At 33.1% G+C, this 72,089-nt stretch overlaps 4 protein-coding genes across 7 annotated transcripts in view; all 4 read left to right on the forward strand.

The window, feature by feature from the left end:
• Positions 1-5,696: 5,696 nt before the first annotated feature.
• LOC115967448 lies at positions 5,697-28,397 on the forward strand. 4 transcript variants are annotated; one of them, XM_031086540.1, is made up of 32 exons: positions 5,697-5,946; positions 6,020-6,193; positions 6,446-6,541; positions 6,806-6,875; positions 7,078-7,211; positions 7,790-7,930; positions 8,011-8,168; positions 9,400-9,568; positions 9,848-9,946; positions 10,526-10,603; positions 10,690-10,749; positions 10,860-11,017; positions 11,216-11,417; positions 12,428-12,547; positions 14,341-14,426; positions 14,557-14,661; positions 14,880-14,978; positions 15,736-15,824; positions 16,562-16,710; positions 18,195-18,338; positions 18,429-18,536; positions 18,864-18,974; positions 20,157-20,264; positions 20,366-20,476; positions 22,481-22,653; positions 22,817-23,273; positions 23,677-23,784; positions 23,905-23,963; positions 24,708-25,092; positions 25,973-27,496; positions 27,681-27,888; positions 27,982-28,397. In XM_031086540.1, the coding sequence occupies exons 1-32, from the start codon at positions 5,836-5,838 to the stop codon at positions 28,080-28,082; spliced, it is 5,895 nt and encodes a 1,964-aa protein (XP_030942400.1). In that variant the 5' UTR covers positions 5,697-5,835; the 3' UTR covers positions 28,083-28,397. The 4 variants fall into 4 exon arrangements, with proteins under 4 accessions (XP_030942400.1, XP_030942403.1, XP_030942402.1 ...); XM_031086541.1 differs by lacking the exons at positions 5,697-5,946; positions 6,020-6,193 and having other exon boundaries at positions 6,451-6,541; positions 6,732-6,875; XM_031086543.1 differs by lacking the exons at positions 24,708-25,092; positions 25,973-27,496; positions 27,681-27,888; positions 27,982-28,397 and adding an exon at positions 24,496-24,689.
• Positions 28,398-32,652: 4,255 nt separating this feature from the next.
• LOC115968717 (peptidyl-prolyl cis-trans isomerase) lies at positions 32,653-33,550 on the forward strand. Its single transcript, XM_031088200.1, has one exon. The coding sequence runs from the start codon at positions 32,731-32,733 to the stop codon at positions 33,250-33,252; it is 522 nt and encodes a 173-aa protein (XP_030944060.1). The 5' UTR covers positions 32,653-32,730; the 3' UTR covers positions 33,253-33,550.
• A 16,205-nt stretch (positions 33,551-49,755) lies between these two features.
• Positions 49,756-54,794, forward strand: LOC115967268 (disease resistance protein RPM1-like). The gene is made up of 4 exons (XM_031086344.1): positions 49,756-50,136; positions 50,225-53,124; positions 54,337-54,377; positions 54,498-54,794. Exon 2 carries the CDS (start codon positions 50,258-50,260, stop codon positions 53,105-53,107), a length of 2,850 nt encoding a protein of 949 aa, XP_030942204.1. The 5' UTR covers positions 49,756-50,136; positions 50,225-50,257; the 3' UTR covers positions 53,108-53,124; positions 54,337-54,377; positions 54,498-54,794.
• An 11,981-nt stretch (positions 54,795-66,775) lies between these two features.
• Positions 66,776-72,089, forward strand: part of LOC115967601 (probable magnesium transporter NIPA6) — a 6,280-nt gene continuing 966 nt past the window's right edge. The window contains exons 1-8 of the mRNA XM_031086732.1: positions 66,776-66,974; positions 68,463-68,519; positions 68,634-68,724; positions 68,823-68,983; positions 69,127-69,254; positions 69,421-69,558; positions 70,340-70,432; positions 70,551-70,668. Coding sequence (XP_030942592.1) covers positions 66,851-66,974; positions 68,463-68,519; positions 68,634-68,724; positions 68,823-68,983; positions 69,127-69,254; positions 69,421-69,558; positions 70,340-70,432; positions 70,551-70,668 — 910 coding nt within the window. The 5' untranslated portion in view covers positions 66,776-66,850. The remainder of the gene's footprint in view (positions 66,975-68,462; positions 68,520-68,633; positions 68,725-68,822; positions 68,984-69,126; positions 69,255-69,420; positions 69,559-70,339; positions 70,433-70,550; positions 70,669-72,089) is intronic.

The raw sequence follows: 72,089 nt of genomic DNA on the forward strand, positions 1-72,089 counted from the left end.
GTTGAAAACAAGTCTTCCGTTGTGCTTCATACTTAAGTAAAGTAAAAAAAAAAAAAATTATATATAATAAACTTTTGAAAAACACGAATCACATGCAATTATACTTTATTGTCAAAGTCGCAAAATTATACTCCCATAAAGGTCAAAGTAAGGTCAGAGTATAATTTTCTTTAAAACTTTATTGTGCTTTAGTCGGGTTAATTACTATCAAAGTAAAAGTTTGATCCTTCTCAAAAAAAAGAAGTAAAAGTTTGATAAATTTTCAAATTAGATTATAATTAAATTTAATATTTATAGCAATTAAATTCTAACTATGTCTCCTCCTACTATACAATAATAATAAGGATAGGAATAACAATAACTAGTCGCAAACCCGTGCGATGCACGGGATAGTTTTAAATCAAATGTTAACACGTTCAGATTTAAATATCTCTCTAATTTCAATTATTGAAAGCTAAATTGACTCTGATATAAGATGAAACATATAATATTATGAAGTAATATTAAAAATGAGATAAATACGGATATTATGAAGTAATATATTACAATAATCATAATATACTTTTACATTTGGTTTAATAAGTATTATAAAAGAACATCGCACGAGAATGCTACTAATTTTTTAAATTAAAAATAAATAAAAATTATATCCATAATAGAAGGACATAAAATATCATTATTGTCCCAAAAGATGACAGCTCCTCCCAACAATTTTTAGTTTGTACATAAGTTCCAATACCATGTATTTTTGCTATGGCTTTTTTTTTTTTTTTCCAATTTCATTTATTTCCTGACTTTCACTAAATATTCATTGTATTCATAATATTTAAAAAATGTTGAAGTAGAGCTGTATCCTTAAATAACTAAATAAAAGAGTTTAATTCCTCTCTGTTTCAATTTAAAACCAAATTGTGCATAAAAGCAAAAAAATTTCTTTTGTTCCACTGTCTTTAGTACCAAAATCACAAATCAATTAAAACCAAATTGTGCATAGAAAATCTTAGAGATTGAAAGACAACTTTAAAGTGTTTTTTGTAACAAAAGCAAATCAGATCCTAAGTCATAATTCTGACATCAAATTGATTGAAAGCAAGCATAAATGCAGAACAACCATAGACTACCACTAAACAAATTCAAACCCATAGCTCAGTTTCCACACCAAAAAAATCAAATTGATTATCGTCAAAACACAGTACTAAACTCAGTTATAGAGTTCCAAACCCAAACTCAATCAATTACAGATACAAAGAGAAATGCAACTAAAACTACAATTTAATCAACCCTAGAATACAAAAAAGAAATCAATGAAGCTGGGGTAAAAAGGCTAAGAAAAAAAAACTAAACTAAAAGCTAAGAAATCCAAACTAAACAAATACCATACCTTTAACCCTACTGCAAAAACTAAAATTTACTAAAATTAACAACAATTTATAGCATAATAACATATTACCACTAAATTTTATTTATTTCAATCAACCTAAACAAATAAAGACCAATAAAATTATGGTATATAACACCAATAACCTAGAGGCCAAAGGCCAGAGGTCAGTTCATGTTTTGTGTTTTTCAGGGAAAAGATGGAGAGGTTGAGAAAGAGTTGAAGAAGAAGCAGATATCTTCGATTTTGCACGGATTCAACATTAATCAAAACCAATTATCCAAATACCTAAATTAAAGAAAATCAAACCAAATCCAAATACCTAAATCTAAGATAACAAAAATTAAAATACCTGCACTGGTAGCAGCTTTGGCGGTATATGACAGCGATGGGAGGCTGGCACTTTTTGCCAAAACACAAATTTGATATATAATAAATGGCAGAAGGATAAGGAAAATGAAAAATAAAAATGTTTTTTTATGTTAAAAGTAGAAAAACAATTTTAAAATAGCCCTAAATCCTAATCACAAAACTTTAACTCCAAAAACTCCCAAAAGATCAAAGAAGATTTCTCAAAACTCCAGGACATTATCACTTGCAAAATTAATTTTATAAACTCTATAGCAAATGAGACTCTAATGCTGAAACAGGGTGCAACTGCTTCTATTTCTAATATTCCTTGTTTTCTCCATTAGAGAACAGGGTTACTATAAGTCTATAAATAAAATCTGGTAAGTGGTGTAATGAAGGATCATACTTTAGAGATAGATGATGGCCATGAGTCTCTTAAAATGGGTGGGCAGATTTTAATAACTTTGTCATGAATCATGATACCCATTGAGAAAGTATCAAACAGGGGCCAAAAACATCCTTTCACGGACCTTTTCTTTTAAAGGGATAGGTAATAGGTCATACATACAAAACCAATGGATTTGTGGCAAACTATGATGAAATAAAGCTTCAAGACCCCAAGATTTATAAAATACTAAGTTCAAAAAGTAAATTCCCACAGCCATGAACTATATATTATTCTAAAGATTTGCAATGGCACCTTGTCCCTATTTAATGGCGCTAACCTTGGCTTTGCATGCTAACCCACCATTCAACTAACCCATAAAAACAACTACGATAAAAAACTCACAACCTAAATTTAATACCAAGACTTAAAAAAAAAAATTTAAGACCCAAATGTAATTAGAGCAACTGATGAATTTTGCTTCTCAAAAAAAAAAAAAACTGATGAATTTTGAATGTTCCCTAAATCCTAAATTAGACCTTTTTTTTTGTGTAGTTATGCCAACAATCCAAGTCTTGCAGCAACTGAGTTAATGAACGAACCTCATGCACCAGGAGTCACTCTAGAGTCTAGACAACCTTAAAAACTATTATAAATCCAGGTATGATGCCGTGAGAAAGTACACACCAAGTGCTTATGTGATCCTCTCAAACCAGTTGGGGAATGCTGATCCAAAGGAGCAACTCTCATTTGCTAAAGACTTCAACCATGTAGTCATTGACATGCATTACTACAATCTCTATTCAGATGAGTTTAGCAACATGAATGCACAATTCATTCTCAATGATAAATTTCAAATTTGCAGAGAATATCCCAAACTCTAATCTCAATGCACAAACCCACCATGAACTAAATCAATAAAAAATCAAACCTTCTTCCCAATATCCCTTAAACGTTCAAATAAAGACCATTGTGATTCAATTCATCTCCTTTCTACTACATAAACCTATCCTATTTGCAAAACCTGAAATTGTCTTCAAAAGTTAAATACCAAAACGTTAAGACCAAGTCCAAGTTCAATACCAATCCCACCACCAATAGTCTACCAAATCAGTAAAAATATTTAACATATGACCTCATATTCACAGATCCACCTCTAAATCAAATCCAAACCCACAATTCAAAAGAAACCAATACCAAACTCTAATCTCAAAGCACAAACCCACCACAAAATGAATCATAAAAAATTCAAACCCAAAGATCAGTTTTCCCTAAAAGTTCAAATACACAATCTCAAAGTCTGTTGTGGTTCCATCTTGGTTCAAATTAAAATTTAAAATTCCTTGTGAATTTCGAATTTATATCTAGAAGAGAAACTATACCCTAAAACCAAGTTTCTAAGTGGTAGCCACATGAACCCAGATAAGAATTTACAAAATTAAATCCAAGAAAAAAAAAAACCTAACAGAAGTAGCATTAACAATACCCAAGAACAATATTAGCAAAAACCTAACAAAAGCAACACTAACAATACCCAACGACAGTATCAGCAAAAGAAACTGAATAGAAAATATTACTAACACAACAACAGTAATTCAATATAGGAATCAACAAAAAGAAGCAAAGCCAACGAAAATTAATAAAACAAATATTTAGAAAGATAAAGAGGGAGGAATAAATTGGATACGCATGATCTTAAGACTGCTACCGATTCCTTACCGAGAGAGATTTATCCGTAAGGGAAGAAGAACAGTTTGCAGAGAGGCCACACCGTCGTTTCAATCTCTTCTACCCAAAAAAAATCCTAAACAAAATCAAATCTAACGCAAATAGCAAAAACAAAATCAATTCTAACCCAAAGACCTCAGTTCAAACAAAATCTAACCCAAATTCAGTTTTTATTACCTGATTTCTTCATGGTTTAGGGGTTTTGAGAATTGAGAGAGGCAGAGGCTAGAGGGAACAGCAAAAGAGAGAAAGCCGTATAAAACCTAAAATAAAAAAGAAAAATAAAATAGTGGTAGAATTGGGTTCCGGTTTATAAAACCTAAAATAAAAAAGGAAAATAAAATAGTGGTAGAATTGGTTTCGGTTTTAAAAAGGTTTTATTATTATTATTATTTTTTTTAATATTGTGCTGATGTGGAAAATTGTGGAAGCTTCAAAAGTTTCGGTTTTATATATATATAGATAATAGATGGGCAATGCTATAAGTTGTAGCAAATATAAATGTTTTCTTTTTCCTATGTAATTATATAAACTTAAAATGGGATGTGTGTGTGTGTTTTCTTCTATATTTAATGATCTTTGATATTGTTTTGAAGGCATTGATCTATTTTATATTATTAAAGAATATAAGTTTGTATGTTATTATATTTTAATAAAATATCACGTCATTACTTATTATCATCAATATTATCAATAGCACTATAATGAAAGTACACATAAAAAAGAAGAAGCCCAATCTCACTTTACTATTACTTAAATATGAACTATTAATCAACATAAATAAAGATATTTTAAAGGATGTCATAATTACATAACATAAACGTAAACATAAACATCATCCAACATATACAAGAATTATATTGGGTTAAGGTATTGGTTTACCTGTAATGTAGTATTTTATCTTTTTTATTTTTTATTTATTTTTTGCTTACACTTTATTTATATGATACATACAACACAAACTTAACTTTCAAAGTACACATATCTTATATTCCTAACCAAACCAAGAGAATACCAATAATTTGCAAAACTAGAAAAATAAAAATAAAATAAAATAAATATCTTTAATCAATTAAGAGATCAGCAAACAAACATGACAAGCCATATTAATTAGAAGATATAATCCTTAAGTTATGTTACTTTCTCAATTTCCAGATTACATTTTAATCATATAATATTAACTCATCGTTGAATTATAAAATTGATTAGTTGTTACATATTATCTTATTAATCACATTTTTGTCATATGATATTATTGTCATTGGTGAGTATTCATGGTTGAGATTGGAACAAATACTCAAAGCTAACTAGCCAACTTAGGTTGCATTTGGATAGCTTATTTTTTGTCAACTTATTTTATTATTTAGCTTATTTTTACTACTATTTATGAGTCCTACTGCACTTTTTTGTATTATTCATGGGTCTCACTGTACTATTTCAGCTAACTTTTACTTTTGTCTATAAGAGTTTTAGCAAAAAATTTTCAGTTTCAGTAAAATAAGCAGATCCCAAACAGACTCTTAATTATGGATATAATTTACTAATTTATCATATTAGGAAATGAGAATCACCATAATTGTTCAATAGTTTATTGATTAAACATGTGTTTCTCTTAGCACAACTATACATTAAGGGCCTTAGTAAGAGATTTCTAATAATATTGTTTAAATTTTGTAGAAATATATATTAATAAAAATATATATAAAAATACATGCTGTGGTATTTAAATAACAATATTTATTGTTTAAATACAGTGTCCAACAGGCCTAAATCCCCCCATTATCTAATTATCAAAAAAATTCACCAATATAAAAAATTTCTAACCCATTTCTAGTAGCGTTTTTTTCACTCTCACAGTCTCACACACACACTCTCCAAAGTGCTCACTTTCAAAGCGCGAAAAATCAAATTGCATAACCCCTTCTTTCTTCTTCTTCACTCTTCTGCTAGGGTTTTAGGCTCTCTCTCTCTCAAGCTCTCTCTTTCGCCTTCAATGGCGACCACCTCTAAGTCCGTCGACGCCTCTCTCTGGTGGGACCCATTCTCTCTCCTCCTCACCGACCTCGAGAACGCCTCTCTCTCCTCCGACCTCCCTCCAAATCTCGTAAACCCTAATCCTCTCTCGCTCGATTTGATTGTGTACGTGCATGAATTGAGTTTCTTTGTGTTTTGTTCAGGCGAAGAAGTTGAAGGAAAACCGAGGTTGGTTCGTGGACACAGTGTCGCGCTTCAAGTCACCGAATCAGAAATCGAAGGAGGCTTTGAATTCAGAGACAGTGAAGATTGGGGATCGCCAGTTGACTATCCAGCCTGAATTGAAAGAAAAGGCATTGCGTATCAGCTCCTACTTGGTGAGAATTTTTTTTTTTTTTTTTTGGCCAATTTTTGCCGCTCATTTTGTAGTTTTTGCTAAACCTAGCCTTCAATGCTATAATTGTTGCAGTATTGAGTCTTTCAGTACATTGTTTTCTATGATGTGAATTTTCAGAGGAGAATGTGAGTTTAATGATATTTGGATTAGTTGAATTTCATGATGTTTATATGATATATCGGATATTGTCATTGATTATTGATTCGCTATTGGTGCTTATTGTTTGTTTCAGGCTTTAGATGAAGTGCAAACGTACATTCTAGTTGAAAGGACTCTAAAGGGCAAAAATTTAGGAGCCGATTCTGTAGTTCAAGAATATCTTCATGTGGTTAGTAGCTTCATTTTCCTTTATTCTCGTTCTCGTTTTGTAGTATGTGGGCACCACCAAATCTTGGATACAAGTTATGATGGGCATGTAAAGGTCTTTGTGGGGTTTTCTTGTTGCTATCCAACTGATGTCAATGTTCTCAACTTAGTAGAACTGAGTTGTACATGTGAAACCTTTTTTCTGCGTACAGATATGGGATGCTAGTATTGAAGCATTTCTTCATTGCTGGCCACTTGTCTGACTTCTTTTGCTGTTGTTATGAAGATATTGCTTCAGTATTACATGGAACGGCAGTGCTTACTGAAATGTACTAGGAGGATTCTTATGCATGCTTGTAAGTAAATCATAGAGCTCTTATAATTCCTAGTTATTTTCCTTTCTGTAATTTTGAGATTTGTTTTTTTTTTTTTCCATGGTGTCATAGAGTGATTGAACCATACCTAGAATTTTTTGACTTAACTTCAAGTTCTTAAATATTGCATATAGGTGCTGAATTTTGACTTTCCATACTGATAATCGTACTAATTTTGATGCAGTATATGTTGGAACTGGCTCCAAAGAAGGTCAAATTATTAGGGAGGAAGTGCTAAAGCTGATTTCTGATGGACTTGAAAGGAAATCAATATCCTTACTGGAAGACCTTCTATCATCTAGTCACCCTGAGCAGATGGTATGTTTAATGTCCACCTGTGTCGCTTACTTTAAAACCTGTATAATTGTGTAATTGGGGTGCCAGGATGATAGATATGTGAGTTGCACACATTAATTCATTATGTTACCATGTTGGGTCTTTATAAGGACAAGCACTCCGTCAGAGTTATATTTTTGGTACATGTTGGTTTAGTCTTTGCTTTTTGGTTAGTTGTACAATGGAACATATAGAGTTCATTGTGTTGAAATGATGTGTTACTTCATCTTTCATGTTTTTCATTACATCCAGGCTAGTGAGTTTATGTCATGGCTAAAAGAAAGAAAGCAAATAAATAAATAAAGATTGACATAGTGGGTAACTCTCCCTTAGTGGCTTGGTCCAATTCTATTTTGGTATGGTGCTCATATGACATATCTGCAACTTTTTGGATTTCTGTTGTTTCTACAACCATTCTATATGGTATAGACAACAACTGATAAAAATTTTCAATGCATGCATGTTCTATATGGGAAAAAATTACTTACTTATTTTAATCCCATGGGTTGTCATAGTTAGGCTTTTTAACATCTGCCTTGACTTGTGGGGACGCTTTGTAGGATGTTGACCTTTTTACCTTGTGGGCCGAGGAGACACTGACAGAAGACAATTTGGTTTTAGACATTCTTTTCCTAGCGTATTATGAGTCATTTTGTACCTGTGATGGTGAAAGTTGGAAAAAGTTGTGCTCCCTCTACAAGGTATATCATAATCTTTATGAGAGTGCTGTTTTATACATTTTATTTTGATCCTAATCATTGTTTGTAACATCAACCCACAGGGAATCTTATCTGGGACTTGTAACTTTGGAAAGCTGGCTATATCAACTGAAGCACTACATTATTCTCATCATGCCAAAATTCAGCTCCTCCTTATCCTTATAGAAACCCTGGACCTGGAAATTCTTCTCCAGATGGTTCATGATGAAATGCCTTTCAGGTTTTTTCCCTAGTTGTTACTTGCTAGTTACATTTTATATATCTTTTTTGGGGTTAATGTGTAAAGTTCATAGGAGTCTTTTATCTGTTGGAGAGAAAAAAAGCTGGTCAAATTCATCAAATACCCTAGTAATATGTAATTTTTCTTTTTTTTGGATAGGTCAGAAAAATTATATTAAAGAAACTACAATATGCATAAAAAGCACAAAGTAGGCTAAAGTCAAAGAATTGAAAATGCTTAATTGCATAATATCTTTAGGTATGAGGCACTAATGAGAGACTTTCTAGTCTCTTCCTCCAAGATCTTATGTCAAGGATATCATCTCAAGCTGTAGCTTAATTGATTTTAAAATACACATATAACATCAGGCCATATCAAAGATGTTTAGGAAATTCCAACAATCAGGTGACATCTCTCTGTTTTAGGTACAGTATGCCTGTGGGTATGTGTTGTATGACATACAAATCTAGCTTGTATCCTATACTTATATCTATGTTTTGCCATGGCTGACATGGATGCTTTTATTATTTGAAGGAAATGTAATATCTACTATATATGTCTGTGTTTCTTCCTCCGTTGGGAGTTTTTATTTTTTTGTTGAAAGTTAAACTTAGATGGAGGGCTCTTATTCAAAATGGACGTTACATTGGTGTCAAACTTATCTACTGTAGATTGTTGGCAGCATGACCATTGAATTAGACATTAGTGTCAGTGTTTGCCTTGGGGGAAAGCAATTAATTGTTCCACCAATGTCGATTAGTTAGTAGTAGTTTTTGGATGCTGTCCAAGATTAGTTGGTTCTCTAATTATTTGATCAGTGTTGAGTTTGTTCAATTAGTCATGAAATGGAAAATCTCGGCAGATTTCTCCATGGCAGTTGGGATTGGGTTTGCTTAGATGTATAACAGACAATTTGAAGTGTATGCTTTTTAGACTATTACTTGTAACTGGAAACTATGCAATTTGATATTATTTTCCCTCATTTGATTTGCTATTTTGTGGTAATATTTAGAGCTGTTGTAATTGTTATTTAGATTATTTGATACTCAGTGGGTTTCATCTGTATGAGTTTGATATATCATGTTTCTCTAAATCTTTATATAATATCTGATGTTCTTATGGTAATTATGTATCCTTTGTAGTACATTTCATTTTAATTTGACTCGCTTTTTCTTTGTTCTTTAAATACGTTTGTTCTAATTGTTAGAATACCTGTTTTGCAATTTCTCAGGAACGGTTTCTCTGTTTTCACCTTGACTGATGTCCAAGAGATGGATGCATTAATTTCTAGTTTCAACGTATTTGAGTTAAAAGACTCAGGCCCTCTGATTCTAGCATGGGCAGTATTTCTTTGCCTAATTTCATCACTTCCAGGAAAGGAGGAAAACAACGTACTAATGGTATGTGGATGTGTCAATTGATGTATTGTTTGCTACACTAGGATGTATGAACATTGCAAATGTTTCTTGTGCACTTGGATCCACTTTTGCGAAATTCATGTAAAGTTTATTGATTTCCTTTCTTTTCGATTGTAATTCTTTAAGAGAGCATTTTGTACGTCTTGTATGAAAATGTTGTTTTTTCCTTCACTCTTGTTAACTTTGTTGCTTTATTTATTTATTATTATTATTTTAAAAAGCAAATGTTGACCATTTTATTTTTCTTATTTTATTTTCCAGGAGATTGATCATGTTGGTTATGTACGCCAAGCGTTTGAGGCTGAATCCTTGAATTATTTTCTTGAAATCCTTCAAAGTGATATATTGAAGGAATCAGATGTAAGTTATTCTGAGTTCATAGTTCCAAGAGTTTTACAGTGACTGGTTTCTAGTTTTCCCACATAATTTTAAGTGTTGACTGGTTTGTCCTTTTCATTATAAACCCTGTAGCTATAATAAACCTTTTTTTTTTTTTTTTTAATAATAAAATTCCAAGGAGAAGAAGACATATAGTCTATTGTCTGACCTTAAGTTTTAATCTGATGGTATTTTGAAGATACTGCCAGATTAAAGGATCAGCTGGAAGCATTACTGATTTTTACTCTGATTGGTCCGGGTGTGGGGTCTTACAAATAGCAACACTTACAGATTTCACAAAATCACTTTTTTTTTTCTTTTTCTTTTTTCCCCCATAATTTTTTATAATTCTTTTATGTCCAGAGTGCTCATCACCATGAGCATGACATATCCTACTTTATTAATAAAGTTTATTACTTATGCAAAAAAGTTTGAATCTGATTTACTTTACTCTGTTCCTTACATGTTCTGGTATTTTGTGTACTTTCCCTCCAAGTTCTTGTATATATATTGGTTTTGTAAAAGAAGTGATTTCTCTTTCTTTTTCTGTGTCTTACCCAGGGACCTGTTGCTGGCTATCGAAGTGTCTTAAGAACTTTTATTTCTGCATTTATTGCATCTTATGAGATCAATCTTCAGGTAACTATTTATGGATATCTGCAAGTAGTTTGTAAGGAATTCACTGAGTACCTTTTCTAATTTATCCTATTTACATAATGGTGCAGATGGGGGACAGTACCCTTAATTTGATATTGGAAATTCTTTACAAAATTTATCGAGGCGAGGTTTGGATGTATAATGATTATTATTTTTCAGGGTCATTCTTCATATTTCTAATCATTTAGTCTATTGTTCACAGTTTGCTAACTGGAGATTTTTCTCTTGAATTTTGCAGGAGTCACTTTGTATTCAGTTCTGGGACAAGGAAAGTTTTATTGACGGTCCTATTCGGTGTCTTCTTTGCAACTTAGAGGGTGAATTTCCCTTTAGGACTGTGGAACTTGTTCGCCTTTTGTCATCCCTCTGTGAAGGACCTTGGCCTGCAGAATGCGTGTAAGTAAAACTTCTTTGGTGATCCCATTGGCTTCAACTCGTATATCCGTCTTTCGTATAAAATACCCTTTTCTACTGGGGATGTAGAATATCTGTATTGTCAATGTAGCATTAAATAAGCTCTATTCTCGATTTTTTTTTTTTTTTGATTTAAAAATATACTGCTTCTTACTTTTTATATGTTCTTTCTGCCAACAGGTATAACTTCCTAGACAAGTCAGTTGGAATATCATCTCTGTTTGAGATTAGTAGTGATTCCCTGGTGGATAATGTCTCTCAAATTGTTGAAACACACCTGCCAGTGCATGTTCCTGGAGTTGAAGGTTTACTCATTCCTAGTAAAACTCGTGGACATATTTTGAAAATGATTGGTGGGAATACTGCTCTTGTCCGATGGGAGGTAATTATTGTTTTAAATTTTTAATCTATGTTTGCTGATTTTATTGTGTTAGGCCCTTTAGATATTCTTGGAAACAAAAAGTTTCCTTTAATTTACATCTGAACTTGCTTTTTAGTGTTTTCAATAATTTTATTACAATTATAATCTGCATTTCTTGATGTTGCTGCTATAGAATATCTAATTTCTTTCTTCCTTGGCTTCCAATCTATGATGGTGATACTGTCTCTGTGTTGTATTTTCAAAAGGTCTAGTCTACTAATACTGATGTGACTGACCTATCTGTCTGGATTAGATTTAGGATGTAATTCATATTTTACGACAAAGTTTTGTTGGATATTTTCTGATTTCCATGAAAGCACTTGCTGTCATCATGCTTATGGTGCAGCATCACAATGCAATAGAGTGTAACCCATTCACAAATGTAGTCATGTTCCGCTATGTGATCATCTTTATGGTACAGCATCACAATGCACTTGATGTCATCACATTAATCTTACATGACTTGGTTTATCACTTTGCAAATATCTTTTTCCCACATATTGCTTGGCTTTGTTTCCTTGCTCTTAGAACATGGTGGTTTAGGTTTTGTTGTTGTATTTTATACATTAAAGTCTTAATCTCTGTTGGTGATGTTACTCTTTCTCCCATCAAATTACCTGCCACTACTTAGTTGCCAAGAGCCTTCTAGCTCAACAGACACATCTTGGTGTTTCCAATGGAGATGTCTAGGGTTTGTTCAAATACTCCCTCTCCCATCATAACTATCAAATTATAAAATAAAATAAAGTAAATCAGTTTACTGTTATTGTGTATATATTACAATTGTGTAGGTGATTGTCTGAAGTTAGGAGGGTTGAGATGATTTCAGTAATACGATAGTATTACTAAAGAAGTCAAATGAACTATGAAACTGTGTTCAATCAGGAAAAGTTTTAGTTAGATCAATTGTCTTTCAACTCAATTTCATATCAGCTAATTCTTTCTGCTGACATATGTATCTATTTTTGTAGTATACACAATCTGGCGTGCTTGTATTGCTCCTCCGTTTGGGGCAGGATCTGTATCCGGACAAAAGTGAGGAAATTTTTCTTACTCTTGACCTGCTTTGTCGAATGGTGTCGTTTAACACGGTAATTTGTTTTTACTCCCTCTGGCTATTGTTTGGTATCTTATGAATTTTTGATTTGGAACTAATTTGGTTAGATCATATTTAGGTGATTGTTATATAATTCTCCTGTAGTTTGGAGGACTATTGCCTGAGATTGTTGGTTGCTATATGGTGTTATATGGAAATGTTAGTTAAATGGCATTGGATGGTGTAATTTATCCAAAAAAAAATGCTGCATTGGATGGTGTACTGGATGTGGATAAACCTGAATGTCAATTGTCCTCTCATACTTATTTTCATCTGATAAGACTTTGATTTATTGAAGCCTGGATTTGGGTTATTGTTTATTCACTTCAGTCATTAAAATTCCTCTATTACAATATAGTATCTGAGTACTAGACATGAAGTTCATTGATATGCTCTATTGTTATGGTGTTGCTGTTAGACAACTTTGGTCCTTTAGTTTCAGCTTTCTATGCTGACTTGACTCATTCAATCAATTTGTTTATTTCTTTGTTGTTGTCAAGCTTTGATTTGCTACCAAGTTGACTTGGAAAGATTTGGTTTAGTATGGTTTTATTATTGAAATGGCCTTTTGTTTGCATTCTTGAACTGAGATTTGGTTTAGCATGGTTTTAATGTTGAAATGGCCTTTTTGTTTGCATTCCTCAAACAATGATAAACCGAGATTTTGATGGGCTTATTGATATTGCTGTGGCATGTTGAGTTTATCTTTTCTTCCACAGTTTCTATACTGATTAGTCTTTTATTTTTCTCATGTTCCTTATATCCTTAAAGTTCAATTTGGAATATGTAATTGTAAAAGATATGCAATGCCAATAAGCTATAGCTCAAATGGGATTTCCTCATCCCATGGTTATTAGTTATGGGATGGAGGGTGAGGTTGTGGGTTCAAGATCCATTGCGTTTGTGTTAACTTACCAATCAAAAAATTGTAAAAGATCTGCATTTTGTGCTTGGGCTACCCTTTCTTTTCCTTCATTTAAGTGACTTGTTAATTTAAAAAAATAAAAGTCTGCACTAAGTGCACTTCAGCTTTGTCTTTTACTTTGCCTCTTTCCCTTTCCTGACTTTATAATCTTGATGTTTACTTATCAATTTGGACTCTATTTTATTCTCATTGTTGCAGGCATTCTTTACGTCGACCATTTTTTTTCCCAGCTTCTGTTAAAGAATCCTTGCATATATTTTTCCTGGAACTGTGTTCTGAATTTATATTTTTTGTGTAACTTATATTCATTCTAGCAATTCTGAGTGTAATAAAAAGACCATGAACTTTTTTTGAGTTTATGAAGATTGCTGTTTGGTTTTGGTTCCTAAAGTTTTATCATTATGTTTCTTGCTTGCTGTTTCTTGTTGGCTCTGCCTCTGGTATCTTGGAGATGTTGGTTCCATTACTTCTTCTGGTTCCTATCAAGAACATATGTTCTGATTTCTTTTGGCATGACACCCATGTTCCTGCTCAGACATTTGGCTTATCTGTTGTGCTGAGCAAGCCAAAGCCCGTACATATATGATGGACTGAGCTTGAACATGTTTGCCTCAGTTTGGCTAAAGCCCGAGTTTGGCTTGAACAAGTCTAGCTTGACTGAGTTGAGAACAGCCCAGTGCATAGCTTGGTTTATTTGGATCTGTAGATAAACATATTGGAAAAGGGTCCTAGTGCTAAATAAAGTTCATGCTTTATGAGGCAAGCAGTAGTATTTTTTATTTTTATTTTTTCAATAGTTTGATTTATTTTTTCCTGTTTCAATTTTATTGTCATGAATTTTTCCTTCAATTTGTTATATGTAGGATGTGTGTTTTTCTTTAATGGAGACCGGCAGCTTATTGCATGTGCCAGAAACTGGCATGACTGCAACATTGGAAAAGAATGTGTGGTAATTAGGCAATCTGGATCTTTTTTTACCTTTTCTTTTTTGCCGTTCCTGAGTTCATTTTCTGGTGCCTTGCATTTCATGGCTATATTTCTTTTTAATTTGGAGATGGTTGTCTTTGTGTTCACTGCAGGGCGGTTGAGATCATCTGCACTTTGGTCAGAAATCTGTCTCCTAATTCCAATAGTGCTGCTCTGATGTCCATGGGTGTGAAGATCTTAGGAAAGTTGTTGAAATGGTATGCGAGATCCCTCCATGTATTAAATGTGTCTTCAGCTAGTGATTGGTTTATATATATATATATATATAATGATATTTGGAAAATATGATGTTTTGGAAGAATCTGTTGTTCCTCTATTCATTACAAATTAAGCTTTGCACATGAATTGTTTATGATTATAAACTGAAACACATATACTACTACCTTAATTGTTGATATGTATTTTTCCTGGTCAGTTCTCCATCTCATGTTTCTGCGGCGGCTCTAAAGGCAAATATATTTGATCTGGTTTTAGAGACAAGTGTCCGTGATATTGGCAGAAATAGTTCATCAAGGTGAATCCTTTAGCTTAAACCTTTTGCCTTTTGGATTCAACTACCAAAATATAAAGATGAGATTGTGCAGAATTGCATACTTACCTAAGTTCAGTGGCTTATGCTATTTCCCTTTTCCATTGTTATGTCTGAAGTCCTTCATAATCTTTTTCTTTTTTAATTTGACTTAAATATTTTGTCAAAATTTAGCCTTGAGTGTGCTATACATAAGCTTTCATTTACCTTGTCAAAATGTTAGCCATACTATCTTTGCATGGGTTTTGAGGTGTTTTATTTCTTTATTAAATGAGGCTGAATATTCTTGATGATAGAAGCGTGCGCGCACACACATACAGATATATGTATTAACTCATCTATTTGTCCTACATTTTTTGGGCCTTCTTTACTGCCATATATCTTATGGCTACTTTAAGTGCATAATGAATAATATTGTAATTGGTGGTAGCTGTATTGTTCTTGACTCCAAGCCTTATGCTGGAATGTAAGGGTTATTGGTTAATGTGGCCTAATTGCAGCTTTATGGCTTTGCTTTTGTGGACTATCTTGCTATTTCGTTGTATTGGGCCATAAACTCTATGGGCATTTTTATGGGGATTTTCTTCTTCTGTTTTGTGTGAGGCCAAAGACTTGATCTTTTGCTTCCTTTGTCTTGGTAAGGGGTGCAGTTTAATGTAATTTATATGGACTCAATTAGTTAATTGAAACTTGGATTTATGGTTTGTGTTTTAATTGGTTTTATCCTCTTCTTTCTTTGTAGTGGATCATGGTTACTTTCTGGAAAGTTGGCAAAGATGCTTTTAATTGACTGTGAGCAGAATGATAATGACCACCCATTGGCCATATCAGGTATGGTTGCTATTAGCTTCTTGTATTTTTGCTGTTAGTGTGTTTATATTTACCTCCTGTTTTGTTTTTTAAGCATTGCTGTTTGTTCTGTATGCTTATACTCTTTTCCCTATTTTACTCTTTCATGATTGTATGTCCTTGATTAATACTTATCTCTTTTGCAACCCTTTGTATTGCCTTTACATTTGTCCCTACAACTCCCCTTTCCTTTTATTGTATGTATGTATGTTTGTGTGTATATATATAAAAACTTCCAAATTTCACTGCTTTCCTTTTTATAAACCACCTTTTAATGAACTTTGTCTATTAGGTACTCTACTCTAACATGACTTCATAAGCATGAAAATGTGAAATACAATATCAAATATGTGTGTGTGTGCGTGTGTGTGTGTATAAGTAAAAAGTCTTTGTGGATCTAACTAGGCCGAATCACGCATTCTTTGCTGTGTGTGCTTGTATTTGTCTCAGGCTAGCAATTATATTGATGTGTCAAGTCTTCCTTGCTTCACTTTGCTCTTCTGAGATCTAGAAACTTCTGTTCATATTATTATTTGCGATGACTTAGTATGCTTATGATATTATCCGTTTTGTTATTGAAATCATTTGAGTTTGTGGTAATATTGTTGATGAGCACATAGCCCTCTCATAATAAATTTTACTTACCTATAAAAAACTGTTGATGATCATTATTTATTTGTTCTCTGGATTCTGATATGCATGATTCAAAACCTTTGCAGTGCTGGACTTTACCATGCAGCTTGTGGAAACAGGATTAGAGGATGATTCTCTCTTGGCTCTTATCGTTTTCTCTCTGCAGTATGTCCTAGTTAGTCATGAGTACTGGAAATACAAAGTAAAGTATGTCCGTTGGAAAATAACACTGAAGGTACACCTTGGACCTTTTTGGAAGCTGCTACAACTTGGATCTTATTTTTGTTTATATTTCAGTAGCTAACTTGAGTCTTGACTGGTAGAAATATTACTAAACAGACGGGTAAAGGTCCAAGAACAAAGTAGCTTAAGCAATCAAAACTGCAAAAATTTTAAGCTTTCTCTTTGGGCCATACAAGAAGGTCTATTCATGATAATTAGCCAAGATTAGGATCTAATAAAATAGTCAATTTGAAGTCCAAATCCCACCCCCCTCCTCCCACCCCCCAAAAAAAGATGGGAGGAAAATTGGAAATGCAACTTAGAAGGAATGAGTGATTTGGGTTCTTTTGCCAATCTTCCCTGTTAATCCCTTAATTGCAAGTGTTTATGGTAATTACAAAAAGATTCTCTCTCCCCCCCTCCCTCCTTTTACATCCTAATACCAAAAATAGAAGGGAAAAAATATCCTTTCCTTCTTTACACTTTTATATCCCTCCTTTCTTGTCCATCTTCACTTTTTCATTTCTCCCACCAAATTTTCTCTTTAAACAGTTGTTCACATGTTATTTCTATCTCATGATTCACGGTCTTTTTGTTGTGACAGTGATCAGAGAGCTATTCCCTGTTCATCTTGTTTCATCCATCTATTTACGTTTCTCTAATGTAATTTTACTTATGAGCATTTTCCATTAAATTTCAAATTCTAGTTGTTTTATGATGAATTTTACTTATGAGCATTTACCATTAAATTTCAAATTCTAGTTGTTTTATGATGAATCTTTTATCTGAATAGTGTGCACGTGGTTTGAAAATATTTTCTCTCCCTTAAACTCTGGTTAGTTTTTGCCTGACAAACTAATATCATAAATGGATAATTATGGATGAATCACTGAACTTAGTGTACTAGTATGATACTTTGGATAGAATAGATTGGAGGAAAAGAATATATGTGGCTGACCATGACTAATTTGTTGAGGATCTATAGCCGATCCCAAAATTTGGGACTAAGGCTTTGTTGTTGTTTGCATATTTCTTTTTCAATTTTGTTCCACATAGTTTCATTCTTTCATGTTTGATTTGTCAATGTAGTTGTATTTACCAATTTGGATGAACATTGGAGTTCTTAAACTTTTAAGATCTTCAACAGTTATCTTGCTGGGTAGGATGTATAAAATTGCAATCACAAAAATATTGTACGTATATTAGCCACATCTCTTTTCTGGCTTTCAAAATCACTGGTATTGGTGACACTCGTTTGTTTAAGTGACAATGAAATGTAGCTCTGGCCTGTCTGGGGATAGTTATGTCTGTCTTTTTCTTTGACTTTGGAAATAAGTCTTCTTTTAAATGTGGGTTTGACATATACATGTTAAATAGTCCTATTGCCTGCACAATTGTCCTTATGCCTGGTTTGTTGTGAACTTCTTAAAGGGGTCTGATTAGTTGCAGACTTTGCTTAAATAACATGATATGTTGATGATTTGTTTACTGTTTTAGGTGCTAGAAGTGATGAAAAAATGCATATTATCAGTCGCATACTATGAAAGATTGGGCGACATTATCCAGGATATGTTACTTTGTGATTCTTCTATCCACGGCACACTCTTTCGAATTATTTGTACAACTAAACAATCCTTAGAGGTCAGCCATGTTCTGTCTCTACTGATTTTACTCATCCATGAAAAACTATATTTCTAATCTCCTAACGAATGTGAGAACTTTTTCCTGCAGAATCTTTATGTTAGCCGTCTCTTTGAATTGATGGAGATTGAAGGATTACAGCTTGCTATAGGTTCTGTATTAGATATTCTGTTCATCATGCTCTCCAAATTTTCAAAGGTATCTATATAAGTGCCGATGATTGCAATTTGATTGACATGCTAAAGGCTTCTTTTCCTGACTGGGAGATTGGCATGCCAAGTTGGAAAGACTTTTGAAGTAGCATTTCATATTGTATTTGTTGTAATAATGCTAAATAGATGTAATATGTTTTTGTTTAAAGATTGCTGTCTCAAGTTCACATGACTCACTATTGCACTATAATTTTGGAAATCTATCATCCGCATCTGTGGTAGATATTTTTCTCATTTAAATTATTGTGGTTGATTTTGTGAATCATATAATTTGAAATACAAAAGTTGAAAAACAGTTCTGTCAATTTTCCAGGATTTATCTTCCAGCCTTTCTGTCTTTCATCAAGCAGTGCTGTCATGTACAACCAAACCAGTTCCTGTTGTTGATGCTGTTACATCCTTAATATCATATTTTCGCAGCCCTGTATGTGCTTTGTCCTTGCTCATCCAGTAATCATGCTTACATTTTTATTTGCCTCTATTAGTATTTTATTAATCTTCTGTTTATTAAATGATGCAGTTAATTTGAATCCCTGCACGTCATGTGTTTTTGCATATTCATAACAAAAATTTGCTGTATTTTTTGAAGATTTATTTATTTATATACGTATAATTAGTTCCTTATCTGCATTTCTCTTTTTAAGCATTTCATCCAAATCATCCAATTAAAGATTTGTGGGAAAATGTTTGCATTATGCGGTCTCTTTTTATTTTTATGCAGTTGTCATTATCTATTTGTCATTTTTTTATTTATAAAAATATTAAACTAAATGAAAAAACTCGACCCACTTGCCCACACAATTACACTCATTCATACATACATAAATAATACACTAAGTGCATGCTTTAACAATCACTAACTTTACTATTTTTTTCTTGAATCACTAACTTATAACTATAAGTTATTATAACATGATAACAATACACACACATGTAACAAACCCTTTGTATTTCCTAATTATTAAATTATATAAAGTTATATTATATTTATACTATACATGTACATATTCACACAAATCACAACTCACACAAATAACATTACAACAACAATAATAATAAAATAAACGCACATAATCAGTATCAAATACACCTACACACATGTAATATAAATTTATAATAAAGAGAGCGACTCTGTGTTGTTTAGATGAGATTCATGAGAGAGGGATTTGTGATTTGTGTTGTTATTTGATTTTGGCCTTGGTTAATCTATGATCAGGTGTGCAAAAATATTTTTAAGAGTAAATTAAACTAGTAAAAAAAATTATATATATATATTTTCAATTCAGGGGGGTTCATTTAAACCCCAGAAGTATATGTGAAGCCGCCCTTGATCTCCTGCCACTTGGATTTTGGCATTGTGCATATACTATGTATGCATGTAATTTCCGATGGTCTATACTGATTGGACATGGAGTTTCATGACTGTTGTTATTTGATTGTGTTTCCTGCATGACTTTAGTTGTGCATCTCTATGTTGACTAACCATTGATAAATAATCCAATGTATTTTTGTAGATCCATTTTTCTTCTGTTTTCATCAAAGTTATCTCATATGGTACTTTATTGTTGAGTAGCTTTACTGAATTCTTTTTGAGTTGTACATTCAGGCAATCCAAGTTGGTGCTGCTAGGGTACTGTCAGTATTGTTGATCATGGCAGATTATTTACAACAATATTTGGTTGGAAGTGCATGCCTTCGTTTGGATGATAAGCAGGTTTACATTTTGAGCTTATTCTCCTTCTTCCCTCTGTATTTAATTGACCAGATAAATTTTTTGTAATTTCTAATTTAATTTTGATTACTTTTCGGTTTTAGATTACAGATTTGAGGCATTCTATAAGCTACATACTACTTAAGCAGTCAGTGTGTAATGAAGATCTCTTCGTTGCCACAGTAAATGTGCTTACTTCTGCAGCGCATTATCAGGTTGATAACTTGTATACTATTTTGAGGTTAAAAAGTGTTTGTTGCTTGAATTTAATTTGTAAGTGTATGGGATAACAAGTTTACAGGCTCTGAATTCAATCTGATTTGTTCAGGATTGGTCCCAACATTATTATGTTGTATTTAACTATTCTGGTGGTGTTGCTATACAACTAAATTCTTCTCTGTTATCATTATCTTGGATATCAACGGGTTATAAACGTACAGGGTTTTACCTATACATATATTCAGATTAAACAGTAATCTTATTGGGTTTTCAAACATTGTAGATCCAATAGATTCTGTAAGATAGCATGGATCTCTGTATAAGATGTTTTGATCTGCCAATGAGCTATATAGCCCAACTCACACTTTCTTCTCCCCATAACATGGGTTGGAGGGTGGGGTCATGGGTTCAAGACTTATTGGTTGCATAATTTACTAATAAAAGATAAAAGATGTTCTGGTCTTTTCAGATTAGATGTTTCCCTATATTATTATATAAACCTTTTTTTGGCTTGACAAAGTTAAACAGTTTGTGGTTCTGGCACATTGTGAGCGAAGTCAAAGCTTATATACTGAACTGCTTATAAACCGTAGTACAACACCAACAATAACAACAAAGCCTCAACTTGGATCAACTCACTCTTTTTTACTGGTGCATTACTTGCTCTCCTCTAAACATGACCAAACCATCTTAAGTGATTCTCTCTCATCTTTTCATTAATAGGAGCTACCCTTATCTTTATGCGAATTTCCTCATTTTGAATCTTATCTTTGCATGTATTTTCACTTATCCATTTTAACATTCTCATTTCAGTTATACTAATTAATGAATATGTTGCTTCTTAATAGTCTAACATTCAGTGCCATAGAGCATAGCTGGTTTTATGGTAGTCTTATAAAAATTTTCTTTTAAGTTATAGGTGCTCTATGATCACACAATACTTATGATGCGCTTCTCTACTTCATCCACCCTACTCTTATCCTATGATTGACATCCTCTTCAATCTCTCAAGTCTCAATTTTTATGAATTATTGATCTAAGATATTGAAAACTGTCAGCCTTTAGTATCTCTTAACCATCAAGTCTTACTGTTCCTTTGTTTATGTTTTGTTTTTACTAAACTTACATTTCATGTACTCTATTTTAGTCCTACTTAATCGAAAGCCTTTAGATTCTGGAGTGTCTTACCAAATTTCTAACTTGGCATTAACTCCACTTCTAGTTTCATCTACTAAAACTATATCATTTGCAAAAAGCATACATGAAGAGACTTCCTCTTGGATCGATTTTATGAGTTCATCCGTCACTAGTAAAAAGAGGTATGTACTTAATGCTGATCCTTAATGCAACTCTATAGTGATAGGAAACTCACATGTGATTCTTCCACTTGTTCTCACACTAGTTACAGCTTTTTTGTACATATCCTTAGTCAATTTAATATATACTTAGAGGAACTCCTTCCTTTTCCAAAATCCACCACATAACCTCTGTAGGGACCCCCAATCATATGCTTTCACTAAATCAATGAAAATCTTTACGTGCCCCTCTATTTTTTTCCCATTAGACGTCTAAGTAAGAAAATAGCTTCCATGGTAGATTATCTTGGCATAAAACCAAATTGATTCTCCGATATTTTCATGTCTTAACCTATGTTCAATTACTCTTTCCTAAGTTTCATAGTGTGACTCATAAGATTAATTCCATGGTAATTTGTATAGTTTTGAATATCCCTCTTGTTCTTATAAATAGGTATTAAAGTACTCATCCACTCACTAGGAATTTTGTTAACACTTTAGATCTTATAAACTGTAATGTATAAAGGAATATTTTGTAAAAGAAAAATTGTTCCTCTCTTCACTGAGTTTAGCTCATTCGTTGGCAAGCTATGCCCTTAGTGTAAATCATTTGGTTCATTCTTTTTCCCCCCTAATTTAGTCCATCATCTTCATTATTCTTGCTTTTTCTAGCGTTGTTTCCTAATATATGATTTCTTTCTGCAGCCTGCTTTTCTTGTTGATGTATTTGGTGCTAAAGAGAGTACAGATGTCCAGGATAGTAATGTTGATAGTTTGAAGCAAACAGCAAAAGAAGCTGGGTCACAGGGTTCCAAGAATTCAAGTCTTGTAGATGCACTCCTGCACTATGTTGATAGGGCTAATGATCTGATCAACAAGTATAAATTTTGTAGTCTTTTTAATTTTTATTCTGGTTTCTTTTTTGGTCTTTTTATTATTATTGTTATATTTTACGGCTTCAGTTTGACAAGATTTATATGGTTACATCTTTTCTTAGATTTACATTTGATTTGCTGATTTTTTTTCATTTATTATCTTCAGCAATCCCCGGATACTGTTGAATATACTTAACTTAATCAAGGCCTTGTGGCAAGGGGCTGCTCAGTATACACAAATTTTGTCGGTGCTGAGGAGCTCTGAAAATTTCTGGAAGCAATTGTCCAACACTATTTCACTAATTGCTGGCATTAAAGATCCTCCACTTGAAAATCTGACTGAGATGGGGGGGCTAAACTTGGCATACAAATATCGATGCCAATCTACAATATTAGAAATAATTTCGTATGAGATGTTCCTGCAGAAAAAATTGTCACATGCTGAATCACTTGTAAAGCATACGGCTGAATCAAAGGACAGGATAGAAATTGCAGTAAACATTGAAAAATCAAAAGCTACAAAAGATATTGTGTCAAGCTGGTGTGAGAGCTCTGTTTTAGGCAATCTGATCAAGTCATATTCTTCTTGTGAATATGACAATGAAAAATACTTCCGTGCAAAGGTGATCTTTACTTCCAATTTTATGTTTTTAATTATAATATTTTAATTTAGACAGAGTAGCAGTTGAGAATTGGTTATTTACTTCTGCGTACTAGTTTCCCTTTTCTTGAACCTTTTTTTTTTTTTTTTTTGCATTATATATGTATTGAGCACAGAGCTAGGGTTAAAAGAACTTATGACATAAGCTGTAACAGTTGACTTTTCAATTAATTCACAAATCTTCAGGCAACTATATGAGTGCTTTTTGTTATTAAATATTTGTGCTTGACTTACTTATTCTGTTTGTATAATGGTTTAGCGTGCATGAGTGGTATGTTTCCTCAATATTTGTTTCAGCCTTTTGATATTATCTTCTATGTGTTCAAAATTTGAGAGAATTGTTGTACTGAGTCACAACTTTACAGGTTGCTGCAAGTTTGTTCACTGTGCATGTGATGGGTAGACTAGCAACCAATGACTCAGGAACTTTGTCTATATCATTACTTCAGAAGATCCTTGTCATTTCAAAAAAGGTTTGGTCCTCTCTCTGACATTTTTGTGTTGGTTTATTATTTAAAAGTTGTTTCTTCTTTCATATCATCATCTGGGATTAACATCTTACTCTTGGTTTGTTTGTGATTTCCTGTTTGCAGTTGAGCTGTCAGCCTGCTTTTTCTGAATTGTTGGCTCAATATTCTCAGCGTGGTTACAGGTAGAGCATTTGGATAATCATCTAGTTCTGATCTAATATCATATAGTTCTGATCTAAATGCATAAAATTGTAATTTACTAATTACTACTTCAAGAAGTGATGAAATGATAAAGAAGACTGGCTTTGGGGGGAGGGGAATTTGGTATTAAAACCTCGCAACTGTAGATGTTTTGTAACCTTCAAAATGGTCCTGTATATTTCATAAAAACTTTTGAAGGAAAATTTCTTTATCTGTTGTATTTTAGAACTATTCCTGTTATACTGAAGTTTATTTTGGCAGCGACCTGCGACCCTTCATGTGTATGTGATTCTATTGTGTGAAGTATATACCTAATATATATGTGAGGATTACTTGTGCAACTTATTTTCCTTGTGGTTCTGTTTGTGTGTGTAAAATCATGTATATGATTGTTTCTCGATGTTGCCTTGATTAGGTATATAATTTTAAATAGATACATCCACCTGTAACATCTGGTTTTTGTTGGCACTCCCAATTTTCTTTGGAGAATTGAACTATTTTCTACTGATTAAGGCTGGGGGAGATTATCTAGACATTGACATGACATCGAGCATTTCAATTTCAGGCTAAGTTCTTTGGCTCATCTTATTGAATATTGAAGTTTGTTTATTTTTTTCTAAAAGACAAGATTTTTGTATATTTCTTATCACTTGGTATTTCTTCTTACACAATGTATTGTATTTTAGATGCAGCATAAAAACAAATCTTTTTTTTTTTTTTTCCAGTGAAGGGAAGGAGCTAAAGACTTTAATTCTTAGTGATCTTTATTATCAATTACAAGGAGAGTTTGAAGGCCGTAAAATTGCTCCTGGAGCATTCAAAGAACTGCATCAGTATCTTGTTGAATCAAAGCTTTTGCAGACTTATCATCATAAGTATGATGATGACCTTTTTGCAACTTCCAAAGATGTCTACTTGTTTGACCTCGAACGCCTCACAGCAGATATGGGATTAGATATGTGGGATTGTTCAGAATGGAAAGCATCAAAAACAATTGCAGAAACAATGCTGCATTGCATGCGGGATGCAAACTCGATGATATTGCTTTCAAGTTCAAAGCATTCTGCATTGAAAGCATTAATAAGTGTTTTAACTGTCTATGAGGATGATGTGAGTAATCAGAACTCTAATGCCCTTTATATTTAAGTTCCAAAGTTAGAAATACATAACAATGGCTGGATTTAGTAAGAAAAACATACAAATTTGCAAAGGGTTGAATGTTTATGTTTTAAGAAGTTAAACGTGAAAGCATGATCATGTTCGTTAAATATTATGTCTAATATATTCTGAGGGATTGTTTTCTCCTGTGCAACTTAATTTTTGGTGTTTTGGGAAGTTTTGCAGTATGTGATAAACACATTAATTGTAGTAAACATCATTCCTTATTATCCTGTTTTTCTGTAAAAAGTGATGCTTTGAGAATTCAGATGTGAGTGAGACACCAGGGCCTATAGACAATTGAAAAGTAAAGTCCTGCTGTATCACCCATCATTTTTTACGTGGAGTGTGGGATAAATTTTTAGAAGGATCTGGTAGTAACCAATATAAATTGATGCTTGTAAGATAGAAACATAGAGATTATAATAATTCTGCAATTTAGATCTTCCTCTCTTTCTACCAGTAAGCTATTGTGAATTCATGCTCCATACAAGTTACATTTCATAATTGCCTAGGGTAATTATGTAATGTTAAATGAAGCATGAAAATAATTAATTCTAAAGACTCTACACCACGGAGAAACATCTTGGTATTCAACAAAGTGAAATCATTTCTATATAATACACACCTTAGGTATTAACATACAAAGAAACTCCTCTTGCTTTCTTCCGTGGACACCTAAATTTGATTCTCCTAATGTGTTAAGCCTTGATGGATGCCTGGTTTGATTTATAGCTTTCATGGTTCAAATGTATTTTGAAAAACCACAATGTTAATTTTTGCAAATTTGCACTATTTCAGATTATTAATTCACTTTTACCTTTTCATGCAGTCAACAGAGAGAAAAGCTATTGGAGGAAAGATCCCTGATCGACTCGTTTTATCATGTATAGATCATATATGCCAATGTTTCTATGCCACAGTTGAATCATTAGCTCCAATTCTGGTTGTCTCTGAAGATATCCTTTGTCTTCTAGCAGCCCAGGCGGAATTACTTCTCCATCTTATGAGATCTGCACATAAAAGCTTATCCTTGCATGCTTGTACACTTGTCTTAAAAACCTCAGGTTCTGGTCTTAAAGTGTTGAGTGACTTGAGGCAATCAATTACAGAGGTTAACACAACAATGGAGCTATTACTTGTGTTGGTTCTTTCAACTTTGGAGTTTACTTGCCTTAATTCACCTTTAGGTGGGGTGACAGACATGGAATCTGTGGAAGACTTGGCTAAGATTTCAAATGCAACTATTGTGCTACTGCCCATTTTCTGCAACTACATTACTACTGCTGAGCATTGCACCCTCTCCCTGACGATTATGGATTTCATACTAAGAAGTTTCTTGACACCTGACACTTGGTTTCCAATCATACAGACTCATCTTGAGTTGCAGCATGTAATTCTGAAGCTTCATGATAAAAATTCTTTTGCATCTATTCCCATACTATTGAAGTTCTTTCTGACCCTGGCACGTGTTAAAGGAGGTGCTGTGATGCTTCTTAATTCGGGTTTTCTTACTTCTCTGAGGGTTCTGTTCTCTGAATACTTGGATGGGGGATCTTCCTCCTCAATTAATGGTGAGGGGAGTATCTCCGCCGCATCTGACAAAATTGAAAAGCCTCAACACATTTGGGGACTTGGCTTGGCCGTGGTTACGGCTATGATTCAATCTTTAGGAGACAGTTCTACTTGCACTGATGTTGTGGACAATGTGATACCGTATTTCTTTTCAGAGAAAGCTTACATGATTTCTTATTATCTCAATGCGCCAGACTTTCCATCTGATGATCCTGACAAGAAAAGACCTCGGGCTCAAAGGACACAAACTTCTTTGGCTGCTCTTGAAGAAACAGAGCATACCCTGATGCTAATGTGTGTGCTAGCAAAGCATTGGAATTCATGGGTTAAGGCCATGAAAGAAATGGATTCACAGTTAAGAGAGAAAAGTATCCATCTCTTGGCCTTTATAAGCCGGGGAACTCAACACCATGGAGAATCGGCCATCAGGGGTGCCCCTCTTTTGTGTCCCCCTACCCTCAAAGAGGACTTTGATTTGTGCAAGAAAGCACCATTTATCAAAAGCAAAAATGGATGGTTTGCTCTTTCACCTCTTGGTTGTGTGTCAAAACAGAAATTCACTGCTGTCTCAACTGCACTGATAACCAAGGATCAAGCAAATACTGTTCCAACGTGCTTCTCTGATGCTGTTGCCTTACAGATCTACAGAATCACATTTCTTATTCTGAAATTTCTCTCTTTACAATCTGAGGGTGCTACGAAAAGGGCAGAGGAGGTGGGGTTTGTCGATCTTGCTCATTTTCCTGAGCTTCCAATGCCAGAAATTTTACATGGTTTACAGGTATGGTATAGGTATTCTTTTATTTGCATTATGTCCCATCTCAACATAATGGGATTTAGAAGCTTTTTTGGTTCAAGGTTTGGATGTGTTCCATTTGTTAGCATACTTTTTCTTGACAAAAAATATATAAAATGAAATCATCAAGTAACCTAGAGATCATACCTTTTGGACATGTCCAATGCAGGATCAAGCCATTGCTATTGTTACTGAGCTGTGTGAGGCCAACAAATCGGATCGGGTTCATTCAGAAATCAAGGGTGTCTGTTGCCTATTGCTGCAAATAATGGAAATGGCTTTGTATTTGGAACTTTGTGTTCTACAGATTTGTGGCATAAGACCTGTATTAGGGCGAGTTGAGGATTTTTCCAAGGATCTGAAATTGTTGATAAGAGGTACTTAATCTTTTCATCCCTCTGATAATCAGATAACTCTTATGTTTGGTTTGGTTTGCAAATTATAACTTTGTCACTGTTCGGTTCATGCAGCAACAGAAGGCCATGCTTTTTTGAAAGCATCAATGAAGTCCTTAAAGCATGTAGTATCGTTTGTCTATCCACGTCTGTTACAGTCGGAGGGTTTCATGTAAAAGTAATTGTGGATAATGCTGAATTCTGTAGGCTTAAAATTGTGTAGATATTTCAATTTTCAACATCGTTGCATCTTTTTGAATGTACAAAAGAATGCGTGTATAAAAATATTAAAAAAAGAAAAAGAAGAAAAGTGGCATGTTTATATATTTGTGGCATTTTGTTTAGCCACTCTTTTTGTGATTCTAAGGACTACCCTATATTTGAGAAAGACACCTTCATTGATGGGCCACTTAATTATTTTTTGTCTCCATACATGATTGTTGTGGTTTCGTGGAGAAATGAAATCTTGTCAGAGGTTCCCTTGGTTCTCACTCCAGATTGTGACCTTTTATTACTATTATTATTATTATTATTATTATTATTATTATTATTTCTCTTTGATAGTCTATGCAAGCAAGAATTGCCACGAGAATACATCGGATTCTTGGGCAAGAAATAACACACGCACGTAGAGCATTAGTATCAGGAAATGTTACTTTATTCTATTTTACTATTTTAAAAAGTTACTTTGTTAATTATATCATCTTATTTTATAATATTTTCAGCATTTCAAACTTTTATTTTTCTATTTTATTCAATAAAATAATATATCTAAATACTAAAATAATATTTTCTCAATCATCATCATTTATTCTTTCTTTTTCTTGATCACCATCATAATAAAATATTAGTTTTTTTTAAAAAAATTGTGCTACAGTTCAATTCTAAAGATAGAATTGCCTTGTAGCATTATTACAAAAAAAATTGCAATACTCAGCAATAGTATTTCTTGATGCAATATATTTTGGGATTTAAAATATCAAATATCTCTTACATTTGGCATTAGGATTCTCCAATGCTAATACTTGAGGAATTTTTCGGGATTCTTGTGACTTGTGAGTGTTCAAATTCCGCTTTCAGTTCTTGCAGACTAATATAGTGGTTGATTCTCCTGTTGGATGTGACCATCTTTTATGAGAATATGTTGGTGTAATATTTGCGAGGACTCAGCTTGTGTGAGTGTCTACTTCACTGGAGTCTGGACAGAAACTTCGGCCTATTTGCAACACTAATAATGGAATGTTTCAGTGGTCCGATCATTGTTCAATCTTCGTTCAGAAATGGCACCTTGCAAACTTTTGATATCAGTCAATCACAACTTCCAATACTCACGTTTTTTATGGCCATTCATGAGGGAAATATCATATGAAGAAACTATACAATTTTCTGGATGGAATCCTGTTGCTTTATGAAAGTGGTGTACAGTGCATTTGGGGAATAATGTCACTTTTAGCAATGGAAAAAGTAGAGAGAGAGAGACACTTCAATGTGATATGAGAATTTTTTAAGATAGCTTAGTATTCAAACAATCCAATTATTGTACTGGTCACAGTAATTTATACATTTTACAAATCTCATATGTTTTCAATCGAGGATAAGATTAAAATAGTTTCACTAACCCCCCGTGCTTTGGCAACAGTTAGGGCTATGCATTTTATAAACAAATAATTTACCTCATTGTGATTTGGCTCCATCAAAATTTTTCAATAATTACATTTTGACGTTCTAAATGATTAGATTAAAATAAAAAGGCATTATAAGATCAAGTGTAACCATTAAAAGTTTGTGGAGTAGATAAGGCCAATTAGATAATAGTAAATTGCAATTTTATTTTTCAATATTTTCATAATGCAAAAGGAAAATATAGGGTCTATTTGATACATATGTTAAACACAATTTTTTAGTTTTTAAACAATATTACACGTATTTTTATATACTTTTTCATTTATACATATTTTTTAAAAATGCGAATAACATTATTAGAACAACATTACCAAACATCCCCTTAATATTTTAAATAAATAAAAGGTTACAAAAACAATCACAAGATAATAAACTGCAATTTTATTTTTAATATTTTTACAAGAGTTGCGATACCTATTAACAACGGCTTTTTTATTTTTATTTTTTTTAATACAATTTTTTGCCCTCCTTTGTAAGTTTTTGCAACTTTATACTATTTTTACAACTTTTTGAATGAAAAGTACATCCTTAACCAGCACCACATCCGTGCTAGTTAACATTTGCCTATTTATAATGCAAAAGGAAAATAAGATATTTTTAGTCGGTGAAAAGATACAAACCAATGTACCAGCCTACACCCTTAGCTCTTTTACCCAGGTGAGATAATTGTCTTTTCCTTCCGTCTTTTTTTGGATAAACGGAGATAGTAGTCTACTTCCTTGTCATGTTGAGCAAAAAAATGTGTGGTATGAGAGGAAAAATTCGTGTGGGCCTCACATATATGAGGGCCACTTGTCAGTGAGATAAAAGATCTCATGTGTTCAGCGTATAAGGTACATTTTTGTATAAAACAAGGAGAAAATATTTTACGAGAAAAAAAAAAAAAAAAAAAAAAAAATACCAACGGTGTCTTGGTCTAGTGGTGCCAAGGGCTAGACTTGGTAGGGCGAACTAAGGTTCGATCCCCCGCAAGCCCGTTGGGAGGAGTTTAAAACCTTAACCCCGGGACCCGCTCCGAAACCGGATTAGTCGGCCCAGTGGGTTCGGATACCGGTTGGGAAACCAAAAAAAAAAGAGAGAAAAAAAAATGTTGAACTTTGTTGTTTGGAGTTAACTCTATCTCATTAAATGTGATATGTTCATTAAACAAGCACATGCTTTTGCTTTTAGAGCATCTCCAATAGTCAATGCAAAGTAAAAAATAGAGAATATTTTACACTGTTTATACTCTATATGCTCCTGTTCATGCATGCTCCAATAGCTTAGTTATATCCGGAAATTTTTTTTTGCTAATGAACAGTAGCTCATCAGGTCTGATGAGCTACTGTACATTAGCAATTGAATTTCTTGCATTAAAATATTATACCAACTCCTTATTTTATCAATTCTCTCTCTCTCCTCCAGATTTTCTTTTTCTCTCATTCTCTCCATTGCTTTTTTTTTTTTTTTCTTTCTCATTCACTCTGTTGCCGTTGCTTCTTTTTTTCTCATAAGCCAAATGAAATCAGGAAAAAAAAAAAAAAAAAAGGGACCTATTCATGAGCAAAAGAATTAATCCAAACACAAAACAAAATCCAATTCTTAAAATAAAGTTGAATAAGAACAAGCAAATATAAAAAAAGAAAAAAAAGAAAAAAGAAAAGAAAGAACAAGCCGATCTGACCCAGCGGCGGTGGAGATGCTGGAGCGGTGTTGGAGCAGCAGCTGGAGCGACGGCTAGAGCAGTTGGAGGATGACAAGCCGATCTCTCCTCTCTCTCTCTCTTTTCTCAGATGTGAAGCAAAGAGATGCTGGAATGTTCTTGATGAGGTGAAAAAGAAAATAAAAAGAAGGGGACTGGACACTTGTGTGGAGGAGAAAAACAAGATAAAGAAAAAAGAAAAAAAAATGAAAGGAAACGTGGATGAAAATGAAATGGTTGGAAAAAAAAAATAAAAAAAATCCTAATTGAAAAATATTACCACAATATTTTTACAATAAATTTGAAGTAATAGATTGTTATTAATTAATATTGGCAAGTAAAAAAATAATTTAAGTGGTGGGTTCAAATTAGAACTAGTAACAACTTTCCACATAAATTTTGTTGTGAAAGTATTGCATAAAATGTTGTGAACATAACACTTCTCATTAAAAAATATAGTTATTAAAAAAAATGATGATTAAAAAAAGAATAAACAATGAATGAAGAAATAATATTTAAATGAGATAGAGAATGGGATAGAGAATCTGTTGGAAGTGTATTTGAAAAAGTGGGTAGGTAAAAACTAAATGTCACTGTTCATTTTTCAAATAGTACAAAAATTTGCTGAAACTGCTGAAGATGCTCTTATTACTATAAACTGAAAATAGTCATTTATCTATTTCCTATTTTCTTTATAAATTGTGATTTGACACCAGTTTTTATTTTTTTATTAATTTTAAATTGCCAAATAAATTTTCTATTCTAAAAAATAAAAAAATTATTTCTAAAAATAAAAAATAAGAGGAAAAAACATTTAACAAACCTGCCTTTAGGCTCCCAAATTTCTTCAACAATTACATTTTGACCTTCTAATGATATGAAAATTAAAATGAAACCACTAACTTTTGTGTACTCGATAAGACCAATTACAAAGATGTTAAATTTCAAAATTTTATTTCTCAATAATTTTATAATAATGCAAAAAGGAGAAAAAAATAATATAGATATTTGTAGTCGGTAAAAAGTTACAAAACCAATGTACTAGCAACAAATGGCCCCAAAAAAGAAATAAAAATCAAAAGCCAAGTGGCAACATGCATTGAAGAACCTTTTTTAGCATGACAAATGTACCCTTAAACGGCGTCGTTTAACTCATCCTCCCTATAAAGTCTACGCTCCTACCCTTCCAATAATGACAAAGGCATATACCACCTTATCCTTGGATTCCTTTCACATTAACCCTAGTCAAAACTAACCTAACTATAGTCGCACCCAAACCCATCTTGACCTTCCACGTGTCACTAATCAACGGCCCAAGTTGATTTCCCTTTTTCATATCCTTTACTTTAACCCCTATATAAACTCCTCGATCTCCAAAACCCTAAAATCCATCTCTCTCTCTTCGAAACCCTAAATTTTTTATTTTTCAGGAAAAAAAAAAGCTTCGAATCTCTGATCCAATGGCTTCCAACCCTAAGGTCTTCTTCGACATGACCATCGGCGGCCAACCTGCCGGCCGTATCATCATGGAGCTCTACGCCGATGTGGTTCCCCGCACCGCCGAGAACTTCCGGGCTCTCTGCACCGGCGAGAAGGGCGCCGGCCGCTCCGGCAAGCCGCTCCACTACAAGGGATCGTCGTTCCATCGCGTGATCCCTGGGTTCATGTGCCAGGGAGGCGACTTCACCGCCGGAAACGGCACCGGAGGCGAGTCGATCTACGGCGCCAAGTTCGCCGACGAGAACTTTGTGAAGAAGCACACCGGCCCTGGAATCCTCTCCATGGCCAATGCCGGACCCGGAACTAACGGATCTCAGTTCTTCATCTGCACCGCCAAGACCGAGTGGCTCGACGGAAAGCACGTCGTGTTCGGCCAGATCATCGAGGGCATGGACGTCGTGAAGGCCGTGGAGAAGGTCGGATCGAGCTCCGGAAGGACCTCGAAGCCTGTGGTCGTCGCGGACTGTGGTCAACTCTCTTAGATCCGAAAAAGTCAACAAAAAAATCTGATTTTAACTATCTCTAATAAAATTATCTCTATCTCTGTCGTTTTTCATCTATTGGGGTGTCGTTTATTACTGGCCTCTTTAGTTTTTATCTCTCAGTGTCAGTGTCGTTTTAGGGGTTGTGCTTATGGTTTTTCTTTTTTTTTGGGTGTCTATGAGAATGGGTTTTTATAATCCTATCCTTTGCTGATATGGTGGTTCTGAGACCCTTTTTATATTATATGATAAATGATGAGCTACCTTTAAATAAGATTAGGTGTTGTTATTGTGAAAATTTATTTCCTCTAATCTGCTTTTTCTCTGTTAATATTTGCAAGTTGATTGTGGATGATGGTATAGATCTGAAGTGGTGGTGTGTAAATTGATTTGGGTCAATTGATTTTGATCCAAAATTGGATATTATTAGTGTTTATGAGCAAATAAATTTGGAGTGTTGGACCCATTATTGTCATTAAATTTTTTAATGTACCAATAAGGCAGTGACAATAAAAAGGGGAGGTAGTGTTTGGGTCCAGGGACTGGCTTTTACTGGACTATGTTTTCTGGGTTTGTGAGATATTTTAAGTTTTTGGGGGAAATGGGGTTGTTGGAATTGGGGTGGTTTTGGGGACTAGTTGGATAAATTGGGAGAAGAAATGACGGTAAGTGGATAAGTATTGAGACTTTTTAGGTGACTGTGACTTTTGTCCCTAATGGGGGGGTTTGGTTTGTGTTTTGTGTGGTCCAGATTAGATTAGGGGGGGTGTTTGAATAATCAACGTGGGAATGTGGCGCCCCACCATTGTTTGGTGTGTGAAACATATGCGAATATTTAATGAGATCTTTTTAGCAATAATAGTTAGGTTTTATCCATTTCTTCCTTAAAGTATGTGCCCCCACAACAAATGGATTTTACAAGATGTGTATTACATGGCACGAAATACCATTGGTATTTTTAGGGGATGAGGATGAGTAACATTTTATTTTTGGGAAAAAAAATTTAATGTGTGCCCCTATTGGCTTAGGAAATATTTCTTTTGGAAATTTTTTGTAGGAAATGTTTTTTTTTTTTTAATTTTTTAAGGGGAAAGAAAAAAATAATTGATTTTTTTTTTTTACTAACTTATTATATTTTTCCAGAAAAGTAGTACCAATTTTTCATAAAATAGTTTATGAACACCATTTGAGCATAAGCTATAAAATAATTAAAACCTTACATAAATAAAGTTAAAAGGTTAAAACATAACGTTGGAGAAGTAGACAAATCTCAAAGTTATAAGCTAAAACATAACTTTGGAGAAAGTAGACTGAAAACTCGAACTCAATTGCTTGAGATATAAAATAATGTTGGCTTAGCTGAGATTAAAGAAAAAAGGCGGACTAAACTAGAATTTACTCCTAAGTCAATCAAAGTTTGAATGAGTCAAGTTGTGGATCAATCTACTATTTGATAAGTCGCCGATTGTATTTGGTAAGTCTACATAAAATCAAACTTAACGCTTTCAAGACACGATAAGAGACAATGTACTGGAGGTGGGTTTGAAATTCACACTTTATAAAGGTTTTTATCTTCTATTCTCCTCTAGCTTAATTACTTTTTTTTTTTGAAAGAGTATTTTTTTTTTTTTTTTGGCTTATGCTAAGAATATAATATTTTTATCAACTTTTTTCATAATTGTTTATATGATCTATTGTAATTGAAGTAACATCAATTTTAATTAAATCCATTAATGATACTAAAAAAAAGTGTGCATCAATCGCAATAAATCAATAAATCATGTTAACAATGTAAACAAAAAGGTTGTGAAATTTTTTTGAAATTTTGTTTTTGGCTGGACTTACTGTTTTTATTTTGTCTGCGGCTTTTGTGTACTCTACCAAGAACCAGATTTAGCAAATGGCTTCTCTTTCTACAATTCTATTTACTTCTTTTGACTTTTGCGCCTAAAATTAGAATCTTTAACATCCTAGCTTCTTATTCACATTTTTCCTAACGTAGTACTTGGGATTCATACGCACTGCACGGTCTCTCTCTCTCTCCTCCCAATAGATTAGAAGCTTCTCTTTCTTCTTCTCTTCTGTGGTTGACAAATTGTGTTTCTCGTATAATATTGGTGGAATTATTTAGTAAACATATAGTTGTAGATAAGTCTAGCTAAATATTAAAACTTTAAAATTAGTATTTCCGAATTTGAGTTTATTACCAGATTAGATTGAATCCCCCCACGGCCCCCTCTTCTTTTTTTGGTCAGACAAGCTCGAGTTTGTTAATAAGTTATTTGATTAACTTGTTCTCTCTCCATAAACACTCAGACCAAAACTTTTCATAAACCTATGCTAATTATTAATTACTAATTATAGTTTTTTTTTTTTTTTGAGAAATAATTACAACATGCTACTAACCCTGCAACTCGAATCTTTTTTTCCCTAGACCTCCAAGTACTTTGTGCATGGAGAGGTGCCAATTTAGCTACAAGGCCTTTGACAATTACTAATTATAGTTGAAACTATGTTAATTATATAGAAAAATTTTGGTCCATGAAGTTTTCAAAATTAGATCATTAACCTTATATTTAAAATAAATAAATAAATATACATATAGGTAGTTTTTATTATGAGATGGAATATATATTAGCAATAAATTGCAAATAATAATTTGTTATCTTAAAAAATTATTTGAAAATTTACACAACCCAATCTTAGTTCTAATTTTCATATACTATATAATAAATTTGAGTCCTATAAAAATTATTGCACCAAGCGGCTATTTTTTCTATGTGACAAGTAGCTATATTTCATTAGTTATTAAAATTGTTTTCTCTAAATGGAATTATATTACCTAATTAGCAAGTGGCTTACTAATTGTTAAGATATTTTATTTTGGATAAAACTAAAATATTACATAATTATAAGAAATTTAAAATTCTACTATAGCTACAATTATATTACCAAATAATTTAGTTTTAATTATTGCAAATGATGATTGGAAACCAATCTATTTAAGTACTATTAGTTATAGATTAGACTAGAGTAGGGAAAAAAGGTTAGAGATTAGATTATTCAAGAGTTCTCAACTTTCACATTTGGCATTATATTATATCATGGATTATATGATTAAACTCTATTACGGAGTATTAAAAAAAGTATCATATTACTTCAATTATGATTCAATTATTAAAAATTTCAAGAAATTTAATATGAGTTTAATTCTTTGTTTTAACTAATTTTGTAATCTATTTCAATCTTTGATTTTTAATAAAAAGTAGGTTTAAATTATGTGCATTCGTCATGTTATTTACACTAATTTTTTTAAATCTATTTTATTATATAATTTTACCATGAAATTATTTTCTTTAGTTTATATATGAATCTTGAATAAACCTTGCATCTTTAAAGGACCTTAAAAGCAAGGTCCGATAGGCTCAAAACCTCAAAATTAGTTAAAGTTTTAGATTTCTCGAGAGAGAATTTCTGTGTATGATTGAATACTATCTAGTGTGTATGGGCCGTGGGAACCTTGTGGTCCATATAGTTAGGGCCTTTAGGCCTTTTATGACGGAGACTAGTTCTCAATTGTTCTGTTCTGGGTTTGTTGTTTATAACAGAGACTGGTCTGTCTCGGCATATGGTACTAGTTTGGAAGTGGCTCATGGAATTTTAATAGCAGAACACTTCTTCAAATTATTTTTTAATATTTTTACAAATTATTAATATGACAAATTTTTACGGGTTTTCATCGGGGTCCATAACATCGTTTTTGTTGTTGTTGTTTTTGTTTTTATTATTATTATTATTATTATTATTTTTTTTTTTTTTAACTTACTTACTTACTCATAATCAAGCACTATATTATATCAACAGTTTTGTATAAAAAAGTTCGTGGCTTTAACATTTTCCATTTGAGATACAAGCAAGACAGTGGAAGTCGATAGATGAGAATGACTTTTAGGTGATGGTGAACTTGATCTTGAACTTTTTGTCCAATGGATTTGATATTGAAGAGGGGCTTGTGGCTGTGGACACTATTAATTTACGGTCCACAGTGTAAGGAGTAAGCACTAATAAGCAGTGGAATATCTTTTTGGAGAATGTTAACTAGCACCGCTTGGTGCTGGTTAAGGGCAGAAAAAACAAAACTATTTGTCAGAAAAAGTAAAAATTATCCTAAAATGGTACATGTAAACTGAAAAAGTAACATAAATTGAGAAAAAAGACACAATTTTTTTCAAAAAAAAAGGTGTGTTTGATGGGCACCGTACACAACCCTATCTTTTTGTCCTATGCTGTGTTTCTAGTTTCTACACTTTTGCGGTGTGTAAAGCCTTGTGAGTTATGTGAACTTATACGTGGCTCCCCACCACTCTTGGTGTGTGAATCATGTGCACATATTTTAACTTGGATTGCTCAGGGGACGAGTCACATTTTGTTCTTGGTTAAAATTCACTTTACATTCTCTCATTATAAAGTCGTTTTTAAATCAGTTTTGAAAACTTTTTACAATTGATAATTTACATCCTATTATCCTAACGATGTGCCCATCCCATCAAAATCATGACTTGTCACATTTTCACCCATAAACCACCTAAAATTGTAGCAATTTTTATTATTATTATAAATTGTAGTAATTAAGAAATCGATTTAGAAGCGGCTGTAAATTTAAAATGTTTAAATAGTATTTGAACTTTTATATTTTAAATCAACTAAAATGTTCTAAATATTGAATATTTAGCCCTTTGGGCAACAGTATCTCTCCTATGCCCGCTTTATGGAACAAGCCTCTTATAAGCTATGGACCTCTCACAAGTTGTAGGCCTCTTATAAGCTATGGACCTCTCATAGCTATATAAGATCCACAGAATGTGAGAGGCTCATTCTATAGAGTGGATACGAAATAATTATAACTTAGTTAAGAGAGTACTAAAAAAAAAAACAAGCTAAACATTATAATAGACATAAGGATTATTTCAAATTTACAAGGATTGCTCTTGCTTGTAAGAATTAGATAATAATCGAATTCTACTAGAGCTTGCTTCTAAACGAAGCTTCCTCCAAGCAATAATATTGAAAGGAAGCTTCTTTTTCATTCTTCTTGTTGGGTTAAAATGAATTGACCCATTGCAATTAATTAATTAATTACCCAAGTTAATTAATTAGATCAAATTTCATGCAATAGCGTGGCAGCACAAACAAATCACCAAATTATCTAAATGCAGCAGAAAATAAATTTGACACAGGTGACTTGTTTACGGATGGGGAAAACTACCGAGACAAAACCTCACCGGGTGATTTTAAGATCACCACTCCCAAGAATCCACCATTATCAATCACAAGCAGTTACAAGTATAAGGAATCTTACCAAACCCTTTGACCTATCTCAAAATACCAACCTACAGTTGAACCCTGTTGAGGGCCAAAATTTCACAAGAAAGCCCATTCCATGAAAAGTGAGGAAAGATCACGGGCCTTAACAAAAGAAGGCCCAATTCATGAAATTAAGAAGGACCATGAAGGCCCAAAGTCCCAAAAAGAAGGAAAAAGAAAGAAATAATAAAGAAAAAAGAAGAGGATCTCGGGCAAGACCAGAGGACATGCACAAGGATCTCAGCCAGGCCAGAGGATATGCAGCAAGAAGAATCAACATCAAGGCCCTATGTATGTTAAGATTTCCAGCAAAAAAGGCCATTAAAAATCTAGTAAAATCCAGTGAGAGAATTGGGCCAGGATACCCAGAGGCTCGGGATCCTTGGGACGTGCAGCATAGTGTAGGATTGAGACAGCTCAAGAGGGGTACCACAAAATACAAGAAATGAAGAACAGATATGTCCTTCTTAAGCACCTAGTGGTTCAGCAAAGAACCGGAGAGCTTGGAGAGTGACAATTCATGAACAAAGGCTGGTACTTCGGGGAACCCAGAATGAAGAACTATAAGGGGAAGTGGCTGGAAAAACCTTCAACCTAGCAGAAATGAATTCCATTCACTTGGGAAAAATGACAGTAAGGAAAGATAACCAAAAGCTGAGTTTGAAAAGTAAGAAGCCTTGAAAGAATAGAGATTGAAGGTTAGCTGCCCAAGGACGCCCCAGAATGGAAAGTCAGCAAGTGACTTTTAGAGAAACAGTACTAAAAGATGAAAACTATTAGAAACAGAGAAAAAACCAGCCATTAAAGTGGCTAACATAACAGTAGCTTTGGTACCCAAAGAGCCAAGGGGGAAGAATTCGAACCCTAGAATGACATTATAAAAGGGGAAGGCAGCCAACATTGAGAAGGGGATGGAGTAATAGGAAATTAGAACGAGAATCGTTGAGAAAACTCTGTCAAAAACTCAAAGAAAGTAGAAAATAGCGTCTGGTATCCCAGAAACAGCCACTATAGAATATACTTGGATTCAAAGGGATTCAAATTTTACAAGTCTTAGAGGTTTAGATAGTCATCTAAGTCTGTAATTTTTGAACTTATTTGGACCTTGTAACATGTCTTAGTGAGCATATTGTAATCCACAATTAAGAAAAATAATGAAATATCTCATATTGATTTGAGGATCTCTAACAATTACTTCGCGTATTTCTTTATTATATTGTCTTCCTTTACTGTTTCTTGCTGCTTAATACATATATTCTTGCTTGTTAGTTTTTCCTTTTACTCAACCAAAAGTTGAGTCCTTTTACCGGGGTCCTCACTTCAACTTGGGCCTTGGACACACTTAGCCTCTAAAGAAACATATGCCAAAACATACAAACATCAGATATCTCTCTCTCCCACAGAAATCCTTCTCACCTAACCATCTTGGAAGGTAATGCCCAAGCAAAGCCACTCAGACTTGAGTTCCAAATCCTACAAATCTTGTGCAAAAGCACTAAGTCAGTGAGAATTGAGACCAAGATCCCTGTGGCTGAATCATTCTCATGAAATTCATTTACATATATGTATATGTATTAAAATATATATCCTAATCTAAGAAATTAACAATTATTTGAAGATATGTGTATTGTATAGTGTGTTTTATGTACCACCTATAGAGGTAAAAGGAAAGGACAAAACTCTATTACATAATAAACGTGGAGAAAGATCATATAGTTCAGAAAATCAGCATTCTGGGTTCTTACAGGCCTAGTATGTCTCGGGATCCCACGACAGTATACCCGAGATCCCATGGCAGTACGCCTGGGATACCAAGTGAAGGAACCCTTTTAAATGTTTATACAATAAAATATAAGCCTTAAATATTCTATTTCAATCTCTTTCTCATTGTGAATATTATGAATATTTATTTTACTTATTAAATGGTTATTTTATGACACTAAAACACTTATAATGATATTTTATTAGTTAAGAGGAATCACATTTTTGCCTTGAGGAGATTTATGTGACTTGCGCACAACTTGGTTTGTAATTAGCCCCCATTTAGCTGCGGTGAACCAACCCAATCCACCAAACAACAAGTAAAGGGTCTAGGATTCTCGTTTCCACTTGGGCCTATATGCTAAGAAAAAAAGCACTCTCACAAATCCTTACCTCAATAACTAATTGGACTTGTATTGTAACAGCAATCTTTCCATTCAATGCACGAATCCCAGTACATGACTAACGAATGATGCACGAATCCCAGTATGTGACTAACTCTAGCAACTTGAAGAAGCTGTTGGCTGCAAAGTTCTTCAGTTCATCAACAATGAAGATTAGAAAGCTCTTTGGTCACAAAACCCTTGGCGTAAAAACACAGTAGCTTCTTCAGAGAGAATAATGAACTTGGACACTTTCTGCATGCGTGACGGCCTTTAAAATAATCATTATATATGTCTAGGGTTGTGAGAAAAGAAACCCTATACAAATATACAAGCATGGGCCGAAAATCAAATCTGGAATTTCTGATTTCGTAAGTCTCAACAAAAACAGCTTCTGTCGAGCTTCGACTTTAAATCTTGATTGAAGTTTTTCTGTTGAGATTGCTGTCGAGTTTTAATGAACAACTCTTCTTCACTTGTTTCTTAATCAGATTTTCATGGATTTAACACTTGACTTGAACAACATATTTCTTGAAGTCTTAAACTCAAACTAGATCTACCCAATTACAAGTAAAGTGCATTTTGTCAAAAAATTAACCAATTACATAAAATATTTCCCTAAGACTTCCTTGCATCCCTAACCTTTCTCAAGAATCTTTGAATTATTAAAACTGACTGAAAATTTTTCACTGGCATTTCAATAGGTAAAATGAGTTACATGGCTAAAGAAGTTGGAACTAAGGTCTTAGATTCCTTTCTTGATTTATACAGAATATGGGGTTGTGCAATGTGGGTTCTTTGTCATCTAAAAAGAGATGTAGAAGAAAAGTGCAAGCAAGGTTGTTGAATGGACTCAAAGCAACTCGATCGGTGGCTTTATTGTGTTAAAAATAGCTTTTTTTGATTTGGTTTTTGGAAAAATTGAAAAGTATTTTTTTTTTTTTTTGACTAGATGCAAAAGTTTATTCCTTTACTAGTTTAAGGCTAGGTTTGGATAGCGGCAGACCGCGCGTCTGCGTTTTTTTGGCTGGGTCCCGTGCACTATTCACAGGACCCGCAAGTATGAAAAAAAAACACAAATCTAACTTTAAAACTGGGTTCCATAGCACTATTCACACATTTAAAAATTATTTCGCTACAGTGTTTTTAGTTTTTAGCAATAAGCGGTATCCAAATAGACCCTAATTTATGTTAGGAATCGTGTTTCTTAAACTAGTTTTTCATTTTATAAGTTTTAGGTGAAGGGTAAAGTCATGTATAAACTTATTAAATGTGTGTAACTTACCAATAAATAAATTTAAAAAAAAAATTCTGTCACAAACAACCAATTGTAACTCTAGCTTCTTCTCATTAAAAAAATAAAATAATAAAATAAATTGCAGCTCTATCTATTTAGTTTTTTTTTTTTTTTCTCTCTTAAGTTATATTCTTAACATGGTATCAAAGTATACGATCTTAAGTTCGATCCTTATTTCCTTTAGTCTACCTCCCATTTAAATTCCCATATGTTGAACCTCACTTATTAAAAAGTAGTTTCGGCACACACATGAGAAGGAGTGTTAGAAGTATATGATTAAATGATTAAATTTACCATGTTCTATTAGTTTAAACTGTTGAGACAATCGGTAATTTAACACTCCCAAAAAAGGGTTAGAATTTGACTTTGTCACCGACTAGTCATATATTTATATACATATGTATGTGTGTGTATATTATTACCATGAGATTGAATCTTTATTATTACAGTGTGTGTGTATATATCCACGTCTTCTCCTTTGATGAATCTTGTATTCACTATTCATGTTAAATGTTGGGTATGAGATGCTGGAACAACATATTAGTGTAAATAGTATTTTTAATAATAATACATGACTATACAAACAAAACTACTTACTAGCATATTGTGGTACTAGACAATTTTTTTTTTGGGGGGTAAATAGGGAATATATTAAACACTAGCCAGCAGAGTCATCAACCAAGGCTGAGTACAATCTAGGGCGAGATAAGCCCGATAAATCAAAAGACAAAAGGGGTACAATAAAGGGGGGGGGGGATACAAAAAAGAGATCAATGTCAGAACGTGAGGATCCCTATCTTGCTAAGGTGTTGGCGTAGAAGTTAGCCTCCCTAAAGCAATGGGAGACCTTAACTTGAGGCAATTGCAGTAGCAAAATCCTACAATCATCCACAAGAGCAAAAAGATCACCACTAGAAGTGGCATTGCTAACAATTAAGGATACTGTTGTGGATGCATCAAGTTTAACTTTAACCGCATGAGCCTACATTTCTACACACATCATTAAGCCTTCCCTTAATGCCCATAGTTCAGCTATAATGCTTGAGGAAGCCAGACAGGCCTTCGCAAACCCCATAATACAGTGGCCTCTGCTATCTCTTATGAGCCCCCCACCCCCAGCCAACCCTGTGGAGCAAATGACCAAGCCATCTGTGTTCAGCTTTAGCCATCCGTCAGGGGGTTTTGTCCATCTCACCATCCTGGGGGTTCTATTCTTTTCCTTTCTCAGATCAGCAACACAGTACAAAAATTCTCTAGTCTGTATCTCCACATGAGTATGAAATTTTGGATTTGGGTTTTTCTGTTTAAACACCTTCCTATTCCTTTGCAACCAAAGGTTCTAGATACCAAAAAGGAAAAAACTACTCCATGAATAGTCCTTGTTCCTAACTAGGAGATTACTCATAGAATTTGCTTGTAACCATATAGCCAGATCACCAGAGAAGATTTGGATAAAGGAAGAGGGGCAATTGGATTATCTCTTGAAAGACTGGGCAACTGGGCACTCCTTTAGAACGTGGGAAATTGACTCCCTAGCTTCAGAACAAACACTATAACCTCCTAATCCTTCAATGCCTCTAGCCTCCAAGATTGCATTAACTGGTAGGCTCTGATGATGGCATTTCCACAGAAAGTTCTGAACTTTTGGCAGCGTGTGAGCTTTCCAAATCCATTTTCCACCAAAATCCGAGGTACTCAAGTCTTCCCCAATGGCTAATAGATATGCATTCCTTGGGTCAAAATCTTCATTTGCACTTGAAATCCAACATTTTTTATCCACATTCCTCGAGCATCTGCAAGTAGGAATGGCCTTGATGGCCTTCACCACACTCTCAGGGAGAATGAAAGACAGATTTTCAAAGGACCAGCATTCATTTGTCATCACATCTTTAACCAATAAATCATTTTCCCTTATGTTCAAAGGCCCCTCAAGCAGGGAACGTACCGGGCCCGAGAAAAGCCATCTATCATCCCAAAAACTAAGGAGATTGTCATTCCCAAGGACCCACTTTGACCCTTTCTCACAAATCTTCTTGCCTTTTTCTATGGCTGTCCAAATAATTGAACGAGCTCATTTCCTACTTGAGGCCCCGATCCGATACTTCTTTTTTAGCACTTCAGCCCACCCTTCATTGTTTGAGTTCTCCATCCTCCAACACAGTTTTGCTGCCAAAGTTAGATTTCTCCCTTTTGCCTTTTCGATGCCTAATTCCCCCTCGAGCTTTAGGCTTGGTAATCTTGTCCCAGCTGACCATATGAATCTTCTTCTTATCCTCAAACGATCCTTAGATGAAATTTTTATTAACTTTATCTAGGTTGTTTAGAACTCTCAAAGGGAGAAGGCAACCTTGCATTACATAAGAAGGTATTGCAGAGATGACTGACTGAGACAGCGTGATTCATCCAGCCATAGACAACATGCATGCTTTCTAGCCTTAAAGCTTGTTTTGAACTCTCTCAATAACAAAATTAAAATCTTGGGACGATGACCATGGGTGTCTAAGTGGGAAACCCAGGTACTTACCCAAGTTTGGGGTTGAATTGAACTCCAGCACCTCACACATCTCCTCTTTTGACTTCTGATTGACATTTAGGGAAAAATAAACCTTGGATTTAGCCAAGCTAATTTTCAACCCTGATAACTCACAAAAGGTGTCTAAAGTCTCTTTTATATTGTAGCAATTTTTCCGATCAGCTCTTGCAAAAAGTACAAGATCATCTGTAAAGAAGAGGTGGGAGAATGCAGGTCCATTCCTAGATGCTCTTACTGGGTCCCACAGTTTATCCTCACATTTACCCAAGATTAAGAAACCAAGCATCTCCATACATATGATGAATAGATACGGGGAGAGCAGGTCCCCCTATTTGATTCCCCGAGAGGGGAGGAAAGGCTCGAGCTTCCCTCCTTTAAATAGGATAGCAGTGGAAGAGCAAGATATGCAACTCAAAATGAGCTTGATGACAGGTTGGGGAAAACGATACAAATTAAGCATATCTCGAATAAAATGCCACTCCAATCTATCATAGGCTTTCTCTAATTCAATTTTAATTGCCATAAAGTCCATTTTCCCATTTTTCTTGCTCATAGTATGTATGATTTCTTGAGTAATGATCATATTGTCCATCCCTAGTCTGCCTGAAACGAAGGCTGTTTGAAGGGGGAAAATGAGGTTTGTGAGCAGAGGTCTGAGCCTTTTAACAATAATCTTAGTCACCACTTTGTAGATTGTATTGCACAGACTGATTGGCCTGAAAGTAGCCAAGCAATTGGCCCCGGAAGACTTAGGGATAAGGGTGATCAGAGTTTCATTTAGATGGCTGGGCATAGTTGTGCTAGAAAAAATATTTTTGACTTCCTCAGAAATTGAGTCCCCCATAGTATTCCAATACACTTGAAAGGAGCTTGCATGAAAGCCATCTGGTCTTGGGCTTTTAAGGGCTTAAGACTCCATAAACCGTCTTTCACTTCTTTGAACAATAAATGTGTGACCCGTCTCTACCAATTCAACACCAAATTCATCAACAGTCTTTGTGTACAAGAGCAGTATTGCTGTCTCTCCTATTGAAAAGATCATGAATGGAATCTTTCTCACTTAATTTTTTTTTATTTATTTTTTATTATGAAATCTTTCTCACTTGTTGTAAGTAAAAGTAAGAATCTTCTCATAAAAAAAAATCATACCAAATTCGAATATTAATAAGATAATACCCTTTTTTTTGGGGTAATATGATTAAACTTGGCAACAAAGAAATAGGTCCATTATAAACTATAGTCATTATCTTTTCTCTCTTCTCACCCCCCAATATGGCAAGGGGATAAGAGAGAGCCACTGGGGAAACCAAGGGCCTCCTCAGACCCCAAATCCAATGCATGTGCTTTTCTTGTGCATGCAATCATGGACAATACTGTGCTTTTCTTGTGCTTTACTGGAATTACAAAACTATCCTCTTCTACAAACTAGCTAGTAGCCACCTTAAAAATGTTTTCCTAAATTTCTATTGGTTTTTACCCCATCTCCTAATGTTATAATTATGAAATAAATAATGCAGACATGATATAATGAGGAATGAAATAGATCTTATATATATATATATATATATATATACACACACACATATATATCATTTTGGTTTTCCTTTTAATTTTTGTAATGATTATTTTGGCTTTTGGAGTTATAAATAATGTTAAACTGTAATATTAATATATTAATTTAAATGTCTATGTATTTTAAAGGTTCTGTTCGTAAAAAATTTGTTAATAAATCATTTAAATAAAACTTTAATACCACTTTCATAAAAATATAAAAATAATCAAAAAAGCTAGCTAGTTTTTTATTTTTCCATAAAAATTTTTAAAATTATTTCATAAATCAATATTCTCTTAATTTTTTCTCTCTTTCTAAAGATGTTTTTTTAAAGTTTAAATAAATAAATTAGAACTTATTACTTTTTTTAAGAGTAATTTAATATTAAATAATTTTTTAAATAAATTAGATAAAGTTTTCTCTTTAAATCCTTTAATTTAAAATTTTAGCAATTAATATTTATTAATTAAATATATTTCATATATTTATTAAATTCTAGAGAGGGTAATGTCGTCTTTGTGTAACATCCTATGGGCCAGCCAGTGAGCTCAATGCCTCGAACCACATCATTAACTAGATTGACCCTCAAAAATTATAAAAACAAAATAAATTTTTTTTGGTACTTCAAAAAAAAAAAAAAAAACAAAACAAAATGATTAGCAATAATAAGCAAAATACCAAAAAGTAGTAGTACTAGTATAGTAAAGTACACACGCTTTCGTAGCATAGTTATCAAAACGTGAATCATATCGTGAATTGATTTTTTATTTTTCGGTATCGTGTATCGTATCGTATCGTATATCGTAAGATACACAAATACTAATAAAATTTATAAAAAATTATAGATATACATATATAAATGGTATATTCATTATCAATTTTAAATATATTCAACTAATGACTAGTTTATTCATCACTTATGTAATAATATTTAACAAGCTAACTAAATAAATCAACCTGACATGTGTTTATAACATACACATTCAAATAGTTTAAATTTAAAAGTGATAATATATTACAAATAATCAAAAAATAATAATTTATTTTCATCATATTGCCTAATAAACCCCATCTAAGTCAGTGTTGTCATCATATTTATCATTTTGCAAACTTATTTCTTCATTAAAATTTTCTTCATCGTCATTAATATTTACTATCTCTCCTTGTTCTTTTTCTTTTAATAATTAAAAAAAATTCTTCTTGGCATCTAGTTTCTTGGACTTATAACAATAATGACAAAAATAAAAAAAATAATTATATTGTCAATTAATATCTTATTCATAGTATAGAAAATAAATTTGCAAATATTAAAGTGAAGTGTAAGTGTGTACTGTATAGTCTAAATTTTATAGGAAAAAGAGATGGGAAAAAAACTAATGAATATGTTATTTTATTAGGCCAAATTAAGTAAACTAATAATTTTGTGTTAAAAAAAAATCTAATAACTTGTTAGATTCAAATAAAAGTACAAATTTTAACAAAAAATCTCATTTTAAAGCATCTTTCTATGTATCGTATGATGCGTACAATTTTACGATATGATATAATATGATTTATACGATATGCACACTGTATCGTACGATTCATGAGCACTTACAATACGCCGATACGATACGGAAATTTTTACACACGATATGATACGTATCGCGTATCGTACGATATTGACAACTATGTTTCGTAGTATTCAATTCCGTCACAAATCAAAATCCACATGAAACTTGCCACGTGGCTAAAACAACAAATTAGTGGCGCGGAGACCGAGTGCAAAGTGGGAAAAGCAAACCGCTAAACACGAAATGAGAGGAAGCTTCGTTTGAACAACATGACATGTTGTTTGAGTTTTGAGTTCAGAGTGAGACTGAGAGAGAGAGAGAGTTTCGCTTCGTGAAGAAGTAGAAGACTTTTTTAAATCTCTCTCTCAAACTATAAAATCTCTATAAAAAAAGCAATAATGTATTTTATTTAGAGAAATAATATCTCCATAACATTTTTACAACAAATTCTAAGTGCCAGATTGTTACTGGTTGTTATTGTTGAGGTAAAAAAGTAATCTTAGTGTTAGATTCAAATTTGAACTAATAACAACTAACTACTTATAATTTGTTGTGAAAATATTGTGGATGTAGCATTTCTCTTTTATTTAAGAGAAGTGTTACGTTTACAATATTTTTACAACAAATCAAAGTAGTTAGATGTTATTAGTTCAAATTTGAATTTATCACTGAAATTATTTTTCTACTTTACCATTAACAACCCGTAACAATTTGCCATATAAGATTTATTGTAAAAATATTGTAAAAATGTTATGGACAAAATATTTTCCTTTATTTAAATATATATATATTTTTTCTATTTATTTTTATTGGGTTTAGAATGTCAGAAACTCCAGAACTCGCTGAGTCACACTCTCACCTAAGTCGCCAGGTTGTAAAACTTTTTTTTTTTTTTTTTTTTTTTTGATAAGATGTAAAGCTATTTGTGGGATTTGTTAGGCGGTTGGGGGTCAGTTGTGATTTTTTTTTTTTTAATTGTAATAAATGAATTAAAAAAATAATATTTAATTGAAATAGTGCTAAAATCTTGAGACTGATGTACATCTATAAAAAAAATATAGATATATATATATTTTTTGATAGAAAGACTAAAATATAGATAGTCAAACTATAAAAAATGAAGTTTTTTAAGTTGGTTTAGCTAAAAATTTGAGATAGCTAATGCGAATACTTTTGTAACTAATTTATTATTTATAGATAACTATGATGGTCTTAATGCTCTATCTCTATCACTATACTTAGGGGTGTTTGTGGTTCGGTGCAGTGCGGTTTTAGGTTATTTTTAGTACCGCACTTTGCAGTGCAATTTAGCCAAAACCATAACTGTACCACATCTTATTTTTCCGGTCACATGTGTAGTGCAGTGCAATGTAGAATTTAGCTAAAACCATAATTGCACTGCATCTCATTTTTACGGTCACATGTACGGTGTAGCATATAAAATGTGGTTTGAAGTCGATATATTTTTCAAATTTTGAGTTTTTCCTACCCAAGCAAAAACTAATTTTTCCCTTTGTTTTAGGCCAAGTTTTAAACTATTGAACTAGTTTTTCTTTATTTTAAGTTGACTTTCGTAGTTAACACTTGCTAGGGTTATCAAACTTTTTTTTTTTTTTTTGAAAACTAGGGTTATTAAACTATTAATAATATATTTAATATTAAAAATAAATAAATCTATTAATATATAGAGAGCGTGCGATGCGGTTTTTTATTATAAAATCATAAACCGCACTGCACCATACGGTGTGGTACAGTATGATTATGCTATTTTGCAGAGGATTCTGGTGCGATTTTTGCAGTTTGGTAAACACCCCTAACTATACTATTTAAATATACTATTTTGTCTATCACTATCTATATATATATATATATATATATATATAGGTCAGGTTAGAACACACATTAGTATATCCTTTTATATACTATACACATACAATTTTTAAAAATTTTTTTTTTCACCCCGTCATTCTCAAGTCTCAACTTTTTATTTTATTTAAAAAAAAAAAAAAAAAAGAGTCTCAATTACCGGTTTTTTCCCTAATTTCACAACGTCTCCGAAATCTTCACCAGCAGAGACAACAAACACTCAAAACAATCACCCTTTGTCAACGAGGAAAACTCTCCCAAACTGAAAAATCTAACCCCAGAAAAATCAAGCAATAAAAAAAAAAAATCCCAAACAAATCAAACCAATCAACCCAGTCAGATCCACCACCACACATAACAGGTCAAACATTGATCAACCCAACCATTCAACGTCTCAAAGCCAAACAGACCCAAATCAAAATTTTTCCTCAAAATAATCTAGACCCACCACCAGATCGTGACTCAGCGACCACCGTCCACATCGGCACCACCCAACGCAAGCTTGAGCTTGAGAGAGAGGCTTATGTTCTGGCGCGAAGAAGAGAGTGAACAGGACCATCGCTTCTTGTATCAAGGTATTGTTCAAAAATTAGTTTGAATATTAGGTTATTGAGGCTGATGCGGACTGATTCCAGTGTATTTTGCTAAAATTTGGCTAAGCAGGCTCTTTGTTGAGAGGCTAAGAAGATAGGCTACATGGCAGAGGCGGCAATATCCCCTCTTGTTGACAAGCTGATTTCCTTGTTGAGTGAAGAAGCAACACTGTTACGAGGCATCCATGAAGAAGTAACTGACATCAAAGATGAACTGGAGAGCATGCAATCTTTCCTCAAGGACGCAGATGCAAGGGCCTCAGCAGATGAGGACATGAGCGAGGGAGTCAAAACTTGGGTGAAACAAGTAAGAGAAGTAGCTTTCCGCATAGATGTTTTCATGGACGAGTACTTGCTTGAGATGGCTCAACATCATCCCCATCCCCATCGGCAGCAGGGGTTTAGTGGTTTCCTCCAAAAATCTGCTCGCTTAATTACAATGTTAATACCTCACCACGTAACAGCCACTAAGGTTCAGAAGATCAAAGCATCAGTGCAGAAAATCAAGGAAAGAAGTGAAAGATATGGCTTCCAATCTACTGGTCAAGGATCAAGCAGTGGTGCTCAGAATGCTAGGTGGCATGACCCTCGAATGGCCTCTCTTTTTCTTGACAATGCTGACGTTGTGGGCATTGAATCTCCTAGAGATGAATTGATTGGTTGGCTGGTGGCAGGACAATCTCACCGTACTGTGGTTTCGGTGGTGGGAATGGGGGGTTTGGGCAAGACCACTCTTGCCAAGAAAGTCTACGATCACCGGGTGGTGAGAGGACACTTTGATTGTCATGCTTGGATCACAGTGTCTCGGTCATACAACATGGTGGATCTATTAAGGATCATGATAAAACAATTTTGTGAGACAAGAGAGGAGCGTCCTCCTGAGGGAATCGACTCAGCAGACAAGATGTTAGTAATTAGCAAAGCAAGAGAATATTTACTAGAAAAAAGGTATGTAGTTGTATTTGATGATGTTTGGGAAATTGACTTTTGGGGAGAGATAGAACATGCTTTGCCTGATAATAAAAAAGGTTCTAGGGTAATGATCACAACACGTAAGTGGGATGTTGCTAATTTTTGCAAAAAATCTTCATATGTTCATTTTCACACCTTGCAACCACTACCACCTAGTAAGGCATGGGAGCTCTTTTGCAAAAGAGCATTCCAATTTGAATTTGGAGGACATTGTCCCCCATTTTTGGAGAAATTATCTCGCGCCATTCTTGAGAAGTGCAAAGGATTACCGCTTGCAATTGTTGCCATAGGTGGTCTTTTGTCAACAAAAGAAAAAACTGCCTTTGAATGGAAAATCTTGCATGATAGTCTTGGCTTTGAGTTAGGAAGAAATCCACATCTTGCTGGTGTTAACAAGATTTTATCCCTAAGTTATGAGGACCTTCCTTACTTCCTCAAATCTTGCTTCTTATACCTTGGTATGTATCCAGAGGACTACTCTATTAATTGTGTAAGATTAATTCGACAATGGATAGCTGAAGGTTTTGTGAAGGAAATTGAAGGTAAAACATTAGAAGAGGTTGCACGAGAATACTTGATAGAATTAATCCACAGAAGCTTAGTTCAAGTTTCAGAGGTCAACTTTGACAAAAAAGTTAGACGATGCCGACTCCATGATCTCTTGCATGAGATCATCCTCCAAAAGATGAAGGACTTGAGTTTTTGTCATGTTCTATCATTACAAGAGTCTAGTTTTGAAGAACAAACTCGACGCATGTCGATAGATAGAGTATCATATAATGTAATGAAGGGATTTGAGGACACTTATATTCATTCCTTTTTATTGTTCAATCTTGATGAATTGCCGAAGTCCTTTATGAGTAGATTTTTTGCTAATTTCAAGCTTTTGAAAGTAATGGATTTCGAAGATGCTCCATTGGATTGCATTCCTGATGATGTGGGGAGTTTATTTCACTTAAGGTATTTAAGTTTGAGAAATACCAAAGTAAAAATGCTTCCAAAGTCCATAGAAAAGTTACAAAATTTGGAGACATTAGATCTAAAGCGGTCACTAGTGTCTGAAATGCCAATAGAGATTAATAAGCTTTACAAGTTGCGACATCTTATTGCCTACAATCGTGACCTCAAAATAGATTTTTGTATAGCTCGAGAAAAAGGGATAAGGATACAAAAGGGGATTGGCTATTTAAAAGATTTGCAAAAGTTGTATCATGTGGAGTTGAATGATGGAGGTGTTGATCTAATTAAAGAGCTGGGAAAGTTGAAACAATTGAGGAAGCTAGGTGTAAAAAACTTGTCAAAGGAAACCGTGGGAGCTTTGGGTGCCTCAATTGAAAAGATGAATCACCTTGAATCTCTAGATGTAGCATCCATAAACGAAGATGATATAATTGATTTACAATCTATTTCATCTCCACCTCAATCTCTTCAACGCCTCAACATAATGGGGTGTTTAGAGAAGTTACCTTACTGGATCCCAAAACTTAAGTATCTAGGCAGATTAAACATATCTTGGTCAAGGTTGAATGATGACCCACTAGAAGCCCTTCAAAATCTATCTAACTTATTCGACCTTAGCATTTCATACCAGGCATACATTGGAGAGCAATTGCATTTTAAGATAGGGTGGTTTCCAAAACTCAATATTCTTCAGTTAAGGCACTTGCATGAATTGAAGACGTTGATTATAGATGAAGGAGCAATACCCCTTCTTGAATATCTTTCTATTGGGCCTAGTCTGCAACTGAAGGAGGTGCCCTCTGGAATCCAGCATTTAAGAAACCTCAAATGCCTAAATTTTTGGGACATGTCAGAAGAATTCGAAGAAAGTTTGGATTGTGAGCAAGGAACACGTTACTGGATTGTTGAGCATGTACCAATGGTTTGTCTGTGTCACAAGTTTGGCCCAGGTTTTTATGACAGTTTCATCACCAATCTCCGTTACAAGCATTTTGATGAGGTCAAGACGGCAAAGAATTAATGCTTTTGTTAAGAAAGGTTAGTGCAATTTAGCTAAAAAATAGCTTTGGATTTGGTGATAGTTTCTTTTTTTTTTTGGTTTATTTGTGTTTTTTAATTTCCTATATAATGATGTTATTGGAATTGTGATGTCGATAATGTCCTTTGAGAACAACTTATTTAGATTTTTGCTAAAAGTGTGTTAAAAGTATCCATATACTTTGAATAAAGTGAGAAAAGAGAATTATTAAAAAACTATATATAGAAGCTAAAAAGCAAAAAAAAGTCCAAAACACACACTTGTATAATAAAAAGCTATGTTTTTCCTTGACCTTGTTTGTTTGTTTTTTTTTATCCCTTTCTTTTGAAAATAATTTCCTTTAACTCTCCTTAAGTGTTCAAATTTGAAATACTCTTTTATACTAAAATTGGTGTATATTTGAAATGGTCATTTTGTATATAAAAATGAAAAGACAGAATTGCCATTACAATATTGTGCCATAAGTTTCGGAGAAGTAGGTCTGTTATTTTAGGTTCTTTGCTTTGGTTGTATTTTATTGTTGTTAAATAGCTGAAGTTATTTTGAAATTAGATCCAAATTGGTTTCCAAAGCCAAAGGTTGGGATTGTCATGGTCAAATCAAAACTCTTTCCTTCTTTATTTTTTGGTTCTTATTACGTGCCATCGTGGTTCATTAAAAGCAACCAAAATTATATTTCTTCTCTCTAAATATTTCTTTTTCCCTCTCCAAAAATTGTGTACATATCATAGAATTTCGGGGCATTTGGAATTTGCTAATTTTCATATAAAGTTTTCATAAAAAAAAAAAAAAAATCATATTAAGTTTACATTTCACTTCCGTGAAAAATGTAGAAGCAGAGGCTACAAATTAAGTGTGCTGGAAATAGTAATGTTCTTCAATAAAATAAAAATAAAAAGGGCGATGGAGATAGAGGTAGAAAAAAACATTACCTCTCTCCATCACCGTTTAGAATCTTTAGATAGAATATTAAAAAAGTTTTTGTTTAAGTATTTAATTTCATAACATTTTCACAACAAATTCCAAGTTATGAGCTATTTCTTGTGAGTAATAAAGTAATTTTAGTTGTGAATTCAAATTAAAAACTTATAATAATCTGCAATTTAAGATTTGTTATGAAAGTGTTATAAAAATATTGTGTCCGTAACAATTCTCTTTCTTTTTAGTATAAACTTCATTATTACTAATCAAAGTTTGTTCATTTGTGATAGATAAACAATTAAGTTCTACTCAGTGATGCTAATTCAAATATGTAAGTCTGCTTTTCCCATAATATGACACTTTAGACTTTAATAGTTTGAATCCTCAATATTCCTACTGGATCATTTTTATGTTAACCTTAGCTTTGGAATTGTTGGAGCTTTGTCTACAGACTTGGATCGTGAGTGAATATAATTGTTGTTGCTGGGACACGCTGGGCTTTTTCCTTTTCCAGACAATCAAGTAGGAAATTGCGTGGTTTTACCTTTACATGTTTGTGGTGGTCTCCCTTAGTGTGCTGCTCATTGTTTCAGCCCAAATAAGTGTTTTTATTTTTATTTTTTATTTATTTATTTATTTTGTGTTGTTCTGCCGCAATCATTGGTTCGTTGGTGTTACTTTTTTCCTCATTAAAATTGCAATCACCCTGTAATTTTTTATTTTGTGAAAGGATATGAACATCATTGAATTGTGGTCTCAATGGTTTTGATCTCTTCCTCTGTTACTTTTTACTAGATTGTAACTTGTGTTTAAGCATAGATGCATTTAATGATAATGATGATGAGGTGGTCTCATTTACGCGAACGAAGTCATCATATAGACTTTCGTGAGAAAAGTTAATGGAGGTTCTAAGGACATTTTTTAGAGAAATCATTTTAGAAAAGTTTTATGGGAAAAGAAAAAAATAATTAATGTTTTGGCAAATTTTTTTTTTTCCGATAAAAGTGGTATCAAAATTTATGTAAAATGGTTTATTAAGAATTACTCTAAAGATACTTGTTAACATAACTCAAAAAAGCTAGTCGCAAGTTTTTGTGTAATGGTATAATACATTGACACGCAACAATCACAGGGGTGGCTGCACTTGTAACTCAGGGGGTTCAAATGAACCCCCTAAGTTGAAAAAATTTATATATATATATATATATATATATTTATAATATTTTTTTAATATGTATAGATGAGTATGGTTACATGGGTCAATAATTTATAAAAAAATAACAACAAATAAATAATGACAACTACACAAAAATATGTTATACAAACTTAATAAAATAAAATGGTCACATCTACATTGACAATTGATAATAAATTATCATGTGACAATTTCAAAATATGAAAACTATGTAAAAAGAAATTATAATTTTTTTTTTTCAATTACACAATATATTTAAGTTCTCTTTTTATTAAAATTTATTTAATTTATGTTTCTTAACGACCCCTTCAAGAAAATTCCTGGAGCCGCCACTGAACAATCACCACTTTTCAAGAAATTAAAGGCTTGAAAATTCATTCAACTATTAAGTTTCCATAGAATTTTGGACTTGTAATTAAATCTAAAAAACTACAATATCAAATTAGGTTGTAGTCAACAACATTTGCATTACATTTGGTTCTAATAATGTTTGGCACTAAAGACTATTAGTTTTAAACTAATAGCAAATTAGCCACTTCAATTCTTGAGAATGAACCACCAAAGGGACTGATTGCAAAATTTTCTTTCACATTGCTATGAATTTTTTCTAAGAACCAAGTAAAGACAACAAATATATACATAACATGAAACTCCTTTAAAGTTTTAACTTATCAAAACCCTTGAAATGGTGAGTTGAGCCTAAAATTAGAATCTTAACATCTTAACTTCTCTTTCACATTTTTACTTACGTAGTACTCGGGATTTATACGCACTGCATGATCATTCCTAGTGGCTCTTTCTCCTTATTATTATCTCTCTCCCTCTCTCTCTCTCCTCCCAATAGAAGCTCCTCTTTCTTCTTCTCTTCCGTGGTTGATAAATTGTGTTTCTCATATAATATTGGTGGAATTATTTAGAGCACCTATGGTTATTGATGAGTCAAGTCAATTATTAAAAGTTGAAGATCAGTTCTTTTCATTTTACTTCAAACATGAGTTGAGTTTGAGTTTATTATCAAATTAGATTGAATGTTTAAGTTTGGCTCACCCCACTTCCTCTCCCTTTTTTTGGTCGAATAAGCTCAAGTTCGTTAATGAGTTATTTGATTAACTTATTCTCTCTCCATATATAGTAAACACTAACTTTTTACCTTTTCATACCTATGCTAATTATTAATTACTAACCTTATATTTAAAAAATTAGATTCACTAACCTTATATTCATGTATTATATACTAAAACTCTATTACAGAGTACTAAAAGAAATCACTTTAATATGAGTTTAATTATTTATTGTAACTAATTTTGTAATCAACTTCTATCTTTGATTTTTTTTATAAAAACTAGGTTTTAAATTATGTGCGTTCGTCATGTTATTTACAATAATTTTTTAAATCTATTTTATTATGTAATTTTTACTATCTAATTATTTTCTTTAGTTTATATATGATTTTTGAATAAACAGATGGGCTCAAAACCTTCACATTAGTTAGAGTTTTAGATATCTCGAGAGAGGACATTTACATCATATGGTTGAATATTACCTAGCGTGTATGGGCCTCAGGGACTTTATGGTCCATATAGTTTAGGGCCTTTAGGCCTCTTATGTTGGAGACTTTTTTCTTTTAATAATTTTTTTATACAAGATAGAAAATTTTACTCTAACCCAATCTAAGTGTATATGTGTGAAGTTCTCTCTTGAAAACTTGAAACTCGACCCTTACCCCTCACACTCTATAAACACTTATATTTATAGAATAATCATTACACCAATGGTGTACTTATTCTTTTATGATGGAAACTAGTTCTCAATTGTTCTCGGTTTGTTCTTTAGACCGGTCTAGGTAGATAGTAGTAGTTTGGAAGTGGCTCATTGAACATAGGAGCAAGACACTTTAAATAATTGTAGAAATATTGTGTCCACAAATTATTTTACAATATTTTTACAAATAATTGATATGAAATTTTTTTATTGATTTTCATTTGAGCTACTAATAACATCATTCTTTTTACATACCAATAATTAATCACCACATTAATAATTTGTAAAGAAATTTAAAAATTTGCAGAATAATTTGACTAGCATTTTCCATTTGAGATACAAGCTAGACAGTATGAGAATGACTTTTGGGTGAAGGTGAAATTGATACTGAACTTTTTGTCCAATGGCTTCGATAATGAAGAGGGCTTGTGGTTGTGGACACCCTATTAATTTACGGTCCACAGTACTGTCGGGTGTAAGCACTAAGCAGTGGAATATCTTTAAATCCTATGCTCTGTTTCTACACTTTTGTGGTGCGTAAAGCCTTGTGAGTTATGAGAACTTATACGTGGCTCCCCACCACCCTTGGTGTGTGAATCAATTGCACATATTTTAACTTGGATTGCTTAGGGGATGTGTCACATTTTGTTCTTGGTTAAAATTCACTTTACATTCTCTTATTATAAAGTCGCTTTTAAATCAGTTTTTAAAACTTTGTACTGAAGATAGTAAAATTTAGTCTGATGGGCTTATCTTAATGGGCCTGACGGATGGGCACTGTTTGGCCTTTGTAAAGATGGGCCCACGCGCTCTGAAGGCCCATCGCACAGACATGGTAAGGGTCCATGATCCGAAATCTCTATTTGCCTAGAAAAGCCCTAAGATCCAATAAGGGAAATTGTATCAAAGTCCCACATTGGAAAGATCTGGAGGTTAAGAAGAAAAGCAACTCTCTACCACTATAAAAAGGAGTAATATTCACGCAAATCGAGGTAAGATGATTTGACCCCCTCAAACGCCTCAAAATAACTCAAGGGACGAATTCTGACTTGACCTTCGGAGGGCTTTTGGCCGGCGCCACACCGGTGCTCTCTAAGGGTTTTTCTTCCGTTTGTTCTTGTTGTGCAGGTTCGTTGACTCGCGAGTACGGTGTGACTTATTGGTGACAATTCTCAACGTCATCATGTACAATTGATAATTTACATCCTATTATCCTAACAATGTCCATGTGCCCATCCCATCAAAATCACGATTTGTCACATTTTCACCTTTAAACCACCTAAAAAAGATGCAATTTTTTTTCCTATTTTCATTCAACAAGGCTATTTCAATAAATATTGATGAAAGAGGTGTATTGATATTGTTGTAATACTTAAAAATCAAATTTACAAATCGTAATAATTAAGAAATCAATTTAGAAGCAACTACAAAACTTAAAATATCTAAATAGTATTTTAACTTTTATATTTTACTAGTGTGGGTGGCACGTTCCTTGCACATGCCACCTCTTCAATAAAAAAATTAAGATAAAATTTTTATTTGAAGCAGTATGAAATTATAGACATAAAAAATATATATCATATAAAGTTAATCTCATTAGTATTAGAATTTTGATACTTACTTGTTAAAGGTAATATCCACTCATTAAAAACTTTTAAGAATGATAATGAATATCATTCATTATCTTTCAACAATAAGCAATTAAGTTTTGCTAAAACCTTGTCACAATATTTAAATTTTTGCAATGAATGATGTCATATGTTACAATTGAAACTCTTCATCAAATATCTTCAACCATACACAATGAAAAATTTGTCATTCATACTTTATTTATTTATTTATTTATCATTTTACTTGAGTTGAGGTGTAATCTTTAGCTTATTTAGTTTCTATGAACACCCATTTTAGGCAAGAAAAAAAAAGATAACAAAAGGTATGTGTCATCGAATTTTTCACTAGATAAATTATAAGTTTCAAAGATTTAAACCTAGTACTTCAATGTTCTCTAGGTAACAAATAAAATACCTTATATTACCATTTCAACTTTCTAAGCATTACTACCATTTAAAACTCAAAATACGTGAAAAAAAATTTTGGGATGTTAAAATTTAGTGAGAGTATTTTAGCTACTACACAATGGAATATTTTAAAAATCATAAGCTTTCGTTAGGGTTTTATTGAGAGAATAAAAATATGATATATTTGCTCTTTTCCAAAATATTAATGGGGAAATTGCTTGATTTCAAAGTTTAAGGAGAAATTGTGAACTACCCCAAAAATAAAGGATGAAAAGTATTTTAATATTAATTTTATGTGTTTTGACTTAAAATGGAGCATAAAGAAAAAAGAAATACAAAACAAAATACAAAAATTCTACATAAGAAAACTGTATGTGAAACAATGAATTTTGGCTCAACAGAAATTGACTAAAAAAATTTCTAAAAACACAAAGAATGGCGCAACATTTTCATAATACCTTTACAACTTTGTTATATTTTATTTTGACTTGTAAAGAATTGACATCTTAGCAGTTGTGAAAATATTGTAACAACAACAAGACGTCTTAATATTTTTATAAAAGAAATACTATGTTCACAATATTTTTGTAGGGTTAAGGGCCCAAATTAAATATTGGGCCTTGGGCCTTAGCCAAGAACATGAGTAGTCCGAGGACGAGCGGATAGTAATGAATGGTTTAGGCTCAAGACTTAATGAGTAAGATACAAAGGGAAAGGTGGTTCGAGGAAGAGTATCTCATCGGATAGGCTAAACACAAATCAAATATAGATCCTAATGATCAAAGTGACTTTCTAGGAAACTTTAGTGATAGGGACGTGTGCCATAAACGTACAAGAAAGATAGAAACCTGAAAATATCTAAAAGAAAGCTGCTACCACCGCATTGAATGTTCTGTACCTAACTCTTTGGCGCATTAATGAAGAAGTGATCTTTGAACAGTACTTTTTCAGCCTTACAACCACCCCCGAAGATTTCTAGAGGAGGCCAATAGGACAAGTATCAGCATAAACCATCAACTGTCCACGTATAAGGTAAGAATGAAAGAAGAGATGTACTACAAATAAGAGTAGAGATCCCAGAAAAAAGGGATCGAGAAAATAAAGAAAGGCTACTCTAGCAATCAAAGTTATACTTGTAATTGGTTTAATTGATTTATATGGAAATTTACCTCCTCGGACGATGAGTTCATTCAGATCAATACTTCTTGTTTTTGTTTGATCGTCATTAAATCCATACTAACCGTTGTCCAATTCATTAGATCCTAGTTCTTCGATCCACTCTCTACAAATTTATTGTACTGGGTTCACTGGGCCAAGATCTCATACCTTTTTGGGCTTGGGTTGCAAAAAGTGTCCCTACCATTTTCATTACAAATTATAAGTAGTAGGTTGTTATTGGTGGACAAAAAAGTGATTTCATTGGTAAATTTAAATTAGAATAACAATTTACCACCTAAGATTTGTTATGAAAATGTTGTGGATGTAGCACTTTTTTTTCTTCACAATACCTTTATTTTTAGTTGGGCTTGATTCCACTTTCCAGTATGATATTTTATTATTTTATAAAAATTAACACATCAACAATTGTGAAAAATATTGTAATAATTTGTTGCATTAATGTTTTATTATTATTATTATATAAGCAAGTTCAACGGAGGAAGGCAAGCCATAACAGTGGAAATTGAAACATCCATCTTGCTGTGGAGCTTGATGCTAAGGTTATTGTGCAGCTTGTACTTTCAAATAACAACTCTAATAGAGCTTATTCCCCCCTCTTAAATGACTGCAGGTTCCTCCTTAGTCGTCTCCAGCACTTCAAGGTCAACCATGTCTTCAGAGAAGCTAACAGAGTGGTAGACAAGCTAGCTAAGGAAGGCTGTTCTTCCCCTTTTGATTTTGTTATATTAGAAAATCCTGACTCTGTTGAACTATGTAATATTCTAAGTTCTGATGCACAGGGTCTGTACAATCTAAGGCGCTCTGCCAATACTTCTGTTGTTTTGGTTTGATAATGACATGGTTCCTTTTAACCAAAAAAAAAAAAGGAAATTGAAACATTGAAAGTACTGTAGAGCAAGTACCTTTTAAAAAAAGAAAAAGAAAAAAAAGAACTGAACAAACAAATGTATTGTAGCATTGCGCACTGTAGCACTAACTCATTGGCTCTTTTTATATATAGAAATCAACTAAAACGTTCTAAATATTGAATATTTAGCCCTTTGGGCAACGGAATCTCCTATGCCCGCTTCATGGAACAAGCCTTTCATAAGCTATGGACCTCTCACAAGTTGTAGGCCTCATAGCTATATAAGATCCATGAATGTGAGAGGCTCACTCCATAGAGTGGACATGAAATAATTATAGCCTAGTTAAGAGAGTATTAAAAAGAGACAAGCTAAACATTATAATAGACATAAGGAGTATTTCAAATTTACAAGGATTGCTCTTGCTTGTGAGAATTAGATAAAAATCGAATTCTACTAGAGCATGCTTCTAAACGAAGCTTCCTCCAAGCAATAAAATTGAAAGGAAGCTTCCTTTTCATTCTTCCTTGCATCCCTAACCTTTCTCAGGAATCTTTGAATTATTAAAACTGACTGAAAATTTTCACTGGCATTTCAATAGGTAAAATGGGTTACATGGCTAAAGAAGTTGGAACTAAGGTCTTAGATTCCTTTCTTGATTTAAAAAGAATATAGGGTTGTGCAATGTGGTTCTTTGTCATCTAAAAAGAGATGTAGAAGAAAAGTGCAAGCAAAGTTGCTGAATGGACTCAAAGCAACTCGATCGGTGGCTTTATTGTGTCAAAAATAGCCTTTTTTGATTCGATGTTTGGAAAACTTGAAAAGCGTTGTTTTTCTTTGTCTTGACTAGATGCAAAAGTTTATTCCTTTACCAGTCCAATTTATGGAGGGAATCGTGATTCTTAAATTAGTTTTTCATTTTATAAGTTTTAGGTAGAGGGTAAAGTTCAGGTATAAATTTATTTATTTTTGAGATAAAGGTATAAACTTATTAAATGTGTGTAACTTACCGGTAATAAAAAAAATCTTTCACAAACAATCAATTGTAGCTCTAACTTCTTCTCAAAAAAAAAAAAAAAAAAAATTGTAGCTCTATCTATAGAGATCCTTAATATATATTCGTTTAGTTAATTTTACAAAAGTCATTCATATTCATACAACCATACAAACCATATTTATGTGAAATAATATTCTCTTCACTTTGAATAACTATCATATGCACCAATTTTATAGTTGTGAGTGGTCTAATCTATGGAGTAAGCACATAAAATACCATCTCTCTTTTTCTCAAAAAAAAAGAAAAAGAAAAAAAGATACCACCTCTCTTATTTCACGTTAAAACTTTATTCCTTTTATGTAACAAAATTTATGGCATTACCTTATTTATAAATTTAAATGACTTGATAATTGATATTAGATTTTCCTTTAGGCTTGTAAGGTTTAATTTAAACCATAAAATAGAATAATTTGAGATGAAGATAATCATTTTTTCAAGGCATGTAGACTAGAAGGATAAATCATGCTATATAACTTGGAAAGTATCTATTTTCCTACTGACAAATACAAAGAAACTTTTAAATTTTGAAAAATTTCCTCTTCGCTTTTGTGATTTTTTTATAAAGAATATATATATATATATATAATTTGATTTTGTCACCCACTAGTCATATATATATATATATATGTATGTATGTTTATATTCACATATATGTGTGTGCATATTATTACAGTGAGATTGAATCTTTATTATTACAGTTTGTGTATATATCCATGTCTTCTCCTTTGATGAATCTTGTATTCATGTTAAATGTTGGGTATGAGATGCTGGAACAACATATTAGTGTAAATAGTATTTTTAACTATATAAAAAAAAACATAATAATAATAATACATGATTATACAAACAAAACTCCTTAAACTAGCATATTGTGGTACTAGACAATTGCAACTTTACAAGTGTCTCTTGAACATGCCCATATGGAGATGGATATGACATTTTAAATGTGTGACCCATCTCTACCAATTCAACACCAAATTCATCAATAGTCTTTGTGTACAAGAGTGGTATTGCTGTCTCTTCTATTGAAAAGATCATGGATGGAATCTTTCTCACTTCTTTTTTTTTTTTTTTTTAAATATGGAATCTTTCTCACTTGTTGTAAGTAAAAGTAAGAATCTTCTTATAAAAAAAAATCATACAAAATTCGAATATTAATAAAATTAAACCCTTTTTATTTTGGTAATATGATTATACTTTTTTTTTTTTAGCAAAGGTAACATGATTATACCTTTTTAAAATTTTTTTTTTTTTAATAAGGTAATATGATTATACTTGGCAACAAAGAAATAGGTCCATTATTATAGATTATAGTCATTAAATATTTTCTCACTTTTCACCGTCTCCAATATGGCAAGTGCACGAGACTATTAGAGAGAGCCATTGGGGAAACCAAAAGGGCCTCTACCCAAATCCAATATTTGTGCTTTTCTTGTGCATGCAATCATGGACAATACTGTGCTTTATGCTGTCATTGAGCTGTACTGGAATTACAAAACTATCCTCTTCTACAAACTAGCCACTAGCCACCTTAAAAATGTTACTTTTTTTTTTTTTTTTTTTTTTGCTGAAATAAAAAATGTTTACTTATATTATAGTGTATTTTTCCCCTTGTCATTCTACTTGTTATTAGAGCATATAAGGATGAAATAAATAAGAGCAAGGTTTTTATGCAATTTAGTGTGTGTTTGGGTCCAAATTAAAAAAAAAAACTAGTTTATTTTTGTTATTATTTATGAGTTCTATTGCACTTTTTAGTACTCTTCATGAGTCTCACTGTACTATTTCGACTAATTTTTACCTTTATTTACAGTACTTTTAGCAAAAAAATTTTAATTTTAGCAAAATAAGTAGATTCCAAACAGACCTTTAGTGTATTTATCAATCACGTAGTGGATTGCTTACAAATTTCTGCCACTTAGTTTGCATAAAAATTTTGTCCAATAAATAATCAAGAATGAAATAGATCCTTATTACTTTATATATATATATATATAATTTTTTTTTTTCTGTGATTAGTTTGGTTTTTAGAGATACAAATAATGCTAATATGTGGTATATTGATTTAAAAGTTTTTTTTTTGTTAAGAAGCTTTAAAATTTAAATAAATTAATTAGAACTTATTAATTTTTTTTAATATGAGTAATTTGATATTAAATAAAAAATTCTTAATAAATTAGATAGAGTTTGCTCTATAAATCTTTTAATTTTAAAATATTTAGCTATTAATATTATTAATCAAATATGTTTAATATATTTATTATATTCTAGAGAGGTTACTTTGGTCTTTTCACAACATCAACAACGATCATTTCCCCCCCCAAAAAAAAAAAAAAAAAAAAAATTCAGCAACAATCATATGGGCCAACAGTGACCTCGAAGCCTCGAACCACATCATGACTAGACTAACCTCAAAATTTACAAAAACAAATTTGGGCCTGTGATTCCTATTTGAGCAATAATTTTTATATTTCAAACACATTTACACAATTTTTCATCTAAATATACTTCAAAAAATTATAAAAAACTACAAAAATCCCATCTCAAACTACAGTTAGATTTTTATTTTTGGCAAATTACACCTTACCCATTTGTAGTTTAGTTGAAATTTAAATTGCCTACCTATGGTAACACTTTATTTACATGAGGTTTGATCGAAATTTAAGTTGTCTATCTGTGATTTAAAATCCTATTATGCAAGTGTTCCGTTAGATTTTTTTTTTTATCTTATATTTTGATTTTTTAAATATATTTTTAGAGGAGAAAAACATAAAAGTAGAGTAAAATTACATATTTAATCATGTTTTTAACAAATATGTGTTATGAAAATCTAATTGAACTAGCCTTAGGTAGTAAAATGTTAAATTTCAAACAACAGTCAACTTAAATTTCAACTTAACTAAGCAAGTTGTAATTACTAAGGAGGTGTTTGGTAATGTTGTTCTAGTGACGTTGTTTGTATTTTTTAAAAATACATATAGATAAAAAAATGTATAAAAATATGTGTAATATTATTTAAACACTGGAAAGTATTGTTTTAGTTTCACTACCATCAACTCTTAAGACTGATCTGGAGTGGTCCATCCAAACCATCATCTCTAACGTGACTGAGTTAGCAAAGTCTTTGGCTAGTTGTTCTTTTTGTTTGGGTTAGAAGGTGTTGTAATTCTACAGCACATGTAGCTGCTAAATTTGCTTTAAGCTCTTTTTTGTCTTTTCTTTTCTTCAAGGATTATCTTCCCCCAAGCGATTTTAGCTGTTTTTAAGGAAGAGTCCAAACTTTGTTCTTCGTTCATTTTTCAGCAATAGATTGAAGCTTATCAAAAAAAGAAAAAAGAAAAAAAAAAGTTACACTACCAAACTAGGGATGGCAATTTTTCCCCACCCCGCTTAACCCGCCCCTCCCCGCTTCGTCCCGCGCGGGTTTTCCCCGCCCCGCAAAGTCGGTGGGGCGGGGATGGGGCAAGATTTTAACCCCGCACCACGGGGCGGGGCGGGGCGGGGATGAGTTTAGGCTTTTTAGACCCACCCCGCCCCGCCCCGTCCCACGTTACTAAAGGTTATAATTGTAAAATTTTCATACTCTAAAACCTTACTATTTAAACAAACATATTAATATTAGCATATTTTATTCTACCCAATGTGATTCTCTGCCTTTATTTTGTTGTGTTATATTATGAGATTTTTATTTATTTTTTTATTTTAATGATTGTCTTGTTAAACACTTGGATATATTATTCAATTTTTTCTAAAAATTGATTTGATTTGATGGGATAAATTTAGTTGTAATTTCAAGTATATTTTTATTAACGAAATAGGTTTCATTAAAAAAATTGTACTAGTTGTAGGGAAAATTAACAAAAAGTAGAGTTTTACGGGGTGGGACGAGGCTTCGTGGGGCCCTAAGGGGCGGAGATGGGGTAAGAAAATATTCGCCGTCATGCGGGGCGAGACGGAGATGGGGTAAGACAAAATCATGCGGAGCGGGGACGAAGACCCCATCCTTCGACCCCGCCCCGCCCCGCCCCATTACCATCCCTATACCAAACCACGCCTAATTTGCATTCTTTTTTCTTTTGTACTTAAAAAAAGAAGTAATAATGAGCAATAATAAGCAAAATACCAAAAGTAGTACTAGTATAGTAAAGTATACACGCTTTCGTAGTATTCACTTCCGGCACAAATCAAAATCCACACGAAACCTGCCACGTGGCTAAATCATCAAATCAGCGGCGGGGAGATCGGGTGCAAAGTGGGAAAAACAAACCGCTAAAACACGGAATCAGAGGAAGCTTCTAACAATACGACGCGTTGATTGAGTTTGAGATTTGAGTTCAGAGTGAGACTGTTAGAGAGAGAGAGAGAGAGAGTGTTTCGCTTCGTGAAGAAGTAGAAGACTTGTTTTTAGATCTCTCTCTTAAAACTATAAAATCTCTATAAAACAAGCAATGTTATTTATTTAAATATATATGTATTTTTTCTATTTATTTTGATTGTGTTTCAGAAACTCAGAACTCGTTGAGTCACACTCTCTCTACTGAGTCGCCGGGTTGAAAAGTCAGAAGAAACTCTTCAAAGTCAAAAAAAAAACACACAAATTCTCTTTTTTTTTGTTTGTTTCTTTGTTTTTAAGGTAAAGGGTATCCGAGGCTTCTCTTTTTTTTGGCGGGAAAGTTGAAGCTATTCTTTGATTCTTTCACTTATAATTCTCTGACCTAGAGAGAGAGAGAGAGAGAGAGAGAGAGAGAGATGGGAATATCGGACAATGCGAAGGGGCTGATACTAGCGGTGGCGTCGAGTGTGTTCATTGGGACGAGCTTCATCTTGAAGAAGAAAGGTCTTAAACGAGCTGGTTCCACTGGTACTCGTGCAGGTTTGTCATTTTTTCTTTCTTCTTTTTGTTTGTTCAATTGGTTATTTTGAAGTTTGTATCGGATCGCTATGGAGAGTTTGTTTGGCGGAGAAATCGGTGAATTTAGTTTGGATTGAATTTCAATGTATTAGTTTTTAGATGCATTGTGTGCTTGTGTTTGATATAGAGGTTTAGTTTGATTTTGGTTTTTGAAGTTTGAATCTTTGTATTTGATAGGAAAGAAAGATTCAGTTTTTTTTTTTTCACTGATTGAAGTTGGTAGTGTTGGGATTTTAATTACCGAGAAATACTGTTAGACACATCGGAGTGTAAATATAGAGTGCGAAGGTTGTTGAATTTCGAGGTGGGGTTTCTTTTTTAAATAGTAAATTGTTGTTGTTAACTAAGAAAAAATGTTTGTTTTTTATTTTTTATAATGTAAAATGGCATTTCCTCATGTTTCTAACAATTATTTCCAGGTTTTAAATCCCCCTCTTCTACATAAAATGTTTCAAAAAAGAAATATATATATATATATATATATATATATATATATATATTGAGCACACTGATAGTGCTATCGGAATGTTTAGAAAATTGGAGCCAGTTGCTTTGGTTAGGCAGTTATGAGTGGCTTCTAATGGGTTTTGAACTATTAGCCCCCAGTTGCTATTGGGGTAGTCTGTTTTGTAATACCCAGTTGAGATTGATTCATGGAAAGTTTAGAGGAAGAGGAGGAGAGTTAAAATGAGAGGGAAATGCTTGAAGTTTCTTGTTGCTATTATTGTCCTTGATCTGTCCAGTGTTGAACATGAATGCAAGCTGTACGTTTTCTGGGGCCACTTATGTCATTGCTTTTTTTGCATGTGGACCATGTGTCCAGTTCAGCACTGGATTGGATAGGAGCTATGCCCTTTTCTTTAAATTGTCATTATTGACTTTCTTGTTTTTGTTGTTTCTAAATGAGGTTGTCAATGTCTTTTTCACTGCGTGCAATTATGAAGTTGTCATGTTTCTTCGACATTTTACCCCCCAAAAACGTTTTCCTGTGCTGCCTGTTTATTGTTTGTATCCTGATATGTCTCAGTTATGAAAAACCAAAAATCTAGTTGCCTGTCTATTCAAGTGAGTCATGAATAAGGAACTGTTAGTGACTAAACTATGGTTGTTTGATAGAGTAAAATTTTTAGATATAAATTTCAAAATATGTTAGAAATATACAAGATGATGGGTTAAACACTAAACAGAAGTTACCATTCTTCTCATGAATTGAGGAAAAGGATATTAAACTTGGAATGCATTAAGGTTTAGTTTCAATATGTTTGACAATAGCAAAATTTTGAATTAATTATCAAACACAAATTTTCACTTATTAAAAGATAGAAAGCTAGTATTGTTGAATAGCTTATTGTAATGCTGTTATGTTATGTGCTGTCAATCCTAGATTTTATTGAGGTTATGTATGCCTTTTGTTTCCCATAACTGACTTTTGTTTCTTTACTAATGTAGGAGTAGGAGGTTATACTTATTTGCTAGAGCCACTTTGGTGGGCAGGCATGGTGACAAGTAAGTATAGCAATAGTGATCCTACTCTCTCTCTCTCTCTCTCTCTCTTCGAAATGGTAGGCAGAATTGTATAATAGCTTTGATCTTATACTTAAATATTTCTGGACAATATAGTGATCGTTGGAGAGGTTGCAAACTTTGTGGCTTATGTCTATGCTCCAGCAGTTCTAGTAACCCCACTTGGTGCACTGAGTATAATTATCAGGTAAATGCGAATGTGAGATTTTCTTATATGTGGTAATTTCATATGGGAAACTGTTTGAAGTTTGTTTCATTATATATTTGATTAAAATATGTGTGCAGTGCTGTTTTGGCTCACTTCTTGTTGAAGGAACGCCTGCAGAAGATGGGTGTTGTAGGATGTGTATCCTGCATTGTGGGATCAGTTATAATTGTAATCCATGCACCTCAGGAGCACACTCCAAGTTCTGTACAAGAAATCTGGATCTTGGCGACACAACCAGGTATATACAAATGTGTGCATGTCTAGAGTTTAGACCCCCCCCTGCCCCCCTTTTTATTTCTCTATCTTCGATGTTATTTGTGATTGACTGTTTATATTCTTGAGATTACTAATTGTTTTTCCTTTCCGTTTCTCTTTCAACAGCCTTTCTAATATATGTTGTAGCTTCACTTTCAATAGTGCTGGCCTTTATTTTGCACTTTGAACCTCGCTGTGGGCAGACAAATATACTAATCTACTTGGGAATTTGTTCTTTAATGGGTTCACTTACGGTAAAATTTTATTTTTATTTTTGAATTTTTTTTATCAAAAGGTTATCTATTATATATTGTACTATGTCATCAAGTTCCTATGGCATTTAAATTTCACAATGTAGTATTAATAATTTAATACCATCCTAATCATTTATCTTTGAAACCTTCCTGCACTTTGATTCAGGTTGTAAGCATAAAGGCCATTGGAATTGCAATTAAGCTTACATTGGAGGGAGTAAGTCAAATGGCTTATCCTCAGACTTGGTTTTTTTTCACTGTAGCGCTCATCTGCGTCATTACACAATTAAATTACCTGAACAAGGTGAGTATGGTGTTATCATTGTTGGCGGTGTTACTATTCTCTGGTTGGATTTATATCATGCTAGGAAATCAAATCTCTACCTACTGTGCATACTATAATTATTTGGCATATGAAAAATTAAATATAAGATATTTCAAATCCAAGTTGATTACTTGCTTTCCCTTGTAGAGGGCTTGAATGTTACTCTTATTTTTATCAAAGTCTTCAAGCTAGAATGTAGTGGTCAGACAACCTTGGTGTGATAGCAAGCACCCTTCATCCAAGCAAATGTGTCACAGGTTTGAGTTCAGGAATTAGCCTCTCTAAAGATTGGGGATAAGGTTGTCACTGAACACAGGAGTCTTGGATCAAGCATTCATAATTTTCAACTGTATTTATATTTGAATGTCAATTTAATGGCATGAGTCATATGTCTGGAGCCTTAATGATCTGTGTCAATTTTCAGGCCTTCAAATTTATACACACAAGTGTAAATTGGGCACATAAGACTGTAAGTTGGCTCCAATTAGGCATTCCGTGTATGCACCTGTCTGCTCTCGTCCTTAAGGTTTTCCAGTGAAATCATACCTCTGTTAATGCAAAATATTGAATACATTGATGCCACTTCATAGAAACTTAAGTTTCTAAATAGTGTATGCTACTTAGATGGCTATTCCATCAATATAAGTTGGTTTTCAGGCTTTCTTTTAGTCCAAGTCTGTGTTGAAGTTTTTTTAATACCATGCCAAATGAAAGGGCCAGTTTCTCATGTTTGCTGATGTTTCTGGCATCTTCATTTCAGGCATTGGACACATTCGATGCAGCAATTGTTTCTCCAGTATATTATGTAATGTTCACAACTCTGACTATCATTGCTAGTGCCATAATGTTCAAGGTAGATATCTCAAACATATCCTGAAATATGCTTCTGATGCTACATGATGCTTTTGTAATTTGCATACATTACTGAGAAATGGTGAGCTGTAATATTTTTCTTCTTGAATATTGTGCAGGATTGGTCAGGTCAGACTGTCAGCAGCATTGCCTCTGAGATATGTGGATTCATCACTGTGCTTTCAGGAACAATCATACTTCATGCGACCAGAGAACAGGAGCCACGTCCTGCTCTAGGTAATTTAACTTAATTATTCTAAAAATGCTTTTATTACCTTTGATTTGATACAGATCTAATCTATCATAGTTGATATGTTCTTGTGACCCTTTCAATATCTCCTTGGAACTCCATTTAATGTTAATAACTCAAACCCGTATACATCATTTAGTAAAACTTAAGCACTGACAGTTTCAAGAAGTATACAAGCATTAGACCATACGTGTTGGCACAAACCACGAGGATGTCAGAAATGAAACTTGATTTCTGCATAATCTATATCACCCTTGGACTGATGCCAATTGATTTTTTTGACTCTGACGAAACTTGCATTTGATCCCAACAAGGTCTGATATTAAACCCTGCCAAAGAGAGAAACTGACCTGGATAGTAGAAAATTCATAGTGTGTATTTTACAAGTAAAGATACAGGTCTTCATTGGAAATAGTGGTTGGATTAGCATATTGAGTGGATTCCTCACAAGGAGGCCTTTTGAGATTACAGAAAACCAAATTATTGCTTATGGACTGCAAGCTTTTTATCCTACCTAAGGTCCTGGTGGTAATTCTGAGTTGTTTAGAAAGAGGGTTTTCGTCTTTTTTTTTCTTTTTTTTTTTAAATTTATTTTTCGGGTATGACTGCACCTATAGTTTGTGTGAATGGTGGGTCCTGTTGTGCCTTCTTAAATGTACTTGTTTGTCAAGGAGCAGGACTGAATTATTTTTTAGAGTTATGGGTAATCTTCAAGATATATATAGGTAAATACTTATTTGACTACAATGGGGTAGTACCCTCATCTACTTGTCCTCTTTCTTTGGAACTGGTAATTGTGGATTAAGCTGCTGTCTTGGACTGGGGCTAGATCCTGATTGGTTAATGAAAGGAAAGGAAAACTTGTTGTAGCTGAATTCGAGGACAGCAAGGCCTCCAGAACAGGGAGATAGAGAGATGAGATAGGAAGAATAGGTAATCTGTTGAACATTTTGCTTGAACTGCATTGGTCATGGCCTTGGCCTTTATACAAGATTGCTCTGTCACTCTCACTAACTCACTCTTCACAACAATAACCAACTAACTAACCCACTCAGCACTAACTAACAACAGTTACAGTTACTTCACTTAACCAAACATTGACTCACTATTAACCATAGTTAACTAACACAAGCAGTAACTAACACAGTAACAATAGTGTGAACAGTAAATCAATACAACAGTACATTGATGGTAAATCCTAACAGGTTCTCCATGCCTGTCTGGGTGATGAATGTTATCTCAGAACTGCAGATGTTATTATTTTAGGTAGAATAATATAACAGACTATCTCCTTTTGTGGCTCATTAACAGTGTGGCCAATTATCTACCTACCTAATCTTGATAATTTTTACACCAGTTTTAATCATAGAATTTATCCTGGATGGAGCAACTGATGGTGTGCTGATTT

Source organism: Quercus lobata, chromosome 11, assembly GCF_001633185.2.
Source record: "Quercus lobata isolate SW786 chromosome 11, ValleyOak3.0 Primary Assembly, whole genome shotgun sequence".
In the NCBI taxonomy this organism is placed as follows: Eukaryota; Viridiplantae; Streptophyta; class Magnoliopsida; order Fagales; family Fagaceae; genus Quercus; species Quercus lobata.

Coding starts and splice junctions, on each gene's coding strand:
- LOC115967448 (XM_031086540.1), top strand. CDS start 5,836: ATGGCGACCACCTCTAAGTCCGTCGACGCCTCTCTCTGGTGGGACCCA. Junction 15,825..16,561: donor CCACCCATTGGCCATATCAG/GTATGGTTGCTA, acceptor AAACCTTTGCAG/TGCTGGACTTTACCATGCAG. Junction 27,889..27,981: donor TCTGAAATTGTTGATAAGAG/GTACTTAATCTT, acceptor CGGTTCATGCAG/CAACAGAAGGCCATGCTTTT.
- LOC115968717 (XM_031088200.1), top strand. CDS start 32,731: ATGGCTTCCAACCCTAAGGTCTTCTTCGACATGACCATCGGCGGCCAA.
- LOC115967268 (XM_031086344.1), top strand. CDS start 50,258: ATGGCAGAGGCGGCAATATCCCCTCTTGTTGACAAGCTGATTTCCTTG.